The following is a 67,033-nucleotide window of genomic DNA, read 5'->3' as shown; positions in this document are numbered from 1 at the left end:
ATCCACTCGCTTGTGCCATTGTGGTAGATAACTATCCATGTCTTGAATTTCTCCGTGTAGCCTGCTTGAGCGACATTATCATCTGCACTGCGAATCAATGAACGAATCAATCAATCAATCAACCAACCAATCGGGCAGGCAGGCAGGCGGTCAGTCAGTCAGTCAGTCAGTCAGTCAGCCAGGAAGTCAGGCAGGCAGGCAGGCAGGCAGTCAGTCAGTCAGTCAGTCCGTCAGTCGGTCAGTCAGTCAGTGCAGTCAGTGCAGTCAGTCAGTCAGTCAGTCAGTCAGTCAGTGCAGTCAGTAAGTCAGTCCGTCAGTCGGTCAGTCAGTCAGTGCAGTTAGTGCAGTCAGTCAGTCAGTCAGTCAGTCAGGCAGTCAGTCAGTCAGTCAGTCAGTGCAGTCAGTGCAGGCAGTCAGTCAGTCAGTCAGTCAGTCAGTGCAGTCGGTCAGTCAGTCAGTCAGTCAGTGCAGTCAGTCAGTGCAGTCAGTCAGTCAGTCAGTCCGTCAGTCAGTCAGTGCAGTCAGTGCAGTCAGTGCAGTCAGTCAGTGCAGTCAGTCAGTCAGTCAGTCAGTGCAGTCAGTCAGTCAGTCAGTCAGTGCAGTCAGTCAGTCAGTCAGTCAGTCAGTCAGTCAGTCAGTCAGTGCAGTCAGTCAGTCAGTCAGTCAGTCAGTGCAGTCAGTCAGTCAGTCAGTCAGTCAGTGCAGTCAGTGCAGTCAGTGCAGTCAGTCCGTCAGTCAGTCAGTGCAGTCAGTGCAGTCAGTGCAGTCAGTCAGTCAGTCAGTCAGTGCAGTCAGTCAGTCAGTCAGTCAGTCAGTCAGTGCAGTCAGTGCAGTCAGTCAGTGCAGTCAGTCAGTCAGTCAGTCAGTCAGTCAGTCAGTCAGTGCAGTCAGTCAGTCAGTCAGTCAGTGCAGTCAGTGCAGGCAGTCAGTCAGTCCGTCAGTCAGTCAGTCAGTCAGTCAGTCAGTCAGTCAGTGCAGTCAGTCAGTGCAGTCAGTCAGTGCAGTCAGTGCAGGCAGTCAGTCAGTCCGTCAGTCCGTCAGTCAGTCAGTGCAGTCAGTGCAGTCAGTCAGTCCGTCAGTCAGTCAGTCAGTCAGTCAGTCAGTCAGTCAGTCCGTCAGTCAGTCAGTCAGTCAGTCAGTGCAGTCAGTCAGTGCAGTCAGTCAGTCAGTCAGTCAGTCAGTGCAGTCAGTCAGTCAGTCAGTAAGTCAGTGCAGTCAGTCAGTCAGTCCGTCAGTCAGTCAGTGCAGTCAGTGCAGTCAGTCAGTCAGTCAGTGCAGTCAGTCAGTCAGTCAGTCAGTCAGTCAGTCAGTCAGTCAGTCAGTCCGTCCGTCAGTCGGTCAGTCAGTCAGTGCAGTCAGTGCAGTCAGTCAGTGCAGTCAGTCAGTCAGTCAGTCAGTGCAGTCAGTCAGTCAGGCAGGCAGGCAGGCAGGCAGGCAGGCAGGCAGGCAGGCGGTCGGTCGGTCGGTCGGTCGGTCGGTCGGTCGGTCGGTCAGTCAATCAATCGATCAATCAATCAATCGATCCAAATCAAAACACTTTTATGTGACTTGAAATAGTGTTTCGCTGATTTAGAGACATACCCCACCCCACCCTCAGCGCCCACTTACTTGTTCTGTAGTGCAATATCTGGAGCCCAGATCTCCTCAGGACTCACAAGAATTTTCTCCAGACCACCAAACTTACTGGGTGACCACATGAGAAAAGAATTATTCCAACGCTAAAGCAAGAAGAAAAAAAAAATAAACAAAGGCAACCAATGAATCAATAATATTCGATAATACGATATGGATTAAACATTGCAAAATGGCGCTTGTAGCAACCAACTTTGGCATTTTTTTCTCCGCTCCTAAGCTGAAAGAAGCCCCCATCTCTTGCATTTATGTTAACTTCATTAATATCTTTGAAAAGAGCGAGTCTTTAGGTATGGTTTATTTTTTACCTTTGAACAATTCTACTACCTTAAAATAGTGAACAATATTTAAAGTAACTATAACATAGTTATAACATACCTGTATGATGAACGTGTCTGTCGAAACAACTTGTCCTTTTTTATCCTGCGTAAAAAATGGATACAAATGTTATTAGCCACATCCAGTCATTACAGAGCGTGAACAATTATAACCATGTTGGTTGCTTACGAAATAAAAGCAAAATTGTACAGATTAAAACGGGAAGACTCTCGTTTTTGCCCCCTATTTTATTTCTTCAAGCTTAATAAGTCTTTCCACAAGTCAACTTTGAGAAGGTTTTTTTAGCTAGCCTGCGTAGCTGGCGGTTTTGTTGGGGTTTAGTGCGCGCACAACCCCTCGCGGCTATGCCGTTCGTTGTTTCGGCTTCGCTTCCTGTTTGTGCGCGATTTAAACCCCCCCAAAAACCGCCAGCTACGCAGGCTACATTTCGAACCTTTCTTTTCTAACCCCTCTCCTACGTCACCCATCCCTAGCCCCGAAGTCATAACGTACCCTAGCCACCCCTGCAACTTGTCATACCTCTACCCTACCCTCTGACAGAAGATATCACCAATGATCTCAGTGTCAATACCAAATCAGACAACCTTCCTCACCCTGCAGTTTGCAAATCCGGTTTCCCTTCTCTCCAAAACCTGAGATCATGCCCTCCCTCCCTACTTATCACTCTGGGGAAAGAAGGGCGTTCTTTTTTACCCTCTCCCTTTCGAAATAAAGAACGCCCGATCACAGGTTAATTTCTCCAAGGCATGTCAACGTAATATGTCTCTACCTCTCCATAATTTGCATTTGTAGAACTTACCACATCTACAACTGCTTTGAGCTCTACCCTGAACTTAACTTTCACGGCTTCCGACGAGTCGAGCACGGGCCGTACCATCCGGTCAAAGGGCGCTCCTGAGGGGAACAGCTCCTGGCGCAGTCGATGTTCGTTGGATACGTTTATTCTTGGCCATGTGCATTCTGTGTGGCAATAAAAGAGCTATAAGTGTCTGGTTAATGCCTACTTTTCACATGAGTTCAAACTTAGATTTCTCCCTACAGATTACTATACTGACTTTAAAATGCTACTTATAAGAATTTCAAGGTACATCAGGGCAATATGCTCTGATGATTTTTCCTTACTTGCGTCACTCCTGTCAAGTCCTTGTCAACGTATTGACGTTAATTGAAAAGTAGCGCGCGATGAAAGAGAGCCGCGGTGGCCTAATGTTTAACCTAGCTGGACCCTAGCCTGAGTATCAGACCTTCCTGAGGGGAAGGGGGGAAGTGAAGAGCCTTTCGCGCTTCTACTCTTTCTCCTTTTTCCTTTAGAAAAGCCTTATACTCAGGCTAGCTGGACTCCGGATCGATCGGTCCGGGTTCAAGCCCCGGCCGAAGTCACTGTATTGGGTTCTTGGGCAGGACACTTTACTCTCATAGTGACTCTCTCCACCCAGGTGCAAAAATGGGTACCGGCGAATTAAAAGCTGGGAGTTAACCCTGCGATGGACTAGGAAGACTAGCATTCCATCCAGGCGGGAGTAGAAATATTCCTTGTGGCATAATGATACAGAAACTGAGATAATCTCCGCTGATGGAGCAGATGGGCCACTTGGCTTGAACGCAGACTTAACCTTCCCTTGTCATTTAACAATACCGCAAAATTCAGCAACCGGTATTCTCGAAAGATCTCCAAACCTGCGGGGTGCGCGTTCTATGCGTTTTGGTCGACGATGTCTAAAAACAAATCCTTCACTTTTTTCGGACCATTTGCAGCCGTTTTTCATTAAAAAAGCCTTACCTTAAATATTCCCATACAAACTCTTATCTACCTTGACCGCTACAACGCAATTTGATCTTCGCTGGCTCATAATCGTACATGAAGTTACAAGCTAGTTTATACAGTGATGCTTGGACAGGTTTGGTCAGGTTTCTGCTTGGGAGACGCAAAATGCAAACAGGGCCGCTTTTCTAGCTTCACTCTATAATTGAGATGGCTCGTCGGTTCGTCAGACGATTCCAACCTGGAACCTTTCTCGTTCTTTAATCGCTTCTTCTGCAGCACAGATATGTACCTTCCTATTACAGATAATGAATTTTGACGAGCCGACGAGTCACTTCACTTATACTACTTCAAAAATGCCTCTGTATACTGTAGTTCCTTAATTAGTATTACTTTTCTTATTCGAATTCTGTAACGCTTCGAGTTCCAAAGATTATATACTGATCGATTCTTGTACGCGACAAAACACAGGATGTTGTGCTGACAAATCAGTCGAAATGCGACGGAACGTTGAAGATGACACACTTTGTAAAGCAAAATAGCGTCACTTACCTCCTGTTCGATGAAGGCAAAACAGCAGAAAAGCAATCTTGAGTTTTAAGTACATTATACTTAACAGTAAGTAAGTACTTTAAAGTGGTTTCTAGAAGTTTGTTAAGAAGCAAGGAACTAAAACTGATCGACCAACAGCGAGCCCATGAAAATAATTTGAACTTGGCGTTTCTAGCTCAAAACAACAATACATCATAAGTTAATAAAGAAATGACTCATTGCAGCTCGTATTCCCTGGAGACGCGGCATGATACCGAAATGAACGAAATGAAATCTCCAAACAAAAAAACAAATGAAGTCAATAAATTATTATCCACGGTCTCAAGGGAGCATTATTTTCTTAATGAATTACTCACTGTTTTGCCGCGTTGGCAAGGAAGTGAAATAAACTTGGCGTTGGTAAGGTAACGTACCGCCGTATAAGATTTGTGTAGCTGACGTTTCCAATTCCTTGTAATTCTCTGTGACGGTCGTTTCCACGATCCAAGGTTCCGATTTGCCGGCCCGAGCGAAATTACTTGCAGTATACGAGGTTTTCGCTCCGGCAAAACATTGACTAACATGTTCATCATCAAATTCCGATAAAGGCAGTTCATTTACCTTATCAAAAAGAAGTTAATAATATTTACTGTTTACAAATATTGACGTCAAATCCTTTCTACCAATTGTTAAAAAAAGCAAACTTTCTGTCAGTTGTCAAACAAAAGCGTTTTTTCTTGAGGGTGGTGAATAGGGTACGCAAATCCGCCGATTCGTGTTATTTTAATTTTTTTGGCCAAATCCGTTAACCCGCTACTATTTTCGTTGAAATCCGAATCCGCATTACTTGAAAACTTTGTGTGGTGTAGTTTCACTGCAGCAAACAGTAGATGTTGTTTTTATGCCGGTTTTCGTTCATTGCTTGCTTTTGCAAAAATTTTGCCAACATACCGACGAAGATCGACCAAAGTGATCCGAACTTCGTTTGGTGTCCACGATCTGAGCTACTGACATGAAGACTCCGGAATCCAGGCCAAATTTCTCAGCTAATCTGCGCTCCGCTGTATTTTCGAAATCCGCGAATCCGCTCAATGTATTCAAAAATCCACAACCCGTGAGCTTTTTAAGACCAAATCCGTCGACCCGCCAACCTATTCACCCCCCCCCCCCCCCCCTTCTTTGACCAACACTGGTGCCAACATAGCCTGAATTTAAGACATCTTCCTCTGGTCGCTTACTCCCGGGAAGAGACGTCGGCCAGTCCCAGCAGAAATGACATCTTTATAAGACTGAACTCTCTAGTTGACACCTCAATACTATTGGTGACAGAGCGATCGGGGAAGCAGCGCTTTGATTTAATGCATCCAAAAAGTTTATTTTCTAAATGACTTCAGCATCCTTTTAAGATACACTTGTTTACAAATCTTCGGCAGGAAGTAATTCTTAACTGCGTCTAGGAAGTTATTTGACTTAATATTGTAGCCTTTGCTATGGCAAGGTATTTCAAGTGGCAAGAGCTCTCAGGGAAGGGAATTGATCCCAAAAAAGAGAAGATTATTCCCATTGAGAATGGTTTTTAATTGAGCCTTAAAAATAATCCGAAATATTGCTTTGGTTTTAGCCTACTACGCTCAATAGCTGGCTTACAAACTCGCGCTACCTAGTTAGCCAATCAGACGCGAAATGATATATATCGCCTCTTTGTTGTGTTGTCACGTTTGTGGTGATTGCTAGGCCATTAATGGTTTGGTTTTGGTTCAACACAACCGTACTACATTGAAAACCGCTCTATAGTGCGATATCTATTGACAATTAACATTCACGTCATTGTTCAGGATCGACTGATGATATTTAAACATATCTGTTAGAACTCGAACTGATCCGTTTATTCAAACTGCCAGTGAAACATTTTTCTAAGCTTCGATGCCTTTTGGGCACCTGTCAACACAGCCCTAAAAAAACAAATTTTGATCATGAAAATTGCAGCAATATGAACATGGAATAAACAGTCCACACGCTTAAGTCTATTAAACTTCTTAATTCCTACCTTTAAAAAAAGAGCTACGATGTGACTGGAGGCAGCACCTATTAAAATATTAGTGATTGGCAAAGCTTGAGAATTAAATCTTGCAAAGAAGCAAAGCGACCGTCATTAAAGAGCACGGTCGCATACAATACTTGGCTTGTTTTCCTCGGCTTTTTCAACCAGGAATGCCGCGAGAATTTTTTCTTCGTGACACCTAGGTGACAAAAAGAAAACCGATGAAATATAAAAGTTTTTGGAATGGATAAATACATGAAATATGCTAAGTATTGCAATATCATATACTACGTTTTTTGCTACGTGGTGGAACGTCAAAAATGACGATTCCATTGAGCTACACGAGAAAAACATTATCTATGGTTTTACAACTAACTTTCCTTTACGACTTGGCTTAAACCTCTCTGTACTCATTGCTAAATATTATATCTACACTGCCTCGAGAGATGAACAACACTACCACTTCGAAACCTTTCTAGCCCTTCTAAAAGATAAAATATCTATCGAAAAAAGCAGCTCAAAGTCTCAAATTCAACTCTAAGGCTTTTTTTTAGGTGAAATTTTGTAAGGTACTTTATTTTATCTATTTATTTTATTTTATTATTATCTTTCTGCTTCCTTTTGTCCGTAATTAGTCTTTGTACTCGTCACGAAGTTTTTTTGTTTACCTCGCTTTTTCTGTTTTGTCTACTTATTCTCCTTAAATGTATAGCTTTTGCATCTGTAAATAATGTAATGTTTGAAAGGACAGGAATTTTAGCTGATAAAGAATTAACATAAGCAAGCACTGTAAATAAGTACCGTATTGTTTTTAAAGCTCAGACACATTGTACATGTATGTAGCTGTTTTTTTTTTTTTTCTTTTTTTGTTTGCAATAAACTATTAAAAAAAAAAAAATATATATATATATACAGATAAAATTTTGCCTTAGGACCACCTATTAATCCCGGCCGTAATTTTGCGGAAATGCACAGCTGAAATTATCTCGTTAAAATGGTAACTTTTTGCACAACAAAACTGTCATATAGAAGTTTTCTAACCTCGTCTACAGGGATTGTAACTAATGTACTTTGAAATATGATAGAACGTGTGAAGATCGACTGCTGGACAAACGTCGATCTTTTCATGATACGAACTTAACGAATGAATTTAAAATTTGTATGTTAATGTATTTTCTAGCCTCGAAACATTCGTTCACAGCTCGCTGCTCTGAATTTGGTTCAACGGTCGGTTCGACAAATGTTTGATGTTTGACCCAACGAGCCTTACCTGTTTGGGTCGACCAACATTGCGATTTAGTTCGTTTCATGTGAAGTTCGACGTTTGGTCCGGGCCTTACATACATTTCGAGAAAATCAGCCTTGTTCTTAATCAACGAGATACCATAATCGTTGCTACAGTAACACCTGCTGTTTGAAAACCTCTTGATACAATATATACTGAACTAACAAAACTAGAAGGTTGTGTTCTTCGACTTTTCTATTTTAAAAAGCGCTACCCCAGTTTAAAGAGAACTTTTAGTCTTCTAAACCCGCCCAAAGATCTTCAGGATCTTTTCGTCAGACCGACAAGAAAAAGGCAAAATAAGATAAAAGACAAAATAAATCGTAGGCAATGCAACTGATATTGAGCTCAAGATGTTAACTTCCGCTTAAGTAAGTTGTTGTTATAGCAGTGGGATGTTTGCACACTTGAATGTGCATCGAATGTATCATTTTATAACGCTGAGTCATTTTTGTCTTATAGTTGTTTAAAGTTATCCACATTTGCCTAATCACCACAGTCTAGCTCCATTTGCTTACAAAACTTAGCAGCAATCATTTTTTCTCGTCTATCGTAGGCAACATTCACGAGGATATACATGTATTAGGCACAGTTTGTCAAAACAACATGTATTCAAACGTCATTATGCTCTATTAATGTTCCGCTTTCGTCATATCCAAACAATTTCCTTTTAAAACAATTTAACACTTGTTGCGGTCTATCTAATGCAAAAAGAATTTTCATTAGCATGACCAGTTAAATACGTAAACACATCAGGCAATCATAACATTTCAGTCACGATAAAAGCGCGCTCGTTGGATGTTGTTTTTTCCGTGTATTGAAGTGTGGCGTTGTTGAGCGCTCCTGAACTGAAATGGTGTGGCTGGCTCATTTTTGTCTGCTCTTGCTTCTAAATTCGCCAGGTAAGTTTCGTTTGTATTTCACGTTTTGAAAAGAAAACAGCGCAGCTGCAGCTGCATGCATCAACAACCATCAGCTCATTTGTCAGCTGTTGTTACCGAAATATACGTAGTTATATTTGTTTTAACAGACTATTGCACGCTTTGGGGGAACAAGTAATACTATAGCTAGGTGTTCAATTTCTCTTCGAACTTAGTAAACCAGATAAGCTTATCCTTAAGTTTTATAATAGTTAGTATATTTCTAAGCAATAACTATCTCAATCGAATCTCAATAACTATTCATATTGTTATAAAATTAGTATGCTTGTTACAGTCACCGTATGCGAAACCTGAAACATACTATGATATAAAATTAGCGAAGGTTGAAAGACCGTTAAAAAAAGTGCAGTACTGGCCTCACATAATCTTTACAAGTTCGTGTTGACAAAACCCGATTAAACAAGTGCCGGGGGTTGTCGTGGATCATTTCACGGTGAAATACGTATGCCGTGAGTTGTCTTTGTTCTTGGGTCTGTGAACCGTGAAGTAAAATGAAAAACAAAACTTTAGAAAACATCGATGAATATAACAAGGAAATTAGTAGATGATTTTCTCGAGCTGCATAGTGGAAAACTTAGGGATATCTTTAGTGTCATTCCTAGAGTACTTTATATATAACACATGACTATGAGAAGAAAAAAAAGGAAAAATAAGCGCAAGTAACTTTTAGTTTTCAAGGCTGTAGAAAGAGTCAATTGGCGACTGCCGATCGTTGCCAAACGCACGTGTAGCCCCTATGCTTATTCGCGGTTTTGTATTACCAGCGTTCTCAGCCAATCCGTTATTGTTGCTTTCGTGTTTTTTACGCTTCTCTTAGACGCTGACTCACGAGATTATGACCAACAATAAGTGCACTAAGAGCTACTTAGGACGTTGTACATTATTTGATAACAGGAGTTTTTGCATCTTTTAATTTGGTGCAAAGAACAATACAGAGCGCGGTGAACATTAAGAATTTTCACAATTTTTTTTGAGCAATTTTATAATCGGTTAAAAAAGCAAATTTATGCAGTTTATAATAGGACTGACTTCTACCATGATCCTTTTGACAATGAAGGAATAAGAAATACATTATTCATATCGCATTGCAAGATGAATTGGGTTTTTTTGGTTCGGTTCAAACGACAATGATTCGTGTAAGTGTGCATGAGCTAACACAATATGTCCGTGGATGTGTAGGGAACATTCGAATTTCATTTAATATTTTGTTAAACAAACGTGTGTATATTTATAATAACTTTATACAGGGCTCGTTCATACAACGATTCTTCCTTTTTTCTCAATTTTATTATAGGAAAAACAAACATTTGAGTTACGCCGTAGTATTCTCTGCAGCATTACAACCCTTCCATTCTCTGCCGGCTTTAATTGATGGCGTGCTTGATCTGCTGAAGCTCTGAGTTTCGTCACGAATTTCAAAGCTAAACGGAACAGTTATAAAACACAGAGCTAATATCACGCCATTCGCTATATTGCTCATGCAGGAAGCGATGGTCGCATAAACAGATATAAACTACATGGAACTTGAAATTGGTCAAACGTGTTACATTGTTCTATTTTCTTCTTCGAAGCATCTGAATGATTTGGAAGCAGCAAGCAATGCTAAAACTTTTGAACGGATTGCATGGTTTAGTTCAATAATCTAAATTTTTTAATTCTATGCATTATTTAAGAGCTAGGAACAACGTCATTCCGTGGAGCTGAAGAAATAAGGGAAAATAAACATTTAAAAACGGTACTGAGTCGCTGGCAAATGCTTCCGTACGCAACAGTTTCGGTTTCCTTCAAACTCTCAAAAGTGTCTCCGCAGGCTCGCTGAAACAAGAAGAAGCCTTCTATTTTAATTTGTTCATGACATCGAAGCTCCAAATAATATTCTGTTTCCATTGAGTTGTGTCACAATAGAGTGAATTCGTGTAACCCGTTTTTATATGTTAATGAGTCGTATAATATTCTAATGTTTGTGTACAATAAAACAATACACGAGTGGTCAGCAAACCTCAAAGAGATCACTTTAATAGTTATACAGAAAATAAGTATAAACAGGACGTGTCTTTCTTTAAGCACTTCAAGAACATGTTCAACCTAAATCGAAAATTAGCGGTCTGGTTCAAATCACGCAGGATTTAGTCATTTCACATTGTTGTTTTTCAGAAGATGGGAAAGAAATTTGCCAAGAGTAATAGAACACGTGCACAGCTATTTTCCTGCTCATTAAACCATTTGTTTGCTAAACAAAAGTTGTTTGTCATCGTGATTTGCTAAAGCTCCCCATTGGATTGCTCGCGCAGAATTGTGTTACAGTCAAGTTTAATTTGTTTTTCTTTACGGGATGTTGAATATAAAATGTTTGTCTAAAATCGCAAGACAATTCAAGGCATGATAAATTTCAATCCCCGTTATCTGTTTTGGTTTTTACATATTGGTAAATGCTTGAACTTTAACCTGACTTCCACATGCAAATAATTACGATTTGTCCGCAATTTTCTGTTTTCCTGTACAGCTCATTTAAATATTACACGGCGCATTTGCATATAAAAAACGGGTTACACGAATTTACTCTAATGGATAGAGTGTTTTATTTAACATGTAAATGCAGTCCTGAATAATTAATATTTTCTTTGCGCATGCTTTCGATTAGCCGTGACCGAGGAATAACTAAGCTGGCCTAACCCTTTGCATTGCTTTGAACAAAAACTTGCTTTATGTGATTTTGGGGGCTAACTTATTTCGCTGTTTGTTTTTATTAAAGCCGTTTTAGGGCAGAAACATGATATAAAACAGTCAGCAGAGTACCGGTTAAGGGTCGATCTGTTAACGGCGTACGACAAAATGGTTCGTCCAGTGCTGCAGCCAAAGGATGTGGTAAATGTCACTTTTGATGTGGAGTTCAACGCTCTCAGTGAAGTGGTAAGTTGGCCCTTGAGAAAAGTGATGCTTTACATAACATAACACAATAGATTCTTTGCAAATGTCAAGTAAGTGCAATATCTTATGAGCTTAACTGGCACGTTTCCCTGCAAGCGACCCAGGTCTCACGTACAGACCTTACATCAGCAAGGATAACTAAGATTACTCTTTGTTTGCCTCAAAGTTAGCCTGTTCCAGGCTCTCGGAAGTTGAAGGGGAGCCCAACTACCGACAGCCTGGAACAGGCTTCCCCAAAGTACAAATGTATAAAAATAATAGACTAAAAACTCCAAAACTAGAATCTATATTATATAGGCTTTCAGAAAATATATACATTATTGGGGTTACCATTGATGGCTTGCACACAATTTCACTTGGAACGCAAACGCCAATTTTCCTTCCGTGCATGATACCGTAATTGTCCAAAAGCGTCAAACGCCCTGCTACTGCGTGAACATACCAAGCTGAAATTGCTGTTGGTTTTTTTTGCATCCTCACATAAACCTCGACTATGCTCAAAACAGGTTTATCTTTGGCTTCATTTAAATAATCGGCCAAAAATATCTCAAACTTTCCTCGATCCCTAATCGTGATGAAATCTCATTCAGGTGTTCAACAAAGAAGACAAAATTCCCGTAGAAGGATTGACCTGAACTAAACGATTTCTTTGACGGTTTAACAGAAGAACTCTAGTTAGGAGTTTTAATTTATACCAAAGTTAGACTTATATCCTTTACTTGTTATGTCTATAGACCTTTTCGAATCATCTTTACAAGTATTTATCCGGTTTGAAACCAATATTTCTGTCAAACAATTCGCCTGAAATGCTAATACTGCAAATACCTAAATATACTGTAAAAACTTCTTTATTTCTCAGAACAACAAGGATCAAGTTATAACCACGGACACCGTGATAACACAGGTAAGATTTGCTCTGTAAGATAGATAGGGAGTGTTTAGCTGGTAAACAAGACTGAAAAATTCCTGCGGCGTCACATGATGCAGATGTATCTGCAAAATCTGTCCTCAGGGCTCAAGTTCTCTTTCTCCTTTTGAGATTATCATGAGTCAATTGAATTTGCAGATAGTAAAAATTAAAGTCATTTGTCTGGAAATGACTTCTTCTCAGGTTAACGGATAACGGCTCTTTTCGGAACAACCCTCACCACCACGATATCGCTATACAAACTATCACTGCAATTCAATTTTAGCACTTCTCTATAAGGATGGTACTGTGTCTTAAATCTAAAAAAGATACTATCGAGCTATGCTCAGCTGGTTTCTTATCAGAACCAAAACAAAACAAGGTTAAAAAATACCCGACTAATTTTTGTTTTCGCTGGTTAATAGAAATGGAACAACCCATACCTTCAGTGGGATCCTTTTAGTTATGACGGAGTAGAAAAGATTCTTGTGGATCCAAAGGAAATATGGGTGCCAGACATTGTGCTGAATAACAAGTAAGTCAACCAGTTCTAAAGTTAAAAGTAAATTTTAGCCTTGGACATCGAATTACTCTCGCTGTGCAAAACTGAATTGCATAACCAAAAAACAATGCCAGCTAGAGCCTAGAGACAATCAAAACTCAGAAGAACAGCGCCTGAAGGACATAATCGCATGCTCCAGTTTTTACTATAAGACGCATTTAGCTAAATAGCTAGGGTTTTCAAGTAGGGTTTGTATTCTAAAAACCTCTTTTTTTGTTGTCTTTCAGTGCTGACGATTTGATCGTTCAAGCAGGCCACTTGGAGAAGTTTAAAAGTTGGGTGCTTCTGAAGAACGACGGATCGAACACGTGGCTGTCGCCGGCAACCTTTAAAAGCACGTGCAAGCTCGATGTACAATTCTTTCCTTTTGACAAACAGAGATGCAGCATGGTGTTTCGTTCGTTGACGGCTGATCGCTCACTTATGGACATCTACACCAAAAACATCGAGAGCGATGATCCCGAGAAAGGTAGGAACACATTAAAATTGGCAGACGTGCCTTCCTTCAGGGGCTTGTTATGTTAGTCGGGATTTTAAGGGACGGCGTAGCCTAGTAGATAATGCAATGGACTGGCTTGTAATCTGGAGGTGCCGAGTTCAAATCCTCCTCCATGTTAAGATATGGAATTGTTTTCGGTGGTCCCGAATTCAATTCCTCCAAGCTTTGTAAACAACCAACCGGTCTGTCCCCTGCCAGGTGGGGTTGTTAACTATGTTATGTTTGTTTTTAAACAACTGATTTAACTTTGTGCTGCAAGTAACAAACCAAAATTTGAGCTACTAATTAAGTAGAAAAGCGTAAAAGTGTCTGAGGAGAAAATGTTAGATTGACACAATAAAATTGTTGATTATAATTAGATTACACCCAACTTGATAAACATGGAATCTACGAGAAAGGAAAAAAGGAAGGAAGCAATGTCTTTATTTGAGTGTCAGTCTGATTTCGTACCAATCCGCAGAGCAGATTGGTACTGACAGGACTCAATTATGTATATTAGATTTTCTTGCTCTTTACTCAGATCTCAAACTCAGCACCTCTAATGGTTACTGGACACTGAGGAGTATAGAGATCAAAACAGATGTGGTCACTAGCGGACGAGACTTCCGCGAGGTTGTCGTCTCGTTTTTCATTGGACGGAGACCCACGCACTTTGTCGTCTTCTCGATCGTCCCCTGCATGATCATCGGCATGCTGGTCCTTGTGAGTTTCTTCATTCCAGCGGAAAGCGGCGAGCGGATTGGACTGTGTGCAACCATTTTGCTGGCTGTCAGCGTGTATCTCCTCGTTGTTACCGAACAGCTTCCAGAGCAGTCGGAAACGCTGCCGCTGATTGGTGTTTACTACATCGTGATCATGTTTGAAATCGGACTGGCTCTGGCCGCGACTGTCCTCGTACTGATGGCTCACCACGCAACCTCCGAGCCACCTCGCATCCTGGCTTGCTTAACAGGTTAGTGAAGAAACTAACAGGTCTCTTTCCAACTGGAGCCAAGCCAATCATATTTATGAAGACAATGGTAGTGGCAAAGCCTATCACGGACGGATGGTGACGATGTGATGCGCAAATTTAAGAGAGTATCGCCTCAAAAACCTTTATCTTTTATATATCTTTATATTTAGCTATTTTAGGTTTCCGATTAGATTTAATGTCATTCACCGGCTAATAGACCATTTGCATTATGACGTAAAAGCGCAAAGACTTCTGGTAGTTGTAGTTAGGTTCGCGGGAAAACACCATTTCTGGCTTATGATTGGCTAAGGGCAGCCAAGCGTGAAGGTGGACAAACAGGACTTTTATTTTGATCTGAAGTTGAGCTGCAAAGTTTTATACGCTCTTGTTGCTTCAAAATTAAACATTAATTTTTTCAGTTACCTGTCAAAATGATAGAAAACAGGATGATAGCTTTGGAATGAAAATTGACTGAGTTCTGTGTTTTAACCAAGACAGACAAATGTTGTTTGTGTTCAAGTAAGTTTAATATGTACGTTGTGGCGGAGTTGACTTGCTAGAGATTCATTCATCGCGGCCGACAACTTCTCCTTGTAAATAATTTTAGCCTAATATCACAGCTTCAAAAAAAAGCGCACTGGAAACAGATTGCTTAAAAAGGACGAGTCGAGGATATAACTAAATTTGTGTGGAATCAAGTAAAGCCAGGCAAGCCATTGACTATGTTCTTAATCTATTTTCAGACGTTCATCAAACGATCGCTTCCATCGATCACTGGTAAATTAATTCTTCACTGAAAAGCTTAGAAAATTTACCATACCGTAGAATTCCGGTTATAAGCCCTGGGCTTATACAACTTCGTAAGGGGTTTTGGGTGGGCTTATAAGCGGAGGGGCTTATATCCGGGAGGGCTTATAAGTGGAATAAAAAAAACGTTTCGAAACGAGCCATGGGAGTGTTGATCGAAATACGTTTTTAGGTTAAAAACACATAATAAAGCAACATTTAGCCCTGTTTAGTATCGTCATTCAGCAGAGGGGGGCTTAAATCCGGGGGGGCTTATAACCGGATGTATTTTTTTTGTTTTAAGGTAGATGGGCTTATAACCGGGGGGGCTTATAAGCGGAGGGGCTTATAACCGGAATTTTACGGTATATCATGATTGCTCGGCGGGACGGTCAGTTCAATTTATTTTTACAGTGAGACAGAGAAACGATTCAAATAATTTTCCTCGTTCAATCGAGCTTCATCGATGAATCATGAAGGGTCAATCATAAAGGATTTTCAAGCCTGATCAATCAAAATTTCCCTGTCGCAGCTGGTGAATACAGATCATTTGTTTTTATCTTAAACATGTTCTTTTTTCGTCAAATTAGAACTGTACGACTGGAAATGTACGACTGGAAATGTCAACTCGTCGAGTACAAGTTGTGGTTTCAATCCGAGCGAGGGCCGTGCGAGCAAATATAATTTTATTTCCATATTAAATCTTGTTGATGAACGATTACTTGTGCGACTCGAAAGGTGAGCCTCAAAGATTTTTACGAGTGTAGAAGACACGTACTGTGCTCCCCCATGTTTAGAAAGGGTAAAATATTGCGTCTTCGTATATTATTGGAAAATACCTGGCAAGCAAAAGTTTTAGGAATTTAACTAAATAACCGCGCGACTGAGACTTGAAGGAAACACTCGTTAAAACTTCACTACAAAACGCAACCCAGCAAATATAAAATTTCGTGCATAATTTTTTTTTCATTTTAACGATTTTCTTGGGCAAGCGAGCTTGATGACGATTCAAAATTTCCCGCGAACCTAACTACAACTACCAGAAGTCTTTGCGCTTTTACGTCATAATGCAAATGGTCTATTAAATATTAATCCACTGCGTGTTATTCATGAGACATATAGACAATGCTCTATGAGGTCAAAATTCGACTTCACTGATTTGAAAGTAACGGCATCGGCCGTCATCGCTGGTGTTATAACTTCTGTTGCTTCGAAATAATGACAACAAAAACCGCACCACAAGAGATTATACTACCTTCTTCTTACTAATTTATCGCGCGAACTTAATTTCGCGAAAATTTGAAACGAGTCATCATCATCGAGCTGAAATTCGCGAGTATTAATTTTCGCAATTGCAAGAAAAATTAGCAAAAAGCGTATTAAATTTCGCGATTTTGTCAGTTTTTTTTGGTTCACGGCAGTCTTTAAAGACTAAGGAACCACTGGAAATACACAAAGGTTTGACACAATGTAACTACAAGGAACCTGCAAACAGAAAGTTAACTGACTTTATTGACTGTACTAAAGAGGTTTTGAGCCAATATACAAGCTCAAAACAGTAATCAGAGGAAGGGTGCTAGTCAAAAACAGAACGTAAATATATTTTTGAAATGCATTTTCAAACATTTTAATTTTTTATTGTTTTGATATATGATTTGAGATTAATTTTCGCGTGTTTAAATTTCGCGCAAGGTTTTTTACCTCCACATTTTATGTGACTGCATGTTTATGTGGTTAGGCTTTATTCCAAAGTGACAGTGTGCTGTAAGCGTTAGTATTTTAACTTGCACTTCAATGAATTTTTTGTTGAAGCAACGAAAGGAACAAGTATGTCAAAAACCGAAGACTGCCTTAAAAGTCTGGATTATTTTAATTTACCCCTTTTTGCATTTCAGTGCTGAACAGGATTGGTTGCAGCAAGAAAAAAAGAAAAAAGAGTGTCACTTTGGGCTCCCCAATCACCACCAGAGTTGGCAGTGCAGAAAATACTGACATGACACTAGCCAACGGCAACGTGGAGCTAGGAGATGTAGAGGGGCAATCACAGGATGATTCTCCAAAAAAGCAAAGGCCGTCAACTGCCGTTTCGATCATCCAAGTTGTCCGTGATGAAGAAGACGAGAACCAGGAGACCTGGAAAGAGATTGCTCGTGCACTCGATCGTATTTTCTTCTGGTTGTTCTTGGCGCTGTTTGTGGTGTCGTCTCTTGTAGTTTACGGACAGGCTGGACGGCTGAGATCGTTTGACAAGTTCGATGATTAAGTTTCGCTTGGTTTTGTATTTGGGGCGGTTTTCAGTTTTTACAAAAAAACTTAAATTCGTAATTACTTTGGTTTAGTCCTACTACGCTATGTAACTGGTAAAAACTCTCGCGCCATCTCCTCGACCAATCAGATTTTACACGACCTAGTCACGTGCTTTTTCCCGCGCTTTGCGCCCGTTACGTGTATTTATACGGGTTCTATCCGGTTTTGTTGCGTCGTTGCAATTGGCAGAAGTAACTTCTTTGGTAATTGCATTATGACACTCGATTGGAAACCGCTCTAGTTTACATTTGTTGCTCAAAGTTAAACTTGAGCCTTTTACTCGGAAATAATTGTAAATATAACTTAGATCATTTTGGCTTTCCCTGCTTTTTTACATGTATTTGCATTCAGTTTGTTTTGTTTTAATTATCGTCGCCTATTGTTAAATAGTATGTAAATCGTTGGGAATCTTATCTTGCTATTATAGTTAACTCAACTGACGTTTATGTAATCAAGGCGAATGATAATCAAATAATAATCATGAAGAAATAATACTCTGGCCGCTGTAGCCCTTCTCTTGTAAGGGTATGTGTATATATATAATGTGTATTAAAAGATAAATGGTTCTTCTAATATTATAACATTGTATTGTTTAAGCGTGCTATTTCAGAAATTGAAAAAGCAATAAAGCTGAAAAGGTACTGTATGTTCTTTTTCAAACGAAAAATTAACTGTCGAGGTTTATATAACATTCCCCCTATAAAGAGAAGTTAGGTTTTTTATTCCCACATTTTGACATAATTGTTCTTTTCCCGTGGATCTTATTGCTCATTAATTTTCAACTCGGAACCAAATTCTAAAAATGTAATTGGAATCAACTGAGCAACTGAAAGAAGCCTTACCGAGTAAATTTACACATAAGCAACCCCAATTTTTCCCCATTGTTTTCCCCAATCTTTTCGTTAATTGTTATTTTTAAATCTTCTCGAGAAGAGAATTGCCTCTGTAGTGTGGTGGCAAAAAGTTACTATCAAATTAAATTTTTATCAAAACTTTAATAATGTTTTCTTTTCTGCAGTACTCTGGTAGAAATTGCTCTATTTTTTCAAGCTTGAGACATACATTTCTTTTCTTTTTACACGGTTTAGTTTTCCTAAAACAGTAGTCTGGCGTGACGTTTAAATTAATGACGTCATACTGACTGCTACATATCGATCATATCAAATGTTGACAATTTTAAAGTCTTAAAGTCTAGTCAGTCAATAGTACTCTGCCATTGAAGGGCTGCAATACACAGAGAGACTACAATGTTCTCTATTAACGAAAAACCCGGACAACGTTTACAAAACTGTTATTAAAAGAATTTCGATCCAACCTCAAGCCTAGCTTTTCACATTTTTGTCCTTGTTAGCCATATCCACTTTTTAGAGGGTACCTGACATTTGCTGAGTGCGTTCCTACACAATTAACTCAATATTACTGGGTTCTTATGCAGAGTAGCTTAAGTTTATAATCTGAACTTCGAAATTGCCTTGTAAGAAATGCATCACCGACTGCTAATTGAATTAAATCGAAACAAATCAAACTCGCCTATATAAAACGATCTAACACTTCACTAGTTAAATGTAACCATATAATTAAATGGTCAAAGAGGGAATCTTGTAAAACATTTTTTTTTAACAAAGTGCTACGTTAAAAATGAAATATGTGTGATTGTACGCACGGCTGGCTACTTGAAAACGATTTGTGGCTTTAGTGCATCCATTTTATAGAAGCCCAAAACTTTGAAAAAGTATTTTGAAAAAACATTCCACAAAACACATCATTACATCACAGAGCTCACCTTTGTTAATTCACCTTCGCCGTTAAAAAGTTGCTTCAAAAAATTTTTCTTTTTTTCCTTCAGAAATTCCGTTTTTTTTATAAGAAAAGTACAAAAAACGAAAGAAATTCCGTTTTTTTATAAAAAAAGTTAAAAAAAACCGAAAGAAGTTAGCAACGTACTATTGGAGTTTTTGTGAATTTGTATTGAAATTTTAACCAAAGAATCACATTTTGTACGAACTTTACAAAACAATTCGCTGCGCTTATTTTTCTGAAATTGAAAACAAGTAAAGCTTCATCTGGCCCAGGATGGTATCTGGAGTAAATGCTGACCCGTATCCACGGCTATTTGTACACCTGGCCCAAGTAGTTATAGTAGTGAATTTTTGACATCCACCGGATAGTTCATAACAATTACTACACGAGCGAGAAGCAAGGTGCGAAGCGCCGCGTTGCCTATTACGTACAGCCAGAATTTTTCAGCTCAATGCGTCTTTGGTATGGGGCTCCGCTAATAATTGAATCATCGTCAGTTTTTAAATATTTGAATGTAAATGCAGCGTTGCGTTAAGATAACAACAAGATTAACAGCGCGGTGCTCGTGGAAAGTCGCACGACTTTTTCAAAATACCTTAAGTAAAACATTCGGCGGGCATTTTATTACGAAACTTCTTTTAAGTCTGCAAAGCCGAAGAAAAGCACGTATTTAGTGAAGCAAATGGCATAATTAGAATTTACATGCATTGCCTAGGGAAAGGTGGGGGGGGGGGGGGGGGAGTCATTTGGAAAAGTTTGGGTGGAGACACTCTCGCTGTGGCCGTAATATGCCTTTGTTTTAACGAAAAATAGCTGACTATCTCAGATCGGAAGCGAAATAATTAATGTTGTTATATACAAAAGTTTCACGACAGTACTACAACATCCGCTATTTATTTTCTAACATTTCAAAACAACCTGATTTAGATAAGCAGAAGGATATAAATTTGGCAATTTTCCCCCATTCAGAGACTTCATCTCAAACTAAAACGCAAAACTGGAGGGCCAACAACGGGATCCCATCCCTTGGCACATATCCGTATAGCATAGCGTGTATAAGGTAGAACTCTCCTTCCCCTCCCCCCTTCACCCTCCGGGGGGGGGGTGGCTTACTTATGTATTGAGCAACTTCACAAAACGACTTAGTAATTATTATGACCGTAATTATATTTTAAAAAGCTCTGGACGATTCTTATTTACAAATATTTTGCGGACCAGTTGTCTCGTGATTTTTCCGTGATATGTCACGGTACGTATGGAATGAGGAGGTACACAAACCTCGTCATATTCCGGATATTCAAGGTCAACCCACAAACATTATTTACAATCATGCTACGGAGATTCTCTTTAATAGTACGATAAAATGCTTGCAAAACAGGCATGCATTTAGAGCTCTTCCAATCACTGCAGTAGTGGCGGACAATTCGATGTCAAATGGATTAACCAGAACATTTTATCAAACGTAAGTTTTCTCTTTTAGAAAAAATAGTATAAATTTGCAAGCTTAAAAGTTCTAAGTAAAAATAAAACTCTAATATAACACAGTTTTTCTATGATGGCTGTAAAGAGAAAAGATTTATTTACCTTACATTATTCCGCATGACCATGTTTTCAAGAATCAGTTTACCACTAAGTTAACCTTAAAGTACATTGAGGGAAGATGAAGAATAACGGTGCATACTGGAAATTATAACACTTGTGTTATTTAGCAAAAGCAACGACGTTACGAACCTAAACGATTTGGAACCCATATAAAGCAGATAATACGTTAAACGCAAATTTCTAGGGTCTTGACATAGTCAAGCTCACTGATATATACAGGCAAGAGGTAGGGTAGAAAAGATTACCTTCTCTCGAGTACAATGTGTTTTTTGAAACATCATTTTATTGGCCACGTTTAAAAAACACAAGAAAGTGTAAAAAGAAAGAAAATGTTACGATAATAAAGAAAAATAATATCCAAAGGATAAGATAACTGATAAAGTCAGGTGTTTAAGGAATTAGCGCTTGTGAAGTGGAACGAACATAAAAAGATCAAGAAACACACATTCAAAACACGATATAACTCTAAAGGACGTCATAACCCTTGACCGCAGCGTAAAAAACATGCATTTACTGTATAGAGCCTGCCAAAATGAGGACCAATCTACTCAGACACCTGCTACTTAAGCTTTGTTGAGATTGAACGAGTTCAAAACTTCGAACGAATATTACAAACAAAAGATATTTCGTACGGACAAAACATCGGCACTGTTTATCTGATGCAATGTTCCTTATTTCCCAGCTGGCTTACAGTTCTTTCAAGCCAACAGCCTTAGATACACATAACAGACGCATAAAATAAAGAAAGCCATGGATGATCGATCAATCAAAATCAGGTAAAGAAATTGCGATGGACTGTCACATTGCGACGGCTTGGCGCGAAGTTAGGTGAGTACCGGAAAACTTCAGAATTGTTTTCGATTGTTATTCGCTTAAATTGAAAAATCTAGAAGAAGACGCTTCGATCGTTAGGCGTTCGGGTGTGCAGATTAAACTTTTCTCTACATTCCTGCTTTAAACGCGCGTACGTTGTGAGTACGCAGCGGACCATGTTGTAAACACGCAACGCAGTCTCGCATGAATTGGACGTTCTATTATTGAAAAGATCAATTAGTTCAAAGATCAAAGAGTAAGACGTCCTAAAAAAGGCAAGGGAAAACAATCAAAATGACGGCGCCCACCCACACGACAAGACGGCGCGAGAGCGAAGATGGTTGAATGTTAAACAACTTTGCCGTATACCTTTATTATTCTAAATACGTGCTAAATTCTAACTAAAAAATGTAAACCAAGTCCCGACGTTGAAACATTGGCGCTTTGCAAAGCAATTGTTTTGATCAAAGCTAGAAAAAGTTGAAAGCATTAACCGAATCGCCGCAACATTTTAACGGTCAAAGTAATTTTGCTGTAGGCTATTAAACAACGACAAAATGCATTTCTTAACGCCAGCGAAGTCTTGCTTAAGTGTTATGTCTCTGTTATCTTTGGGCAAGCAGAACTTTTAAAATTGTTAAGATTCCCTCACGTGAACGCATATGAATTGCCTAGCCCCCGGCATACCCCTATCCCCGCCCACAATACCGCCCACTTGCTAGCTCCCATTCCCCGCGCAAGTCGGTAATTTGCCACTCGACGTATTTCTGCCACATTTTTGGTCAGCGGTTGGAATAAAACACTGATCTCATTTTATGCTCGGTTCACTTTTCAGGCTGAAAAATAATAGTTCAGTCTATACGACTGGCCGAAATTTTTAATATCGTTTCTCTAAATTCAAGAACATTCTATCATTTGCAAAGTTCTCTTTTGTTCTTTGGATTTCTAATCTTGGCTCAAAAGGACAATATAAATCCGTCCTCTTTCCTAATTTTGTGGAATTTTGGGTCGGTCGGTCGGTCGGTCAATTGTTGTTGTTTTTTATTTAAAAAAAAAAAAATGATAAGCAAGCTGGGACTAGGAGGCCCTGTACCCAAGAATCATTGCCGTGGAGCCTAGAAACAACAGAGAGATTTAACATGGCGTTATTTTTCCCGCGAACGCCAAAAATTCAACTTCTGCCGTCTGCCTTCTGGCGTTCATACAAGGAAATGAATAGTTTTACGTTTGTCGTGAATGTGCTATTTTTCCCTATTTTTATGAGGGATTAATTTCAGAACTCGATAAAAAGAAAACAAAATGAAGGACAAGTTCGCGTTTGTGCTTAATCTCTCTAACGAGACGTGGTTATAACACCAACATGGCGGCAATGGAGGAAGAAACTATCGATGTCGTGGCTAAACTCAGCCGAGAAAAGTTAAAACTGAATATCTGTAAGCGCAAAACCATTGCTTATATTTCAGATTTAAAGTGAAAAAAGTGTTTCACTAGGTCATTACCTCCCTCGTAACTTTATTTTTAGCGTAAAAGTATATGGGTCGGTCGGACGACGATAAAGGGGGAAAGAAAGGGAGTCGGCCTACTGAGAATGAACGAGCATGCCTGTTATTCGTGTGCTTGTGCTTATGCGTTGTTGTTCTTGGCCCTATTCTTGTGGTTATGCGTGTTCTTATTTTCAATCCCTTATCGCGAAGTCAAGTGTCTTTAGTATCTTTAGCCAAGAGATACTTGACTTCACGATAAGGGATTGGAGCTGAGTTTACAATAATCCAGCTGAATTCGCAACCAGTTCGATAAAACATTCGAAGCCGGGTGAACACTTTAAATGGTAATTTTAAGAATGTTTTTAACCGTGGGGAAGGTGCTTTACGCTGGAAAACAAACAGAAAACGGTGATTAATCATTTGATCTGGCATTCACTTCCCAGCCAAACAACATTTTTAATCACTTCAGGTGATTTGTGTAAAACATGGAAAACCTAAACAATGCACTGGGTGGGTTGATCAGTAGGTCAATACACGTCTGCAGAGCCAATGCATAGCGAGTGTCGACTACTCTAACAAAAGCCACTTCACGAAGACTTGTGGTCTGTCAAAATCTACCGGCTTTTTCGATAAGGGGGCAGTATAGGGGATCTTTGGAGGTGATTTAAAGGTTTAATTTTACACCAAGTTGTTGTACGTAAAACTTGACAAGGGTTTCAAAGATGTGAATTATTGCATTGATTTGCATTGATGATATGGCACTGACAACCATGACTTCAAAATATCACCGGGTAGCATGGCTAGACAAACAGAATACTTTAAGCGTCGGATTAAGAATGTCACTTCACATGCGATTTTTCGAGAATCGAACTAATCACGTGCAAGTTGTTATGCGTCAGGCGACCCTCACGTGATCGACTCGACTGCATGAGGAGGGGGTGGGGGCACACAAAACGTTTACGGTCAACACTCCAAAAATCTGGAAAAACATAACACTTAAATTAAGATGGAGATTTCTAAGGGCCACTTTTCCGTCGCGATCTGAACAAGATATATCTTACTCACTTTAAGGCCTTGTAATGCGCCCTTTTAGTAACTAAAAATACAGAGCTAAAAACTGAATGCTAAATAACAAAAAAAATTGCATGATTTAAAGTGATGACCGCCTTCTTATATTCAAGGCCAAGGTCGGACTATTTTTAAAAAAGAGAATTTCCAACGCCGTGACACGCCGACCTTTCTAAAACGGTATGAGAATGAAATCAATATAATGGTTCGAGTTGGAAACCGGGTATTAGACAGACCAATAAAGGCTGGCGTGATAGGAGGAAATTAAGACATGATTAAATTATGGGTAGTTTTGAAAACTAGACAAAATTGAGATTGATTTCAAGAGTATGCCGAGAAACAGAAATCAAAATCAAAACATGTAGTCTATATTTCTTGGAAAATCTGCTTTCTTTTTTTCCGTTTTTGAGTCTAATGCTTGCGTGCGCTTTGCGCATGCGCATTAGACTCTTTGTTATATGAAAAAGCTGTTAGCAATCCCAAGGGAATGGTTCGGGATCGATAATCGTTCGCTGTAATGTAGAAAACAATGATCAGCTGCAAGAACGGACTCCGTACGGACACGCACGATTAGTTTCAATTAAAAACAGCCAATCAGCGACACGTGTTCCCACGCATAATTAAAAGTTCTTTCTCAAGTCACGATTATTCAACACTTGAACAGGACGAAATAATTTTCCAGTTAAGACATTTGTAAGCTTTTTGTGAAAATAAATCTTCGTTTTCAGTTCAGTTAAGCACTTGTGTTTAAGCAAGACGTCTTTGAGAAAAAATATTTCGACGGCGACTCGCGTTTATTTACACAATGCGACCAAATATTTATTTTGTTTTAAAAAATAGAAAACTTTACCTCGGTTTTTGTATTTAAGTCATTCGAATTTTGACCAATTTTTTCTTTACAGTGCAAACAAAAACCTTCAAAAATAAAAGATGTACATGGATAAATGTAAATCAAGTTACGCGACTAAATCCAAATGCGTTTGTTTGGCCGCTTTGCCATACACTGAAATCGAATTTCATGCTTTTACGACTCTCAGAGATCTTAAGTTCTTCTTACAGCTAGAAAAATCATAAAATGGTTACATTGATATGGAAGTGATGATTCGCGAAATTTGTACATCATGATAAACAGTCTTCGCTCCTGTGTATGGTAGCTCGATAATAATTGCCTATCGATAATAATTGCCTAGTTTCCAGCGTTCAAAAGGTCATCATTATATTGACGTGAGCATTTACACCCGTTTTTAGGAAAATCTGTCACTAAGTGCTTACAGTACAATGGAGTAACAGTCACTATTTCAAGTGCTTTTATTGCAAAATCTGTTTCTCGAGTCATCATCAAAATGGTGAAAAATCTGAAAGAAAACGATGTGAAGTTCTTCAACCCTTGTTGTAATGAACATGCTTTTTGTAAATCGTCACGCAATCTTGTCCAAATGTTTAATCGTTTCTGCTTTTACGGACAATACGGAAGAAGTAACATCAACTCCTGTTCATACTTTAAATTTTGTGAAGCATATAACATTTATGACTGTTTCGTTTTCATCCATAATCATCCACGATGCCCCTAGCTTGCTATAAGCATTTTAAATTAAACTCCCGAACACAAACCTCTAACCAATTTTAACCGGCTTACGAAAACCGCGCAATCTGTATCACTATGCCATACGGCATTAGGGCCTGTTTACATGGAGGGAGGGTGCCCCGGCTAACCGAGTTACCCGGCTAGAAGGGATAAAACCTAGCCCGCCTTTACATGCAGAATTCACAACCCTTCTACCAGAGATGAGACAGCGTCATTGAAGCGTGTCACGGCGTGGGAAAACAATGTAGCTCCAAATGATTGAAGAAAAATATGACTTTTTACTGAATAATCAAGGCTTTTCGTCTTCAAACTTCTTTTAATTTGACGTGCAAGTTCTCAGAAATTTACTGCGTTCATTTTTGACGAAATTCAATCGAAATTCAACAGTATTTGGCCGCCAAATTGAAATTAAATTTGTTGTGTCGTGAATTAGGATAATCATTCCCACGAAAATTTCGAATTAATTAGCTGTTGCTCAAAGAAATATTTCCAGCCGACTGATAAAACTAATTTTGATCAAATAGCACTGTTTGGGTCAGAATTTATACATTTTATGCCATTAACTTCAAATTTAGTTTAAAAACACGCGCGAAAACTTATCCCGGCAAGCCGGGATAGCTCGGGCATAACCGTTTACATGGCAAAAAGCTATCCCGCCTAGAAGGGTGCCCCGGGCAAGTAGACCGAGTGCCCCGGCAAGGCGGGTTACCCTTCTAGCATGTAAAGGCTTCAATACATTTTCTTAAGAAACGTATGAAAAGTTGGCTCGCCCAGGGTAGCTCGGTTAGCCGGGTAACTCGGTTAGCCGGGGCACCCGCCTTCCATGTAAACAGGCCCTTAGACTCATGTCACCCTTGGTGACCTATTTTTTAGGGTTTGGTCACCAAAAGAGATTTCATTTTCTCTTGGCTACGTTGCAGCTCGCAATCAAATAAGAGTGGTCTGAAATGAAATAACGTGATATAATCGATTTATTGCAGCTATTTGGAGTAACTAGAGGTGTTTGCTCTCATCAAGCTTTCCATAAAATATTCATTTTCCTACAGAGAAGGCCCAGTACTTAAGAAGCTCTCACTATGCTTTAGTTAAGGCAAAAGCACAGCTAGGTAATCATGTGACTTGTTGTAAAACGCGGTGACCAAACGATCATGTTTTTGCTGTTGGCTTGAACCTGATTGGCTATTGACAATGGGCTATCGGTGCAATTCAACTCAATTTGTTAGCGTGTGTTCCACGAGTTTTTCGTCAATTTCACTGTACGATATGTAAAAAAAAATATTTTTTTTTAACACGACAATATGCTGTGTTCTTCATCCGGATTTTCAGACAAGGGAAATACATCTCAGTAGGCAGGGACAGTTCTAATGCATTGTCTGCTTTTTCAAAGAACACACTGAACATTTTTGATTGATGGTTCTATTGATTGATAACTTTATTTATACACGATGTTTCCTTGAGACAAAAATACATCTGAAATAATTAATTATACAGGGAGTAGACTTCGAGCAATATATTTATATAAGGAAGGGTGCGCAGCTGATATTTCAGTTAGCTATTTACTGGAATGAAAAAATAGGGCGACATGAAATTCGGTACGTTTTAAGCTCACTTATGGATGATTTTCATGTTGTAGTAGGCAAGTTTAGTTCGAATACAGGGCTGTGACATTTTACATAAAGAAACTTTGTTTTGAATCCGCGATTATCTCAGCACGTGAGGTTTGTGTATCATAATAGGATTTTGGTAAGTCACTGAGTTTGTTTGACTGAAATGGCCGGAACTTCATCTACATTAGCCAGTTAATCAAAACAGGCCAAAAGCTAACTAGCGTGATGCAGGCTGTAACCGAAAGTCTCTTCAATCTTTTCACGTGAAAAGAAATATATAGATAAAGATAAATCACAGATCAACAGCCTTAATACGAGTCTCAATTTTTTAAACAAGAAGTGGGTTCAAATTTACTGTTTCTCTTTTCTTACTGCAAGTTTTTCAAAATAGCGTGGCGAACGAGGCTATATTAATTACAGCTCACTGAGTGCGGATTAGCAAACAGCACGGGTTTTTAATTTGAGCTTAGTCAACTCTGTGGAAAGGCTCGGATTAAACTGTCGGAGCCCGGTAGAAATGGCGCCATTCCCACGGAGATCTAGGATATACATAAGGGAGACGGGCATTGTCGGAAGATTGGCAAAGGGGTTTTGACGTAACACAAAGTTTCCGCTTGCACTGGGTAGCCCATTTGTCTAACAATGGTTCCACGAAATCGCCTTCTGGCTTATTCCTCTGTTTTGTTCAAAGTTGGAAAACTACGCCATGTCTCGAAGAGGCAAAGACGCCGACATTTTGCGAGCGCGGCTTTAGTGTATGAGCTTTGCAAACACACTTGTCAGGAGTACGAGTTTCATTATACTCATACGGAAAAAAAGGACCCGTCATCAAAAGTGGCTTGAGTGAACAATCGACTAGGAAAATCCACTAACCGTTTTTAATGTTTTCAAACGACTGGTAGGTCCCACTGAATTGCTACATAATATCATTAGAGAGATTAAGCTTCGCGTTTGTTTTTCTCGCTAACGGCAAAAAAAAACAAACTTTGCCTTAAATTGCCGTTTGCCGCTTAACATCAAAGTGAGTAGTTTCGTGTTTGGTGTGAATAAGAAAGTTATTTTCTTTATTTCTGATGGATTTAAAATATTCAATAATTAGAGAAAAAATAAATAGAATCGACAGAATTCTGACGTTTGCCGTTAGAACGTGCTGCTTAATCTTTCTATTATTGGTCACTGAATGTTTGTTACAAGTACCTAAGTCCAAAAGGTCTTTTAGGCAACCGAGCCTAAAGGGATTGTGTCACGGATTTTAGCTAAAAATTTAGGCATGGAAAATGACCATCAAATTCGTTGAAATTTAAAAGAAAACCTCTTAAAACGGTGAAGAAACATTTCAATGATAACACACCAAATACAAAAGAAGATACGGATGGCCAAAATCGACGAAGATTGAAACGGATTACAATATAGGTTTTTGAAATAGTTGGGCTGAACAGTTTTCAAAGTAATCTTGCTTGCTTGAAAATTTAAATTATAACGCCCGGGAGACACATTCGGTTGCAATGAAAAAATGGTTTTGTCATTAAGATGCATAGAAGTAATTTTTTTGCAAGCATTAATTTTCATAGCGAGTATTTGGCAACCGTGACACACCTCTAACAACGCCAAATTCTAGCTTGTGAAGCTAACAGTTCTTTAGGGGAGGATGCATGCCTCTGTGAGCTGCCTCGGTTTTACAGATTCATACATAGAAGGCTTAAAACTTGAATTGACGCTAACAGTACAGCCAAATTACTTAAATAGCACTAATATACTGTAAATACGATTTTAGAAATCAAATTATGGTTTCCGTTATTTTACATCAAATTGTATTTCGCACAGTTCTCACAAGTCTCACAATGGCGGCAAAAACGCGAGCTAGTCTTAATGGTAGCGCATCGAGACATCTCATAACTGATCATTTTCTATATTCTCAACTCTGTCTACTTGAGAATCTAATGTGTGGAGAAATTACGTGATGGTCGTTCTTGAAAACACAAGCGTTAGCATAATAGAAGAAAGTGGTTTGGAAGGGAGTCACAGAATTATGTTTCATGCAATATATACAAAGCTACTTGCTACTTGCTTCTACCAATACTGTTTTTCTTGTTGGTCAGAGCTTAGTTGTCGTTTTAACCTGAAATTGTTTGCGACAAAAAGTACTGTTTACTGAAAAGTCTTTTTTGCGAAAGCTCGTTTTTGTGAACACCTTACGGTTTGACAATGGCCCAGGGCTTCTCAGAAATAGGTCGGCTAGCTCTTGTCAGAAGAGTTGAAATTGTTTCTAAGGAATCTATTTTACTCAGTACGAAATAAAGCTATAATGAAGAGCTATTGCTCTATAAATGGCAGTGACTAACTTAGAATAACCATGCAACAAGAAATAAACGATACGGCAAGCTGGAATAAAACCCTCAAATATTCGAGAGCGCACGAACACAGACATCAAAGGAAAAAGCATACTTCAAAGTAATTTGTGATCAAGTCTATCTGAATTTTCAGCTAACACATTAGTGAGGTCTGTGTATCAATCTTAGTTTGCTTCAAAGTTAACCGCTATTAAACAGTAGTGATTAAAACGGATTTTCTTTCAATATTTTCATAACAATTATTGTTGAATTCCAACGACAGGCAAACACGACGGATTTTCGACCTCATGTGTTTGCAAGCCTCGAGTGTCCCATGCCCTATGTACCGATTAAACTCAAATTCACCCCCAACTGAACAATCTAAAATGTATGAAGAAAAGCAGGACAAGTTTTCTGTCGACCGTGAGACTTCAAAAGTTAAGCCAATTGTGTGACTTGTCGCGCAAGACTTTAAGGACAGGCTGACCATACGCTTTTTAAAGACACTCCCCCGGCGGCGAGGAACACAAAGCGAATTAATGACGTGAGAAGGGGCCATTTTAAGCTCGAATACAATGCACACACCAGCGTAAGCAAAACACAACCACGGAAGGAGTACAATTCAAGCTTTTGGCATTACAAAACGTTCAAAGAAGCCGCTGGCTTCGGCGGCGAGCGTTTGAGTCTAGACGCTTGTACAAAACGATGTTTTTGTACGAGCTGCTAAGGGGTCCATTTCCGGATCTCATTTGTCGCACCTTTCCGTAATGTTTCTGTAAATCTTTTCTCTAAGCTTACACAGTGTCACTTAATTAGCAAGATTTGAAGTTGATAAATGATTCTGACGTCCCGTCCCTGTTTTTCCTTCATTCTTGTTTTTTGTTTTTTTACCAGACACGCTATAGAAAATATTAAAATGACAAACTCCTACGCCATCACGATATATATCATGATATATATATATAATACATTGGTCTGCCAGGTCGTAGAGCCTGGTAGACATCGAAAAGTCCTAAAAAAACCACAGTAATGCGGATTGATCTTAAGCATAAAGTTGATAATGGCAATGTAATCTAGAGTGGTTAAGAAGTTTCCTTGTTGTTTTTCTTTAGTAATGATGGTTTATACGCAACGGAAAAGCTGACAGAGGAACACAACTTCTAAAGGGCTTTTAAGCCGATCATGCTTGAGTGGGTAGGTCAACACATTTTATAATAAAGTAACATTTTTTTTATACTTAAGAATTTTTATTTACATAAACAGTGGTTACGTCTAACTCACCGTGCAACCCAGTACTAATTGTAATTTTTATTATGCTTGGGTTCTCTTCATCTCCAAACTATTAGGATATGCAAAATGTAAAAAGACTTGCATTAGACCTTTCACTGCACTTGCATGTCATGGGCAATGTCATGGGCAGATTGCTTCCAGGGTTCAAACGTAGTTAAGGAATTTAATTGTCATAAATACTTTATGATAACGTGGAAACTAGAAAAAGTTAGATAGGCGAAATATAAGAATATTTAATTGCCCCCTTCCCCCTACACCGCAAAAAAAAAAAGAAATAGGCGCGTTCTGCGTTCAACGGTTTTTACAAGAAGTTCATTTTCTCCCAGCCATTCCATTGCAAACTTAAACAACAAGCAGCTTATTCGCTTATCCGCATCATTCATTGCATAGGCAGTGAATTTCAAAACCGCAAAAAGGAAATAAAATTTGACCTCAAGCAAACAGTTTAATTTTCACTAAGTCTGCACAGTTTATATGCAAACTAACCGATAGTTCATAACTCTTGAAACTCAAGTGCACTCAAAGCAAGCGATGGGATCAAACCAAGCGAAACCTCACGAAACCAGAAAAAATGCCCCTGGTTCATTTTTTATATTGAAATGGACTTCAAAATAGTACGCAATAAGTGTAGCTTACAATCTTATGCCGAAAAGTCCTTACGTCATGATGTCACTGTACAAGGGGTAGAAATTGACCCGACAATCTGCTTTCAAGAGGGTGTGAGGCGAAAACGGAAAGAATTAATTGATGGGGTTTCTCTTGAAAATTCCAAAAATAGTTTTGGTCGTACCGACCACAGACTTTTCAAAGATGAAGACACGAAACCAAGATATCGATGAAATTCAAAGCACAACCACTCATCGGTTACTTGATGTCCTTGAGTAGATAAAACACAATTGTTATGTGGTGTTTGGCACCAAAAAAATAAGTGATTTTTCCAAGCATTTAGTTCTCGAGATTAATCCACTAGCGATCCAATTAAAGAAGTCTTTAGATACAATACCACAGCTAGTAAATTTGATTTTAACGTTCCCAGGTCGATTGACGTCTGTTTCTTGAAGGAAGCATTCCTGACAGACGCAACATTTTCACACCATCGCTTATTACGTACAAAACAGTGTTCACTAGCGTTGTCATGGTAACGCAACTGTTTACACCGGCAAGAAGCGAATTCATGGTATTTTTAGAATGTCTCGCGAGAGCAATTACTTCACTTCAGAGCAGACAGAAAATAATTTATGCATAGTTTTTGGATCAAGAGCTTCTTACATTTGAATCAACAAAGACTACACTCGAAATGCCGCGAAGCACTGCTTCGTTAATGTGCTGAGAAATTGCTGGTTTAATGAAAAGTGACAAACTTGAAGAAACAAATTGCTAAGTTAAGGACCGAACTCTTCTGCTTAGGAAGTGACTTTGCACTTCTAAATGGGTATTTTTGTTTTAAAGTAGGATCGGTTGTAATTAATAAATGGGCATACAATGAAATCACCGCGGGCCGGAAGTGTGAAATTAGCAGAATACGAAGGGCTTTCTTTAAAGAAATTCGCTCCGCTGAGTAAAAACGAAAGTTGCGTGCGAAATGAACATGACAAGATAATAACGCAAGAATAGAATTTTAAAGGGAATCATCTCGCCATGGAAGCGCACGCAAACGAAAGCCTTTAATGAATAGAAGTAATTCAGTCTTTTTGTCTCCCCAAGTGCCGGCCGCGCTTTACTCTCTAGAAGAGTACTGGCACTTGGTAAACGAGAAGCCCTTGCCCATTAGCTTTGAATCAACACTTCAACGCAAACACAAATTGGAAACAATTTTCGACTGTTTGACTGTGTACATCAGTAAAGAACTGCACTTGATGCCGCGGAAGCCGCCCAATACGCTTTCATGATGTTTTCTCAGTGACTTATCGAGCTTTTGTTCATTTGCCGAAAAAGAGCAGTTAAGACAAGCAAAGAATTCCAACTATTTCAAACGGCCGATGTCATTCTTTAGCCGAACGCTGCTGCAAAATTCTCTCCGAACGCAATGTCCACTGCCTGTCCAACGAGCACTTACTATTTACAAGGGTTTCCTGATATTAATGTTTATACAACTCTCGCCACAAATAGCACAATATTAGGAAGGGTGATGGCTCAGTAATAGGGGGCCTGTCATAAAATACGTCGGCATTTTAAATACATTTTTTCCAAAAGCAATTACTCGCCTAACAATATCACCGCTCCTAGTCTGGTCTCTGGGAGCAAGTAGATCGCGCGCGCAAAAAGGAGCCGATTTCACATTATTGAATAATGAAGCGCTACTGAAACGGAATATAATGAAAGATAAATTTCAAACTGTTTAAGAAGACCAAAGCAAAGGAAGGAAATGGTCATAAAACCATTATGAGAGCTAATCGGCGTAAAGTGCGGTTACATTTTCTAATGCGAGTAGATGAGAAGAGATTTCACGATGGAGACGGTCGTAAGAACGGTAAGCGGTTTTTTATACTGAAACTGACGAGCACGCTTAAGGGGGTACCTTTACTATAGTGTAAATTTTTCTCCATGATTTTTAAGCACAACCTCTGTTTCAAAGCACTTTTTTGGTTAAAGCGATTTTTTGTTTGTAAATAGCATAATCGCCATTTTCGCGCGCGAATGGCAACCGAACGTTTTCATCAGTTTGCTTAAATTATTAACAAGTCATAATATTCTTTTGTCTATTTTTTGGCCACATCTAGGTAACGTGTGTCACCATCGTTTGCCTGCTAATTTGTTCGTCGTTGGCCCTTCCTTCCAAGCACGTTGTTAGCAAAGCAGAAATTCACCAAGCGCCCGTTCAATTAAACCAAGAAGTGCCTAAGTCTACGAGCTTGCAGAAAATGAACATTCTCCGAGTTCCAACCAACACAAGAGTCGTTCGACTGTTCAACAAGAATGGGTTCTTTCTGAAAATTTCCGCGGCGGGAAAACTTAGAGGAACGAGGAGCATTCGCAATCCTGACAGTAAGTACTCCTTGATACATCACATCAACACCTAACACACACTAGTACTTTTATTCCTTCATTTGTTCGGCCGTGCGCAATGTTTTGGTTTGGTTGATTTCCATGCTAATGAGCATGCAGCACGCACTATCAACACACAAATGCCATTTTACGGTAGTGGGTTTTTGACGCATTTTAAAACAAGCCTGTTTTACAACAGATAATGGACGACAAACAAAACCCCCGGACCGCCAGACGACTATAAACAGCGCGAAGTAGTTAAAGTTTGTTCAGGGCAAATTGTGGTTTCATTACAAGGCGAGCAGAGTTATTGAAAGGGGTCTTCGCGGAGCTTGCTACGCGCCATCGATTCCTGCGTCATAACATTCTTACAATTAATCGCCACAATATTTTGACGAGATAACAGAGAGTTCTCTTAGTCGATCTTTCACATATACCAAAGTCGTTTCTACCTTAGTGTAAGAACACGTTGTCTCGTAGAGATTCGGCAAATCAAAGTATTAAACAAGAAACCGATTTCCTTAGAGACGGCCTCACTTAACATAACAATGGTGGAAACTTCGAGAAAGTACAGCGAATCTTAATAACGTTAAAGACATGACTGCAGATAGTGTGACTGGAGTCTCTTTGCCTAAAGTGTAAGATTTGCAATCTCGTATCGTGGAAGAGTTTTATCAGACAACTTGATAAATGATAGTGGGCTGGCAACTGCGTGCAACAAAGAGACAATAACTTTAGACTTATGCTAGCAATCAGCCAAAGTTAAACATAGCAGAATCGCAACGCCACGAAACATGTTATGTACATTTCGTTCGCGGTCTTTACAAAGAACACGACGGATGCTTATGAGTTACTGGAGTGTTTAATTGGAATGTCGTCGCGCGGCGTGCGTCCGTAATTTGTGAGTCCAGCAAAATGAAAAAAATGACCTCCATTATTACATTTATTTGAAGAGCGCCAATTTGAACAGCAGTTATCGTAACACGTATTCAAAAGAAAACTGCACTAATTAAACTATTACATGTCCCGATGGTAATGTCACTTAATTGTCTGTGAAATTGATGGCTCACGCTCTCACGCCGGACAGTGAGTTACACGAGATCTGCATTTTACCAAAACGGATTCCGGAAAAAAAAAAATCGCGCTGCGGCCGGAGAAATCTACCCTTCGGTTTCCGTCAAGAGTTGACAACACGCTCTTAGCGGAGACCTTTTGCAGAAACTACCGCGTCTTCAAACAAACACTGCAGTTCATTAGTCTATTTGTTTACTCATTTCCGGAGCCAGCGGGATATGTACGCGCCCCCCTTGGAAACGAGGAATGGGACCTCCCGCGGGCAAGGGAAGTGGCAAAACGCAAGAACAGCGTTTGGCGACAAAAACGCGCGCCAGTAAGTCGTTATAGAAGAAAACAAACTGAAAAACATAGCCAAAGGCTAAAGTGTTTTTAAAACCAGCTCTCAAAATGTGTCTTTCCGGAAAAGCGCGTCGCCTTTTACTATGGTGGCCAGTGAAGTGGTTGCGGATGTGGTTTTAAGATCGAGATGATAATATCACCACAATTTTATATTACTGAGCATCATAAAAGCATTTCTGTAGGCTGCAGGGCGACACACAATTGCTTTGGCGCGCCGCAAATCCGCCAGTTTTACACTGTCTATAGAAAAAATATTATATTTACCGTACAAAATGCCTGGACTTTGGCGGCCTTTGATTACGCAAAACAAGTATTTTTATATTCTGCAAGCAAGCTCTCACTGACCCCTAGCTAAGAGGCCTTGCTCGAAGGCTAGTATTTTTGTTGTTTATTGCCCTGCTCTTCTAAAGGGCAACTCGTATAAATAGGTGTCTAGACTGTATGAAAATGTTAGACCTCGTTTTCGTTGCAAAGTAACTAGGTAGGCTCATTTCAGCTGAAACTTTGATCGATTCACAAGTAAATACATTTCTTTGTGATTTCGTTAAATCTCATTCGAAATCCGTAAATCTCTTCCTAAGTAGATTACAACTTTCAAAAGATCACGCGATGACTGAATTATATTCAAAACACGAAGCTCGCCATTGAGATCGCTGATTTGTAAAGCGTGCTTTTCAAACTAAGTAACACGCTGCTATAAATGGTGTTTTCGAAATATCGCAGTCGTAAATCTTGGCATTCTTTTATTGCGTGATGCTCACAAGGAGAGCTTAAGTTAGACGACTTGCAAAATTATTGATATGTGTCTTGACACTTCCAAAACTATTTACACATAGCGAAGCATGTTGGCTAAAGTTAGCTTGTGGCTAATTTTAGCGGGCGTGAGAGACAAGCTAAGTATCAAACAGCGTCTGGAGGGGCGGGAAATTAATGTCGATCTAATTCCGCGATAATATTCCGCAATAATATCTCAAAACTTGCAAAACCTGAAGTAAACAGCAGAAGAAACGAAAGTCAAAAACAGTGAAACTACATCCGATATTTGGAGATATAAGTTCGACCCAATAAGTTGAAAGTTTTCCAACAAAGAACCTTGCACTTGTAAGAGAGTTTGACGTATAAGTCAAGTATCGTATAAAAGAAGGGTAATGAAATATATTCCTTTCTTTTCTTGACTTCATAAATTATGCAAACACTGTCTACCGATTGGCGATATTGGGCGCAATTTCAAGCCAAAAATTAAATACGCAACACACAAATCACTTTACAAACTGCAGGACCGTTGTTGTCTGATAAACGGTAGAATTGATTAGCACGCAAAAGTTCTGTCTGCTTGTTGGCGCTGTTGTTTTTAAGTTGTTTTCTTTCTTTCGAGTAACACTCACAATATACGGCATGCAATATACAGTGCATATACCACGTGCGTCCTGATTGGTTAAAGCCATTATTGAGGCAAATTTGTGAAAGCGTAAAATTAAGATTAAAAAGCAAAACTGAAAAACAAAACAAGAGTTCGAAAGTTATGTTTCGAGCGTTACTTCGTCCGCTTCTAACACGAGGGTCCTGACGAGTTTGGAATTTGCCAGTGTGACGAAAGAGGGCATAGAGCTGTAGCTGTATAGTGTCTATCTAGAACGCTGCGATAAAAATTGATCTTCTTTTGTTTTTGAACGTAAAAAGAAGTAACAGCAACTTCCACCTTCGAGCAGTAGCAGACCTCTCAAGAAATCGTGAGACTCACGGTTTTCACTTCAATCTCACGATGAGAAACAGAAATCTCACGCCAAAACAGAGTAACAAGTCATTTGATTAGCGCCTGGTTTTAGGACTCTTTTAGTTATTTTTGTCCGTCAGTTGATCAATCTCCCGGTTTTTACTGAAATCTCCAGATTTTTTGACCTCAATCTCCAGATTTCCAGTGCTTTGAGGTTGAGAGGTCTGCAGTAGGTCCGCCATATTTGACTAAATTTGGTCTTGTCGGACTCAATCCTTTTTCGCGAGGCTTCTTCACACAGATCGAATTCACACGTTACGTTCGATTGTCTTTTTTTAGCTACCATATTACAGCAATCGTCATGTATCGCTTGAGTGATAATTTGATTATTACGTAGTTTGGTTTATTTCCGACCACATAACTTTCATTTATATCTCTTAATAGAATCAAAAAACCCGGTGACAATATATTCACCACTTCCTTTTAAGGTGACTTCTCTAAACACCGCGGCAAAAAGCGGAATTTTTGGTTACCTCGTGTGGTGTCTGTTCCGTTTTTTTTTTTTTATATTTTGGGGGCAAGCACTCAACCACAAGCATCCTAGATTAGTCAGTAATCATTTCTACCGTGATCTAAATTTAACACCCGTGGAATCCACTGCTGTACGTGTATTCAAGTGTCAGTAAAATGCGTGCGACCGCATTTGAAACATCCGACCACATGTATGGATGCATTAGCCGCGAACCGCATTATGCGATAAATTACAAAACCATTAAACGTTACTAATAAAATAACCGAGGTTAACCATTGGGCTTCCCTTTGGCACGCTAACTGACAGAGAAAAAAAAAAGCAAAAGATCGCATCACTTAACAGTATGAAAACCAAAAGAACTTTTACCCGAAAGTATTTTTTTTTTAAATAAAAAGCTCCATCAACCGACCCCAGTCTTACAATGGTTTGATACTCAGTGAAGCAATTCGATTCCGTCGAAGGCCGATATTCCTTCTTTGTTCCAAGATAAGAGCCTACTCAGCTTAAAACCATCAAAGGGTGGTCTTAAAAGTCCTTTTAAAATACACGCTATCTTTCCAAATCCTTGAGAGTTATTTTAAGTTTTGAGAAAAGAGAAAACGGAAAACCGGATAAGTTCAAGTGTTGCACTGTTTTCAGTGTCGGAGGTGAAGCGTTGACCGTTTTCTACCGAAGCCGGAAAGGCGTTTTCAAACAAAGTCCATTCTAGCGATCGTGACCGACTTGCATTCCTTTTATATCCTATTGGTTGTTTTTCTCAAGTATTCAGTCCAAAAAGCAAGAGCAATATTAAACTAGCTAGCTTTTGTTTATCTTTATTGGAGCCCTTTACTTACATGTTTAGTGGGGGATCACTTATTTTATGAGCTTTTTATTAGAATGTTTGCACTGCCCTTTTGATGCGTTTACTCACGCAAGCCTTTCTGAAAAAACCCTCCTTTATGCATCAATGAAATAAATATGAAATGGCTAGATCTGTGTAAAAATGTGCCTCGACAAAGAAAACGTGTACATAAAATCTACTGGTCATGTTAAAACTTCAAGCATCAGTCCATCGGAATCATGTATTTCACTTTCTGAATAACCAGTCCTTAAACACAATGAAATAGTTCTGTTATTAAGTTAGTGCAGTGCTATTCTGACGAAACACTTTTATCGAGGGAGAGGAGAGAAAAGCCTCAAAATGTCAAGATTATTTTGAACCATTTCATGTCCAAGGAACAAGCTACTATTTACGGGGTAACTCCCTCGGAGAATCCGATATTAAGGCTTTTAGATGCGTTCTAATAGCTTCTAGTGAGTTCCTACCCTGGGGGTCGCCCCCTCAAGGAATGTTATACTTTGACCAACTTTCAAATGTGCCCATCCGGGGGGTCGCCCCGCGGGTAGACCAACTGGGTTTGACATCGTAATTCACCTTTACGTCATCACTTATCTACCGTGCGCAGTCTATACTTCTTGACAACATTTTTGTTGTTGCAAGTTAACACGAACAGCTAGCACCCGACTGGACAACTAATTAATCTGAACAAGTATTCCAAAATTATAAGGAACGATAACATCTCTACGCATCTTTCAAAGTATGTAGCAGAAAGTTGCAATCCCCGTCACAGTTAGGACACTGCGTTTGATCACAATGAATTGTCTGTCTGTACCTCACCCTACCCCCTCACCGTTGAGTAAATCATATCGGGAACGTGTTCCCGCGCTTGTACTCCTACTAATGAGTTAGAAAGCTCTCGTTTTATCATTTACAACTTGTCGTTTTTGAAAGAAAGTCGCTAAATACGCGTCAAAGAAGAATATGTGACCTCCGTTTCCTGTCCACAACTCAAAAATGACTGGCGGTGCTTAAGCTCCCCAACAATATTCAAGAAAGGGTGACGCAAATTATAGAGAAGTTGAGTAAAAAGCATGCGATATGTGTCATGCATGGAATTTGAAATATCAAATAACCCATCAGAACTGCCGTTGAGTGATTTCGAAAGGCTACAACAGATTGCAACGACAGGCAAAATTTGCGAAAAATAATTAGTAACAAGGGATTTAGGGTATGTAGCACTAGGTATCAGCAAATACACTAGACTATAGTGGCATCCCTGTGAACGTTCTTCTATCTCCCATTGCAGCACTAATCGAGATGGAGTCAATGGGTCCTAGCATAGTTCGACTTAAGGGAGTGGCATCAAAGTCTTACCTCTGTATGAACGACGAGGGGATTTGCCGTGTTATGGTAAGTGTTGCTGGCGACTTTTTGTTTCCTTTCTAAGGATGGATTTCCAACACGACAAATGAGCGTAGTTAGAAATAAACAGTCCGGCAAGGAAACAAGCACCCCTTTTAATGGACTGACTGACTGACTGACTGACTGACTGACTGACTGACTGACTGACTGAATGACTGACCTGACTGACTGAATGACTAAATGACTGACTGACTGACTGACTGACTGACTGACTTGACTGACTGACTGACTGACTGACTGACTGACTGACTGACGACTGACCCTGACTGACTGCTGACTGACTGACGCCGCGCGACACTGACTGACTGACTGACTGACTGACTGACTGACTGACTGACTGACTGACTGACTGACTGATCGATAGATCGATTAGTTGGTTAGTTGGTTGGCTGGCTAGCTGGTCGGTTTGTTCGTTTGACCAAAAAAATAGATATTTTCATTAACTCCCAAATGATTGATCAATTCGTTTTGCATGATTGATTGATTGATTGATGATTTGATTGATGGTTTGATTGCCACACTTATTTCGTTGATAACTGATAGACAGAGTGATGGATTGGTTGACTTGATAAATGCTGATTCGTTGATCTACCAAAGAAATAATTGGATGAGTGATCGATTGAATAAATGACTGATACACAAATTTTGATGTCCAATTTCAAAGCCGAGAAATGCACAGTACATATGGACGTTTTCAATTTCATTTCAACTTATGTTTTCGCCTTTGCCTTTTCAGACTCGACCAACAGACGAATGCCTGTTTAAAGAAAAGCTAGGGACAAATCATTTCCACACGTTTGCCTCTCACAAGTACAGTGGAAAGAACCCAGGGAACGTTACCCACGAATTCTACATAGCCATCAAGAAGAATGGCAAGCTTAAACATGGCGTCAACACAGCTGCGATCCAGAAATCTGTAGACTTCATGGTAGTGCCGAAAAAATAAGTGAAAAGGGAAGCGTGGACGTAGGCACAACATGAGATGCGGAGCAGTGCCGTGATGGCTGGAAGAAAACGGATCGGGTTGTGATAACAATTAGACGTGAAGATGTAAACAGAGAGAAAGCGTTGTGTAATGATCATAGTAAGATCAACATATCAAAGACTAGGCATCACATGGAATGAGTTGTCTTTAAGAATTAACTCGCTGAATAGAAAGAAGAATAGAAAGAAGAAACATTTGGGTGTGATTCCCTACAAGAACACAGCCCACATCCAATCCCGTGACAGTAAAAGGCAAGGGCGAGATTGGTACGGGAGGTAACCTAGCCTGAAATAGCTCAACAGAACGTCAGCGAAAAAGGTCTGACTTGAAGTGGCAACTTATACCAAGAGAATTATAAAGCCACTAGAAAGGCCATAGCCGGTGGTACCTCATGAAATGTAATTATGCAACAAAGTACAGTGGTACAAAAGAAAACAATACAAGTCCACTCCAGAAGTGAATTGACTATTAAACATCGTGAAACATTTGAACAGATGAAGCAGCGATGCTGCAAATGAAAAAAGGGCCAGTGAATACAATGAAAAAACAACAAATGTCTGGCTGAACTGCACGGGAAATTGACAGTAAAGAGTCACACTTAATCACATAGTGAAGTTATGGAACGTGGAACTAGCAGACAATGTATGAGAAAAGACAAAACACTGAAAGATACATAAATTATAATAACTCGTTTGGAAAAAAATTCTGCTCGGGTTATCCTAAGCTTCTTAGTTCAGGGATTTCAGTGAATGTTCAGAGAATTATTAACGGCAAAGAACTTTCTCAGCGAAGCCCTAAATCCTGAAAAAATAACTTTATCTGTCCGACCTACCGTAAAACGAATGTAAGCTAAACAAGCTAATCCTTAACCATCAGATGAAAACTTTACCTCTATGTACAATGTACGATGCTTAAATTGGCTTTCTTCTTTTGCCATCCACAGTAAATATCATGCCAACAAACACAGGAACCATGATTTACTGTATAACATCACACTACTTCGTTTTTTTTTTAATGGGGGGCGGGGGGGGGGGGGGGGGGTTTTGAAAATTTCTAAAAAAGAAAAAAAAAAAAAAAAAAAAAAAAAAAAAAAAAAAAAAAAAAAAAAAAAAAAAAAAAAAAGAAACTTTTTTTTTTTTTTTTTTTTTTTTTTTTTTTTTTTTTTTTTTATATCCATTAAAAAAAAAAAAAAAAACACCCCCCCCAAAAAAACCCCCACAAAAAACCCCCCCGCGCCCCCAAAAAAACCCCCAAACCCCAAAACAACACACTCTTAATAAGTAGTAATAATTCAGCCGTGCACTTGTTACAATACCTTTCTCTGACCAGTAACAGTATTTAAAGGGAATTTCAAAATCTGAGATATAAATTGTTACATATTTAAAGGTTCACTGAAAGGCAAGTTAAGGCATAAGCTTAGGAGAGCTTCCAGAGGAGATAACACAAAGCATTTTATCTGTGGCTCGCCAAAAAATTTCATCTGAGTGCGAACAACCTTGTTTTCAAATGTTCCGAATATTCTTCGAAGATCACAAAAATTATAACGTCAAAATTGGTTGAGATTTCGAAACGAAAGGAAAATATATAGCAGCAACCATAATTAAAGATTTTTATTAAAAAGCTGCAAAGTCGACCGTTGTTTTAACAATGTAACATTCCAAAGATATCATGTAGCTAAATATTTATTTGCAGAAAGAATAAACGCGGTCGAAGAAAGGAAAAAGATGCAAATAATGATAGACTAAACGATGTAAATAGTATTGAATATTTTAATTTAATATCACTTGTACATAACCACTTCAAACAATTTATATTTTCTTCAGACAAGGCCCTGGTTTGGTCAATGGTTTCTTTGAATTCAGATGATATGAAAAAAAGAGATGTTAAATTAAATGTAAGCGTCCTAATCCATACGTTTACACTATTTTTACAATATTTTAATAAAAAAGTGATTGAATTATGGTTGGTGTAGTTTTTTGCCTTGTTGCATGTCCGTTTATGAAACACGAACAACCGCCATCTTGAATTATTACGTAAAAAAAAAAAAAAAAAAAAAAAAAAAAAAAAAAAAATCCCAAAACCCCCCCCTGGGTATTTTATATGGGGAGATATATATAAAAAAAAAAAAAAAAAAAGAGGGGGGGAGAGAGAACGCGGGGGGCGGGCGGCCCGGGGGGGAAATTTTTTTAAAATTTTTTTTTTTTAAAAAAAAAAAAAATTAAGTGTTAATTATACCTCGTGTATTAAAAAAAAAAAAAATCTCACGACAACAAATGAGCGCTAAATAGTCACTCCCTTCAGTAATTGGAAGGTCTGTGCACAATCAATTTTCGGAAAGTGCTTGTAGCCATCACTTTAACCAACGTTTTACGAAGATACGATTGTGCCTCCGGATACCAAGATGGCGGTTACGCCAGACAACGTCAAATCAAAAAAAAAAAAACTTTTTTTCTCTCACAACCTTTTTTTACCTGGCGTTATACATTTCATTCTATATTTAGACCCCACCTTCGCTATTGGTGGTTACGGATCCAATATGGAGTTATGTCACGATATAAAGCAACTTAGCGAATTCGGTTTTTGGTGATTATCCTAAATAATCAAAAGCGACAGTGGGACTTCAATGTACAATAAATAAATCCAATTCCGATATCCTGAAAATTACCACCAGATGAAGAAAACCTCAACAAACTAATAGTTTTCAATAGCCCTAATGATAAACCATAGCCCTAATTATTGTTATTGACACTAATTTTTTCACAGATATATCCAAAAGCGATTTGAATTCATTGAATACAAATATCAAAAAATGAAAATGTCCCCACATGGTTGGCCCCTCTTCAGCCCCAATTCCGACACAAATTTAATCCTTATAAATCTCCAAACATATTTCAATTTCAAAATAGAAATAAGAAACTCGTCGGAAAACAATTCCGAAATTCATAAATTTCAGCTGTAAAATTTATCACATTAATTCCAGCGCCCCGCCAAACGTTAGCTCGAGGCCTTGTTTCTCCAATACGAACACAAAGCATTATGGGAAGGCAGGGCGGTTGCCCCAGCCAGTGCTATACCACAGCTATCCGCCATGCTGGCCACACCCATTGAGAATTCCCTGTGCTCTGGTGGGACCTGGATAAGGGATAGGAACCTCATCAGCTTTAAACCACAACCCTTTATGTCCTCTAATGCTGTGCAGGCCCAAGATTACAAGCATGGTTTGTTAACTTAAAATTGGGCCCCCGCCCCCCGCCCCCCCCCCCCCGCCCCCCCCCTTCCCCCCCAAGGGCCCAACACCTCACTCAAAGAAAAATAGGGCCTGACATGTAACTATGAAATGGCATATCCACACCTTCAAATCACACTCCTCTAGGCCTAATAATGCAGTGCAACTCCGAAATTAGTAACCTGATGGTATAATAGTTATATAGGAAATGACATAAATAAACACCTTCAAGCCATACTACCCTATGCATATGCAGTGCAGTTTACAAACACTATGCAGTTTACAAACATGGTGTGTTAGTTTACACTATGAAATGACATATCAAACCTTCAAACCGCACTCCCTTCTGCTTTTTAATGCAGTGCAACTCCAACACTAAAAAACTTGATGTGTAAGGCTAGTTTACCCCCACCCAAGAGAAGAGAAAAAAAAAAAGAAAAAAAAAAAAAAAAAGAATAAAACACAATTTTTTTTATTATAAAAAAAAAAATATTTTATATAACAAAAAAAAAAAAAAATTTCTTTGGAAAAAAAAAATATAAAAAATATTTTTTTTTTTTATTAATTTTTTTTTATTTTTTTTTTGTCAGAGGGAAAATTTCCATGGGAAAGTTTTGTTTTTTCTTTTTAAAAAAAACAACCAATTTTTATTTAAAACTTTTTTTTTTTTTTCCTTCCCCTTAAAAAAATAATTTGCAACCTAAAAACTGATATTCCTCCAATCAAACCAAAGTCTGTAGCCGTCAAGGGTGAAATAATTCACAAAACGGACCACGTGGCCTCTTTCGGCTAATTTACATTTAAGTCGAGTGGCTGCTAGGCCGAAAATGTGGTGTTTTCAATCTCGAGTTCTTAGCAAACTGATCCGTAGTTGCTTTTGATTGGTTTCCAGTATTCAAGCAGGACCAATCACAGGCACTGAATGATATTCAAATAACACTCCATATAGACACACCCCAAAGCAAAATACCATTGTAAAAGTCGTAGACAGAACCTGAAGCGTACACAAAAGTGCGTTTACTTTACCTCTTGTGATATCCTGTAGAATGCATTGACATAACAGCCACCTCCGAGAAGTCCTTCATATAAGACGATAATGAACATGATCCACACAGACGGCAGGAAGTGAAAGTAAGCTTCGCATAGTAATATGACAAGATTCACTTGCTGCAAGAGAACAGAAAAAAAGGTTTCTTCAAACGGCTGATTAAGTTTTGTTGCTGTGTTCTGTGAGTTGTTAACTAAAAAAACAAAATGTGCCCAACATGACTCAAATGTCATGGGTAATTAAATGGTGACAAATAGAATTAGGAGGTAGTTCCACGATTTACGTTTTAGTACCAGTAAATTTCCGAAATTTCAGGAATACTGATTAGAGTTACACTTCAAAAACTTTTCCACTTTTTCTTGCGGTTTATTTGTTCGTTTGGTCTCGACAGCCGTCGTTCGCGACGCCACACTGAAATGATCTTTGACTGGATATGGAAATACGAGCGTACTAGGAGACCAGGTTTTGTAACTTCACACTGACCATTCAAACACACAATGAAACTCCCGCGCGCCAAAAAATGGCCCAGCTCACGAGTCTCTCGTAGCTCAGTTGGTTAGAGCGCCCAACCGGTATCTGGGAGGCCATGGGTTCGATTCCCGTCGGGGACTCAGAATTTTTCTTTGTCCCATGCTCGTGTCATGTTGAATACTTCATCTTCATTGTCATTCGTTTGTTTCACAAAAACAAAACAAAAAACAAAAAACAAAGAAAACAAAAAACAAAAAAACAACAACAACGACATGGGACTCCTTTTCAAAAATCCTCTTTTCAACCCGTAAATGAGAGGGGATATGACCAATGAAGTTTACAAAACATTTACTGTAGAGTCAAACAAAATGAACGAACGAAAGAACGAACGAACAACAGAAAAATAAAAATCAGAAAGAGCAAAATAACACATTTAAAGGAGATACAAAATAAGACATGAAAAGAAGATGTAAGATAACCCACCTGCAAGAGAGCTAGGATCCAAATTCTTTTGATAGGATAAATGTTCACAGATGAACGAGAAATGAACACTCCAATTTGATAGTCCACTTGATACCTGGGCAAAGATCGATACCGTTACAGGTCGTTAAAGGGACACGGTCATGGGGATTTTAGTGCGTTTCGGTAAAAAAGTACTAAAATTGGCGAATAGGTCTTCTCGTACATGAAATGTACGCGATAACACTCGGGAAATCATCTGCTAAATCACGATTGAAATAGCATGGACCACGCGGAATGAGGCTCGAAAAAGTGAACAAAGTATGGGCAGTTTAAGTTGAGCCGGCATCTCGATACTTGTGTCGACTAGTGCGATCTCATTCGACCAAGACTTGAGCGAAATGCGTTGATTTTCCGTGTCTTGTGGTCAATTTGATCAGGATCAAATTTGCTCGAAAGGCGACGCAAATTGTTCGGTTTGGCTGCCCAACGCAAATAACCGCATTTATTACTTGCGTATATTGCAAGCCGATTTGCAAGTCCGATAAGAAGGGTTGGAGTGGCATTATCATGAGCATGACTACGAAGTTTCAAAGGCCAACGATATATTTACAGCAATAGAAACCTGAAAGTGATCAACTGGTTTTGTTAAAAAAAAATTATTTTTTTTAAAAATTTTTTTAAAAAATGGGGGGGCCCCAGGTTTGTTAGCTTTGCTATTTAGTGTTACCCTCATTTTAAATAAAGTCTTTATTTATTATTATTATTACTAGACTAGTGCACTGAAGCCATTAAAGGGACGTTTTCATGAATTACACTCGCACGAGGTTTTGATCTCATTATTGAAAAAGTCGGGCAGACTTGTTTAAATTCTGCCTTGGAAAAATCGCTATTAAAAACTAATTGCCATTTGCTCTATCCTCAACTATTCACTTCTTGGTGTTCTTGGCGTAGTCATATATTAGGAAATTTTAGCATCGTTTCGACCAAAACTCCGGTAAAGTCCCCGTGATAGAGCCCCTTAAAAGCGAATTGCGTTGTGAATGTATTCTTTTTCAAAGTGGTGGAACGCAAGCCAACGCATGTGCGCGCTAGTCCTTGGCCGAGCAAAGTCACAGGAAGACACAAGGTGCAAACTTGCATATCTGTTTGGTCTGGGCACTGTTAACGGTCGCCTTACCATCTGTACTGCTCCGAGGGTGTAAGCCAGATTCTATTCCAATAAATCAGTTCATGCTGTAGAAACAAAAAATGCGTATGAAAAAAAAAAACAAAAAAAACAAAACAAAAACAAAAAAACCTGAGTGGCCACTGGTACTGTGGTCTCAAAGTTAGGACCAACTATCACAAATCCTTGGATCTGGCCTTCTTAGCTTAATCAATATGAACTCATCTGTTCTTCCATATACTAGTTCCGTTAGACCCCACTGGGTCTAACTAGACTTGCTAGCCGACAACGTAAATAAACTAACACTTGCCAGCATTTCTTTTGGAACAGATCTAGCCTGCGAACACAGACGTATTTCCAGCTATTTTTCGGCGGAGAGAAACGACAGTCGGAAATACGTCTGCGTTCGCAGGCTAGAACAGATCCAGCTAAAATGTGGAAAAAATATAGCTAATGAACCTAATTGCTTTCACGTGTCCTTGGCTGTCTTTCATCGTTTATGCTTGTACAGAGTAGTTTTCCTTTTCACAAGCCGCAAAATTAAACACAAAAGCACTTACCAAACCTTGATTGATGAAATACTCGGCAAAATACACAAAAAACAATGGACACATATATTTCAGCAGGGACTAGTAAAAAAAGACAGGGAAAAAAACAAAACAATTAAACATAAACAAGCAAAACTTTTGCTTGTTAAAATAATAGCTTACAGTGGACTATCCAAATTGTTGTATGTAATAAAAAGCTTGAACAGCGTAAAACAACAAAAACAAAAACATACGATTCAGTGCCAACATTTATTTCAGGTTGATACGGAAAATCAAATAGATTTTAAAAATTTTTGCAGCAGTGCATTTATACAATTGGAATTTCTCGTAGTATACATGTAGCTTTCGTATATAAAATATGTGCTTTCAAGTTCAGTCTCCTTCCCAGGGCTCTCGCTCATCTTCACTGCTGATCAGTAGCAACGGAGGGTCTGGGAACATGATTAGCATTGAGTGATAAACAAAGCACGTGCATTAGGTTTGAAAAGTTTTTTTTGGAACGTCCATAATGTGGTGAAGTGATTTCGTAAGAATATCTCTAAAGATAAAAAAGAGTTTTTCCTACCTTGGTTATAAGAAGTTTGGTTTTAAAAGTTAACGGATCAGCGGGTTGGCTGTCTGTAATAAACAAAGCAAGAAAAAGAGACAGGAAAGAAAGAAAGAAAAATTAATAAAATACGGACGAATGCTGCATGAGATTTATAATAAATGTTTCCTTGCTATTTTAGCATTTTTTAGCTTCAGTAGACTGTTATTTTCAAGGAGCTATGTTATGATATTTAAAGTCATTTTTCTGATGTACAGAACTACTTTCAAATGTTTTTTAGGGAAAAAACATCAAAGAATGATTAATACTATTACTAAAGTTAGCTCGTGGAATTACCTTGGAAGCTACAAGATCGTAGATTTACCCTGTGGCTTGTGAGCCACGTAGTAAATAACAGAACTTGTTACCTGCAGTAGCGACTGTGATAGACTGTTACGTGACATACAGAATGAACTGGCTAGGTCTTCTTACCAGCACCCGTGACACTGTCAGTCCTTGCTGTTTCCAACAAAGGTTCACGTTCACTGAGATCTTTGGGGTGCTCCAGGATGAACCAATAGCTGCAATGAAGAAACAAGAGACACAAAATAAAACACAGTATCCATGTTCAGGCTTTGTTGCAATGGATGATAACTACCGTATTTATTCGATTAAGCGCCCAACCTTGAATAAGCGCCCACCCTATAGGTAGGCAAAGTTAATAAGCGCCCGGCCTCAAAAAAGCGCCCACCCCCACCCCCACCTCCCTAAAAAAAAACTGAAGTGCACCAAAGGAGTATTGATTATTACTGAAATTGAGACTGAAATTGACTAAGTACTACTAAGAGACGTCCCCGAAGACCGAGTTTTCTAAGTATTTTACAGAAACTTTCAACTGATGAACAGTTAAAATTCTGCTTTGGTACATCTTTACATTTTGTTATTATTTATTGTTTTCTTACAAAATAAACGTACCACTTGCTAAAAATGGTGAAAATTTAATATGCGCCCAGCCTCGAATAAGCACCCACCTCAAATAAGCGCCCACTCTCAAGGTCCAAAAATTTAATAAGCGCCCAGGACGCTTAATCGAATAAATACGGTACTTTTAATAAGCATGCATTCTTATACCAAGTAAACACCCAGACAGAGCTCTAGATCAAGTGACTAATAAGTTTACCTAACACCGAATGTGAATGGTATGACATTCATTATCAACACCGTATTCCTTGGAGAAACTCCAGCAGATGTGAACCCAGCATAAGACAGCGCACCAAATACCCCAGCTCCACCTACAACATGAAACAATTGAATGATATCAGCCACCATGAGTTTTACAATATGCAGTGCTCAATTAGAAGGCAAGGAGATGATAGAAGATTATGGATATTCAGTCACATGTACAGTAGCTACAAAACTTCCTCACCTGTCCCAGAAGACCATGTTGATACAACATCCCTGGATGAAGTAGAAAAAATAGCAATCATTTAAAAAAAAAAGCAAAACAAAAAACAAAAACAAAAAACAGCACAGCAGATGTTTCAGTCTATGTGGCATGACTTCCTTATGCTTGCAATAAAGCACTTGAAATATCAGAAGTGTACACTAAAAAAGCTTAAAACATGTCACATTGTTTAATATATCCTGTATCAATAAACCTCCTCCATGAACATTCCTAATAATATTAACCCTTTGACTCCTGGAGATTTTAAAGAAAAACGCTCTTTTTAGATGTTTTTGACCTTTTAAGGTCTATTAGAAGCTAAAATAGCTCTCAGTAAATCACTCAAAACGGCCCTTGAAGCTCGGCGGCATGCGCACAAATCAAAGTTTGGAGATACCCGGGGATAAACCATCCTACCACTTTAGGCTTTTCGGGTTTTTTTTTTTTTCGCTTTTCGTTTTTCTCTTCTTCCTTTCTTTTTGCTGCAGTGTTTGACCTTCCACCAGGCTTCTTTCTAGTAGAAGAATTTCCGCGAAAAGGGGAAATTATCCTCTGAGCTTTTCACTAAAATTTTGAAGCGTTTTGGTGCATATTTCAAGCTCCATCAATCTAATCACGCTGGTTTAGGTATCGTTGGAAAGCTCTTGATCTGCTTTACAATTTTAGCATAGATGTCCTGTCTTTCTGGGTAAAAGGTGATGACATCACAAGCGGGACAAATGCCAGGATCTTTCATGGTCAGTATAGGTCGGTTCAGGAGTCAATGGGTAAAAGGGTGCGGTTTTGAAAAAATTAATCTTTAAGATCGAATTGGTTTTGGGAAAAAAAGTTAATGAATGCCATGACTACTTTACTTAATGTTATTTCTGAGTAGTTATTAACATTACTTTTAATTGCACCAATAGATGCAAAGCTTAACTCACTTGTCAAAATGTGCTGAGTAGCTCAGTAATGTTATTTCTCCAAATCCTGAACTTATACTTGCAAATACAACACCTGAGAGTTTAAAAAAAAATTCATGTCGTGATTAAAAAAAAAAAAATTCATGTCATGAAAAATAGTTCAGGTCATGATTGACAAACTACATTGTCAATGTTTGGGAAGGTGGGCGGTGGCGGGCGGGGGGAAGACGGGCGGGCACGCAGACAGGCAGGCTGAAAAGGTAGACTGACCATGCAGGTAGGTAAGTCGACAGCATACTGGGTCAAGTTTGAACAGTGTAAAGCGTCAAACTCACCTAACAAACTTAACCAAAGGACATGCGACAAGGCCACAATGAAGAAACTTGCAAAGGCAAACAACACACATAATGCCATCCGTATGCTGAAAAAGTAAGGAAAATGGTTAAGTGTAAGAAAATACTTGAAGTTCCAAAAAATTGCCATTATTTAATTTACACCAAGGGGGCTACACAGGCTTGTTTGCTTGGCTACTAGTTTATTACATGTAACATGCTTGCCTACGGTTACCTCTTGATGAAAACAAATTCAGAATTTGAAGGCGGCAGAAGGCTTTTCCTGGGATCTGGCCCATAAGGCAATAGAGCAGGGTTGCCATGGATACCTTCTGTGCATAAATTGTATCCGGCTCCCTGCTTAATTTTAAGACACCAGTTCCCGGTTCTGTTCTTGGCAATATGTTTTAACTGTCTAGTACAAGTAATGCATTTTAATAGGCCATCTTGTGCGTAGCATTTTAAAGGGTTTCGCACAAAGACTCCTTTTGACAGAGAGATAAAAGACAACTCAGAAATGACCTATTCTGTTACCATAACAACAATAAGCTGGAAAAGGCAATTTAACTCTTTTCACCTGTAAGGTATCCTTTTCATATAAAATGGAGCAGTGACTTTGATAATGAGAGTTGGTAAAATATCAGCCAGCAACACAGTCTGCATATAAATTAAGCAGAATATATAAGCCTTTAGAAAATTAGTTTTCTGAGTGCATGTATGTACATGGATCATGATAAACATTATCAATTTTCCTCCATATAAAGGTAGTTACAAGTCTGTATTTGAGCCTAGTGGCCAATCAGGCTGGCATTTATCCCCCTGACTAGGCTGATGTTTCTACTCTCCCCTGGAGGTGATGCTTGTCCATCATTGGATAACTCTCAGCAATCAATTTCCCAGAACCCTTTTTTATTCTCCTGTGTAGAGCCAGACACCATGAGAGTAAAGTGTCTTACTCAAGAACACGACACAGTGACCCTTGCTGGCCAGGGCTAATGAACCCAAAACGCTTGATCCTAAGTCCAGCACACTAATGTGGTGGTGAACCACATGAAACGTGGTGCCATAAATCCTGTTAATTTACTTTCATGACAGTTATTGCCCTTATTACTCTTGGTTAGAGGTGTTTGTTTAGGGTTGAGGCAGAACTGCATTGGTCATTTAAGACATGTTTACTTTCTCTCTCATTACTCTCTCAACACAGTGGGTGGAAGGTACCCGTAGCATAAAAGCTCTATTAGGCCCTCCCCCCCCTCAAACTTTTAAGCCCTCTCTTTAACAAGCCCCCCCCCCCTCTATTAAGCCACTACCCCCTCCTCCATACATGGTAATTCATGACAACTGATTTAAAAAAAAAGAAAACATATAACATTATTAAAACATCAAAAAGTCCACTTTTTTTCTTCATTTGCACCCTTACTGATATATGGGTTGAAATGAGCCTCCCACCCCCTCCTCCTTAAGCTCCCTCTCTATCAAAACCCCCTGTCAAAGGTTTTGGAAAGAAATAAGCGCCCCAGGGGCTTTTAGCGCTTTTACAGTACATATGTAGCACTCACACATGATGCATTCACTCACTGACAGGCAAGTCTCAATTCTTTTGGACAAGTACACATTTCAAGAACATTTTTTGGTACATTTCAGTCACTAACCCAGATTAGGACTATCAAAATACTGTAAAGTGTCCACTCTCTGTACAGGTAAAAATAAGAACTGGCAAATTTTAATAATATTATTTTTTAATAGGGCAACCTAGCTGACAAACTGAAAAGTAAGGGTTTATACCAGAGCAGACATCGACAATAATAATAATAATAATAATAATAATAATAATAATTTCTATAGCGCTATTTAGCTAGTCTTTCATAGCGCTTTACAATCACTATGCTAAAATATAAAAATAAAATATAAAAATACCTAACTAAATTAATCTATTGAGCTAAAATATCTATACATGCAGAGAGTGAAGTTTTAAAAGTTAAAAATTTAAAAACTAAAAATATCATGATTATTTAACTGGACTTAAAGTAAACGTGTATAAGAAATAAAAATTAAATGTCATAAGCTTCTTTAACTCCTGGTTATACAGTTGACTCCCAATCAAACTCGAACCCATGCTAATTTGAACCTCACACTAACTCATACCAAAAAATTTTGATTTTCCCTGGAGTGCCGTTACACATTTAGTTTTACTGTAATTTTACCCTCGGTAACTTGAACCCTCGATACCTCGAAACCTACCCCTCAGTAACTCAAAGCAATAGCTCAAACCTTCAATTTCTGTTGAAGGTTCGAGTCATCGGGAGTCAACTGTACATGAAATAAATAGTTTTAAGTTTACACTACCCCAGTTGATAGAGGGTTGCACTCCAATCCATCTGAGGAATTTGAAGATCCAGCAGTGTCTAAGAGTAAACTTGAGTTATCTGATTTCTACAAAACAAAAGATGGTAGGCAAAAAAAAATTATTTCAGGTAAATCTCCTAAAAGCTGACCATTCTTAAAGAAATCCACTGACAGACCTGGATCGAAAGTACACACACAAGTGTTCATCTTCCGATTCTTGCACCTGTGACATTTAGTCACATTAGTCTAGTGCCAGTGAGTTTAATACTCTGATCACAAGCCAGCTCATGCATGAGCCAATTTTCATGCCTTGCTGAAAAATTTGAGTCATGATTACAGCCATACCTACACAACCATACATTTTATTTATAAATTTTTCCATATACAATGGTGCCGTTTTGCAGACAAATGTATATAGACCTTATGCAAAAATGGTTGTCATTCATTTCTGTTGTTTGGTCAAGTTTCTTAAAACGCTGATGGTGGCACTTAGGGGGGGGGGGGGGGGTAAAAAAAAAAAAAAAAAAGGGAAAAAGGAAAGGGGGAAGAAAAAAAAAGGGGGAAAGGGGGTTATGGAAGGAGGGCGCTAAATCGAATCATTACGAATATATATGAAATATTGTGCTATTTTGAGAAGTTTCAGTGTTTTGGGTTAAATGGCTGCAAAATTATGACTCATTAAAATTTAAGAGATTTGTATGGAAAAAGTCACCCTGGCCTGCCTAGCCTCGTTTTCATGTTTTTGGCAATATAAATGTCCCTGTAACTTCCTTAGATGGAAGTATTAATAGCCTTTAAACTCTGTACACTGATTTACTCTGACTTTATCTTTAAGTTAAAGTAATTTAATTTCATTGAAAAATTATTTTTTGGGGAGCCGAAAATTAACAGCCGCCATACGTATTTGCATTGTATCTATGGAAAACTAAAAACACGATAACCAGTTTCCCACCCAAGTCACATCCCTTAAATTTAACCAAAAAAATAATTTACATTTATAATATCATTAGTATACCTTTCATAAATAATGCAGAAAATTATTTAATGTAAAAAAAAAATTCCTTAAATTCCCATACAAACTCAGTATTTCATGACAAATAATTTTTGTTTGCCCATTTTCAAAATGGCACATTTAAAAGCAAAAAAGGTGTACATATATGTTATTTCAAGGTCAAACTAATAAAGGACAAATAAATAAAATTCTACATGCTTCAACATATTTAAAGATAATAATAAAAAACATACTTGGTGTTCTGGGTTACTGTTCTTTTCTCCCAGAATGTCATGGGCAGCGCTTAACATGACAACATAACCAAAGTTGTTGCACAAGCCAAGAAGCCTTCAAGGTGAAATAAAATGTATTAAACTATTACAAATACCCATTAAAGAGTGGGCAATAAAGGTTTGCGGCATTGCAGTTTAGCAGAATTTGTTATTTACCTAGGTTTTTCTAGACTAAGCAGTTTGCGGTTTGTGGAAATTTTTGGTCAAATTCGATGCAGCATTATGGTTTTTGTAAGTTTTTTTGTGTGGTTTTGCAGTTATCATACCCCCTTTAGTTACACCCCTCCCCCACCCCCATTAAACTATAAAGATTATTAAGTCGTAATTTCTAAGCTTTAAAGGGCTCCCCACACGTGAGAACAAGATGCAGGGATATGTCGTAGCGACATGAAGCAGCGACAAAATCATGTGTTGTTCACACTCAAGGGACATGAAGCAGGGGGTGTATTGGGGATATCTAGCAGCAACAAAATCACAATATGTACACACGCAAGAAAATGTTGTGAGAAAATGACCAAGGGACATGTCGCAGCAACACATCCCCCTCCTGTGTGCTAATAATTTTTGGCTCATGAATGCAACACGAGTTTCTGCAACATTTTGTCCCTGCATCATGTTGCAGGAAGGGGGACGTGTGGCTGCAACATGTCTCTGGGCCATGTCCCCGCTACATTTTCTTGTATGTGTACATAGTGTTTTTTGGTTGCTGCTACATGTCCCTGATACACATCTTGTTGCTACATGTCGGCATGTCCCTGCGTCTTGTCCCCACCCGTGCGGAGACATTTAGAGATGTGTATCCCCAAATTAGGGAGTTGACTGCCTTGGTGTAGGGGCAAACAAACTGTTTTTTATATCCCATTGTTTACTGTGTTGTTAAGGGGTCATCTTTAGTCTTTTTGTTTTGGTTCTTATGAAAATTAGCCGGTATTTCAGAGAGAGGTGCACAAAATTAAATATGTTGATATTTTTTTTTGCCAACGGGTTTTTAGGTATGTTCAATTTTCTTCAAGATCCAAACCCAACATTTCAAATTGGCCTTCAATTTGACATAGACATAGAGTAAAATAAAAGTTAGCAAAGGCTAATTACTACCAATAATGTTATTATTTTTCTTGTACATAAATTAGTCAAATTAATTACGTTATGTAGCTTGAATATTTATTCACGAATGTCTTACCAGAAACCGACTAAATTCCTTGTACTTTTCCCTTCTTTACTTCTGTTTCTTTCGACAACATCTGAACAGGAAATGACACATATCAATCGCAGAAACAAGCCATGTGTTTAGCCAAGCCGTCGATAAGCGAAGATGTCGACTGCTCAATTTACCGCTCCCTTCACGGAAGAAAATAACTTCCCTCACGGATAAAAACTGGCTGTATATTTCTCGTTCTTAAAGCGTGCCGCGCCGAAGGAGTAAGCTTATTCGAGTATAAAGCTTATTCCACGTAAAAATCCCAAGTGCGCATAACCCACGATCGACATTTGAAGTTGAACCCATTCGAAGTCGAGTGCTCGTATAAATCTAATTCATGAAAGTCGTGAACGCAAATGGCATGGCTAATTTTTCCTCTCCTGCCTATTATTCGCTTACACTCGTAAGGAATAATAAGACAATCATCCTTTTGCTGTACTCTTGCAAAAGGACAGCACAAAACAACTGAAAAGGAAGGTTTTAATAGCGCTGGAGGAAAGCCTATATTAAAACTTGTCACTCGAGTGTATGATACCTGTTGTGTCGTTTTTATCATCCGCAATGTTTGAAGACGGGTCTATTTCTGTACTTCTATCGTCCATTCTCAACATCTCGGCAACAAATCCTCTCAGTCATGGAAAGCTCTCACAGTCCGTGCGAGAACACACCGACGGATCCGAAGTTGTTCTGCCCCTGCGACCGACCGGGGTAGACTAGAACCAAATTATAACCACCCACCCTACCCCACTCCACTCGTGTTGTTTCGCGTTTTGATATGATTTTGTTAATTTGTTTGTTTGTTTTCTTTTTCCGCTTAAGCCTGCTTGCGTTTTATGGATAATATATTGGCATCGTCATGGTTCTTGACTCAAATCTGTCTTTTTTTTTTTACATCACTGCTGTCAGTCGTTGAGGTCCTCGTTTTGCGAGATATTATCAGAAACTTATGGGTTTCTGATATTATATAAAGCAGAGTTATACATTTATTTTCTAAATATGTTTTGTTAGCAATCTTATAAGCTTCCTTGTTTTGATCAAGTTGTTTTATTTTTACACCGTCTGGTCAGGTACCAGTAAGCAAAATGTAAACAAGCTTCAGCTAATCCAGAACTTCGCAGCTCGTATTCTACCTAGACAGGCTCAAGGAAATTTAAGCATCACGATACAACAGTTTTATTTTTTTTTTTTTAATCTTTTTGATGAGACAGATCTGCATGTGGCAACCCAAGTGCTGGTATGGACCTGCCACAAAATTCCTCTCTAAACGTTTAAAATAAAGTACTAAAGGACCTTAGTTAGTTCCCCGTGAAAAAAAAAGAACAAATACACTGATTAAGAGATGCCGTTTTCGTATTTACATACAACTGTAATTTAGTGCCTACCTATCCAACTCATAAACTGCCTACTCGTACTTGATCTGAGACTGAAAATTTTAGAACTAGGGAAAAGGGGATAGTAGTCTATACGGGGAGGCTTCGCCCTCAAAGGGTACCTTTTTAAGGGATTTCATGAGCTGAAGTATGGAAAGGGGTAGGAAAAAGTGTCATTACGGTTTTTAAAAGCTTCTTCTAAAGTATCTAAACCAGGCGCACCGAGTGTTGATTCACCTATTTAGAGTATTTTAAGGGTTTATAAAGGGAACGAGGTTGGTTTAATATTCAGGTGAAAAGTTTAGAACAGATGCAGTATCTGTAGAGTACCTTATTTATTAAATTTTTGGACCTTGAGAGTGGACGCTTATTGGAGGTGGGCGCTTATTTGAGGCTGGGCGCTTATTAAATTTTCACCATTTCAGCAAGTAGTAAGTTTATGCGCGCTTAATCGAATAAATACGGTATATGAAAGGGGTACCATTTTCTATCGAAGATATATGAAAGGCAGTCGATCACAAAACTATTTATTTATGGACACCATCTTATTTAGAATTTGAATTATTCCTTCCTCCCTCTCTGAAATCCACTCATTTTAGAACTCATTTTCAGCCACCAGATTTTACAGCCTCCGAGGTCAGCGGTTACTTACTTGTATGCCTACCTGATCTATCTCCTCACGATAGCCCTAAAGTGCATGTAACTTATTTCTAAAGATGGAGGACAACGATGAGAAAATAGCAGGCTTTGAATTAAGAAAGCGAGTGATCTTCAAGCTACAGCTAGAGCTCGCCAACGTTAATTTCTAGCAAATGACGCGAATCGCGTCTCAGGCATCATTCATCTGATTAGCATGTCAACTGAACAACCCCCGTGACTACGAAAATATGCCCAGTGTACACATTCTCCAACAACTTTAGACAGATTCTTCCTTTCAGCGTAAAATTGCTGTACCTAAAACAAACTGACTTGCATGGCATGTGTCAATTTACTGAGAGTGTAAAAACGTATATCTAATAAATTAGAAGCTATATACGAGCTAATCAGTGGGCGGGCGAGACACGTACAACAAACTTTAATACTGAAAGTTGGTGGACAGTTGGGAGAAAATTTCGAACTGAAACGGAAAATTATTAACAGTACCTCATTTCGCGTGTATATTGCTTAGTTCTGCTGTTACTTTGTGCCGCCGTAAAACTTTAGAGGTGAAGGAATTTTCAGTACGACAAAAACTCGTAAAACAAACAAGACTCACTATTTCCAATATGTAAAGTGGCGAGCAATGAGTTTGCTCAAGTAATTTACGGTCGCAACAAATCTTTCTGATCTAATGGAATCCATGAAAGAAACAGCCAAGTTCTGCGGGAATATTCTGGTGCGGAAAACCAAGAGACGCAGCTTCCTTGCCAAGTCACTGTTCGAGGGAGTTTTCGGAGTTTTGACCGATGGTTCGTTTGAATATTACCACAGCTCGGCACAATGGGTGAGTTTTTAATAGCAATAGCTGTATCATTATTATAGAAAACGGCTTGCTAGTACTCACGTACTGTTAGATATAAGTTAATGTTAAGGGATAAGCCGATCTGTGTCTGCCTTAAGTAGGTTTCTGTGTTGGGACTTAGTTCAAGCAAATAGCTATAGCGAAGCAATTCAAGAACTATATCCACGTGCTCGCTTTAGGTTTCCTGAGGGATCATAAATATGACACAAATCTTTTAAGGCGAATCGGCTTCTTATTGCGCAATATGCGAGCAACGCGTTAACAACAATTGGCAACAAGAGTTCTGATCCCTTACGCGTTCATTTCTGACAACTAACGCCGGAACAAAATATAATATTCTCAACCATATTCCGTGTTTTACTCATGAAAATTAACGCTCAGTCTGTCAAAGGACTGTTAGTTACTTTTTCGCAACAAGGCAAATTAATCACCCGCCGGGAAGAACCACACCGGCAAAAACGCAAGAAAAACAGTCTGACAAGACAATAGTTGTATCGAGTTAATTTAACTCTGAGCTCGCGATAAGTATATAAATCTACAACACCCTGTATAAATTTACAGTAGTTCTACACACATTCTTCTGAGATAAGCGAAATGTTTACTTCTAATTTTCTTGTTGTTATGATTATCCCATAACATAATGCGTAGGCTTGCATAAGAGATTTTTTATGCGTAATTAGGTGCGAATCAACAAGAGGATTACGATGTACAAAGTTTGTAAAACAAATGATCGTAAAGGCCTGGGGAGAGACTCTTCCCAGTTCTTCTCAGTTCAAGTCGCGCACCCCTCCGATCCCCTCTGGTTTCACAAAACGTAAAATAACTCCAGGGAAGCACCCTTTTGGCATTTTGCTTCAAACGCTCGTGTAGAGCAAATAAACGGCCCTTCGTTGTCTTCAGTTTTCATTGCCCGCGCAATCTTTGTCGGCGAGTTTTGAGGGGTTTTTTCGTACGTAAGTAAATTAAGCTTGCGAAAAACCGCCAACTCCAACTTTTCAAATATTTCTGCAGCTCATTAGCTTTTTCCTTTTCTATCTTCTGTAACAGTTATTTTGCCTTTAATTGACACAGACAAAAGGAGATAAACCGGAATTTTTCATTGAACTATTTAACATCCAATCTGTGGAGGAAGTAGATGACGACGCGTTCAGCCAGGCTCTCTGTTTTCAGGTTTGGTAAACTTCATTCCTCTACTTTAATCTTTTCAGTCCCTACAGTTTGTCCAAATGTCAATACCGCATGGTCACTAGATTTTTCTTTTCGCCATAGTTTTAAGAACTTAGTGTTACATTCGATTTTTACTTGGGTGTCGAAAGTGATCCGCATTTGCTATGGCTAGGCATTACTAAACTTAGTGATTAATTTTTCCGGCAGGCTCTTGTCTTCCGGGAGAGACTTTTCTATTGCAATCGTAATAGGAAAAAAATGAAAACAGCAATTTGGGACATGGACTTAGAGCGATTTTCAAACGAGTGTCGTAAAACCAAAGTCAAACACTCTTTCCAACCAAAAAAGATACAGACAATCCAGCTAACCAATCAAAAGTCAAAGCAAAGACATATAGGCGGCACGAAGCGCGGGAAAACGTGTGTGAGCAGATTACAATTGGTTTGGTTTTATTTCTGATAAGTCGAGAAAGTTGCACGAGTTGTTTTTAGTTTAAACATATCAAAACATTATTTATTGTGAGTAGCCTGAATCGTCAGTCGCTTCAAGTCCTCAGCTTCAAAACCATTGCATTGCAGCAAACGGCAGCGAGGATCCCCTATCATCTCTCTTAATCTCTGTTTCTTGACGTTGTTCAACTTCTCGGTGTTGTGATCAGAGGCAACGAAAAACCAAAACAAATTCAAAAGACAATGAACAATGCTCAAAACCAAGAGAGAATTAACACAAAACACAACTGCTGAAACTAACAATGGCTTCTACAACACCAATCTCCCACCATCTTGCCTTAAATAATGAAAGGAGTAAAATTTGCCTGGAAAAGAAGGAAACTGACCCTGAAACTTCCAATTGAAAATGTTGCCGTTTTCACTTCAAAGTTTTAAAAGGCATAGGATGACAGTAGCTACAAATAATGAGATTAGATTACTTGTTAATCATTTCTCGACTTTTCTTTGTAGGTGACATATCACTGCCGCACCAAGAAGGACAATTCAAACACTCGAACTCTTTATCTGTCGGCTTATGACGTGGACGAGTTTGAGTCGTGGTTGTCTTCATTACGACTAGGTAAAAGTAAAAAAAAAAAAAACCTAAATTATTGATATTTTTATCTGTATAGTGGAAAATGATAGGTAGACAAAATAATTATATCTCTTCAATGGCTTGTAACCACTTTTTGTTAATCTCTACATCGATTTTGTTTCCAGCTCGCGAAATTAAAAAGTCGCGTGAAATTTATATTCAATCCAAAAATTTCAAGCTGATGACGAAGTTCAAGTTCACTGACTGTGATTGGTTGTTCCCAGTGCGCGAAAATTCGTAGCTGAGCAACAGCCAATCAGAGTCACTGCAGCTACGTCATGGAATCTCTGTCACAGGAATGAACAGAGAGCACGCGAAAGAGGGACGTCAGTTCATTCGAGCAATACCTTCGTTTCCGATACGAATCTTAATTATTCGTCTTTCTTACCCAAAATGTGTACTTTTTCTAGCCTTTCTGGACAACCCAGTGAGTCTGACCCAGTACCACTCGGGTCGTTTTACGGGCAAAGGATGGTCGTGCTGCAAAGCTGCGACGTTTAGAAGCTCTACAGGATGCAAGCCGAGTACAATTTATGGTAGGTGATGATTTTGTTTTTCCGAGCAGTTTCTACAGGCTCTTTCCCAGACCACTATTACCCGTCCGGGCGAAATTGGCAAGAACACATGCACTGAATACAGAAACAACAACAACAACAACAACAACAACAACAGTGACAGCCGTGGCAACAGTAAAAGTGGCAACCGACAGCAACCACAACAACAATAACAATAACAACAACAAACGATTAACAACAAATCAACAGCGATAATGAAAACAACAACCAAAAACACCTTTATTTGAGTTCAAACTATATCTAAGAACTGATCATATATTTGAACAAAAACTCTTTCAAATATCCTCACAACATTTCACTATTTTTTGTAACCAGTTTCTCTTGGGCACCAGTTAACAAAATATGGAATGTATCGACTAACTGCTTCCTTTTTTCAGTTTAAAATCAAGATATTATATTTCGAATCAAAGAAACAAGGCGAACGTTTCAACCGCTCCATTATGATATGAATTACTATTCTCGTAAAAAAAATTCTTTGAAATTACCGCTATTAGGAAGCATATCAATGTCCCTCAAGATCTAGCAATCAGCTAAGAAAATAAATATATTATGCTGAATAGCCTGCGTAGCTGGCAGTTTTGTTGGGGTTAACGCGCGCGAGAGAATGCTGCGAAGCTGCGAGGGGCCTACGGAGAAGAAGGCTTTCTTCTCCCTAGGCTCCTCGCGGCTTCGCCACTAGTTGTCGCGGGTTTGCCGCTTGCTCTTGCGTGCGTTAACCCCCAAAAAACCACCAGCTGCGCAGACTATATGCTGAGTAAAGACACTTTTTTTTTCATTTATTACTTAGGAATTCCAGACGTCAAGAGGCAAAAGGTAATAATAATAATAATAATAATAAAGACTTTATTTAAAATGAGGGTAACACTAAATAGCAAAGCTAACAAACCTGTGGCCCTCCCAAATACAAAATTAGCTGTATTTAACAAATAGATTCCATTTTGCCGTGCGTCTGTTCAGTTATAGATCACAGATGTGGTACCACCAAATGTGGTAAGAACAAAAAAAGTGGCCCACGAGCCGCTAGGCGAGTGGATCACTGTTGTTCTTACCACATTTTGACGTCTTCTGTGATCTATAACTGAAAGGACCCACGGCAAAATTGAATCTATTTGTTTTATATAATAAAACTCTGATTTGGACTATGAACTCTGATCACGCGCGCGAGTCACACCACTACGTGACGTCATATATGCGTCTGTACTCTAATAGATCATAAGTAAGAACCAATCAAAATGCGCGTAGAATTCAGGTTATTATATAAACCCCAATAAAGATTATTATTTTAGCAATTTAACTGTACTGCATGATGTGTACTGAATTTGCTTTGATGTGCATGTGAAATACAATAACTAATTTTCGATTTAAGGTGAAATAATTTGTTACTCAATTTTATTACTCAATATCATTTTGTTGACTATTTTTATCCCCGCTAGTTATCACTTGCAATCGCTTTTCATGGCTTTGGTGTGGTTGCCAGAGAGTCGCATTATTCTGACATGCCTGGAAGTCTTCCTTTCAATACAGTAAGAATTAACAACAATAGTTCTTTCATATAATCATTCTGTCGTTTACTAACAAAATTTGTACATGATTAAAGTAAGAATGCCGCCAGGATTTCCCCAAATGAAACATACTTAACAACAATAATTAATTAATTGATCGATTGATTAATCAATTAATTAAATAATTTGTTCGATAGTTTGTTTATTTATTTCTTCTTTTAATTCATTTTAGGGTGATCACTTAACTGTCTCTGATGCCTCTGGTAGCATGGAATGGAAAGCATTTTCAACCACATCGTGAGCGACTCTCACTTGTCGGCCAGTCGGCCAGTCCCCACCTCGGTCGTAATAGGCCTTATTCGTATTCTCGGTATTGGACTGGAACTAGCTTGCAATGGAGGCTAATGCGGGTAATCTTTTCAAATGCAAATGGCATGAAGCTGTTTTTTTATGATATTCCCCCGCATGAGCCTCCATTGCAAGCTAGTTCCAGTCCAATACCGAGAATACGAATATTGTCTATTGGGTAGCCACTCGAAAATGAGACGGCCAAGAAGAGAGGGAACCTTATTAGAGAAATGAAACGCGGGGGAGGATATGGGAAAGGGAAGAGAAACTTATTTTATTTCAAATCTCATATAAGCTAGGGAATAAATAAAAGAAAAAAATAGAAGTAGAATTGTTAGTCTCTGTACATGCTGGAGCTGTTTGGTTACACAATTTTGCAAAAAAAAGTCTCGATAAAGAGTTCGTGTAATGGATGGACGACTTTAAAAGCGCAAAGTTATGTCATATCGTGCTTTTTCTCTTGTTCAAAACCTGTCACGATTAATCATCTGGGGAAGGCTGGGGAAGGGCTTAACAGAGTAGGAAACATTAATAAATTAAAGTTTCAGAATGGCTAAGCTTTAAAGATGTTTGCAAAGTCGGTATTATTTAAAAAGCAGGAAAGGTCGTCCGCATCCATTTTCGTCTCTACTATTTCTAAACGACAAGAAAACAGCAACAACAACAACATTCCATGACTTATCTTTCTAGGACAAGTGGCTATGGATACATTCCAAAAGATCTTGTGAAGCTCAAAGATCTCGAGGAAGAACCGTAAGTGGACGATTTTGCTTTACAGGTCTTATTGACTCACTCTCAACCTCAGCTGAAGGGTTTGGAACAGAATAAATGATTGGAAATTTATTGTTTGTTCAGCTGCTTCGAAAAAGCAACAAAACAAAATCTTAGTTTTGTTTCTGTTAAAGGCAGAGAAGAACGTTTGCAGAGAAGAAAGCTTCATGTTGTAAAATTGCATAGCTTCTTGCTTCATTTGAAGCCCTTCTGGTTAGCCGCCGCCTGGTTAGCTCAGTTGGTAGAGCGCCGGACTGCTGTGCGGGAGGTCGTGGGTTCGAACCCCAGACCGGACCAACACTCAGGGTCTTAAAATAACTGAGGAGAATGTGCTGCCTTTGTAATTACATCTGCAAATGGTTAGACATTCTAGTCTTCTCGGAAAAGGACAATAAACCGTAGGTCCCGTCTCCTGTATCCTCAGTCTTATAACAGCTAGGGGACGTTAAAGAACCCACACACTATTCGCAAAGAGTAGGGCACGAAGTTCCCGGTGTTGTGGTCTGGCCTTTGTGTAGTAAATTAAAGTATGCGTACAGCGCATTTGAACATTACATATGAAAAATGCGCTATATAAATTGATTATCATTATCATTATTATTATCATTTCTGTCTTCTTGTATCTCACTCCCAACTATTATAGACCACTAGATAACGTCACAGTTAGCGTAACAAATAACAAGAAAGCGTGGAAATCGAATGACTCGCTATCGTTTACGATTAAACATTGTATATTTTTAACATGTATTGGAGTAATCTTGCAATCTTTTTTTATCCACTGCACAGATGGTTTTTTGACGAGATTCCCACTTCTATCACAACAGCGATTCTGCGAGACCAGGTACAGTAGTGTGAAGTAACGAATGATAGTAAACTTTGCCCCCTTTAGGATTTATAATTGAAGCTAATTATAACGTCTTCTTACAGATCATGGGGTAAAATTATGAACAAAATATAAAAACAATTAATTTAACAAGAAGGCAATTGACGTCTACTTTTTCTACGTACAAAGAAGTTAACAAGGCGCGGAAGAGCTTCAACTGTTTGTCTGTCCGTAGAAGAGGGATATTTACAACTTACGTCCAGTTATAGAAAACGAGGGCGAGTAGTTTCAATGTTGAAGTAGAAAATCTAAATTCTAGCAATCACACAGCTACAATAAATGTTAGATTTTTTGAGCCAGAAATCATAAGTAATTAGGACAACTTGCGCGTGATCGCGGTATATCAGCGAATAGTTAACCATGAAACTGCAATCCGATCCGACGCACGGATTTGCAATAGAACACACGTCAGCATGGTGTACTAACGAATACCAGGAATACACCTGTTCGTGCAATTTTTTCTTGTTGTTAATGTTGTAACGAATATACTTTTCATACTTGGCTGTTTTGTTGGCTAGGTTCCAGGATGTTTCATCTTAAGAACCAGTGGACTGGGGACACGGACCATTCTATCTTTTAGGTTGGTGGTATTTTCCTGTGTACCTGATAATTATTTTATAGTGTAACAGTTTGGATAAGGAAGGAATAATTTTTGTACCTCAAGTCTAGGAAAGCTCTCCGTTTGACACTTAAATTGTGGAATCAGAAATCGTTTTAATTTGTATCTGCGAAAGGTAATGATTCCACATGCACCTTTCACTTGGATCAGAAAAAGAAAACAGAAACGTCAGGTCCGTGTTAACACAATATTTGTCCTACTGTACTGCGGTTAGGGTAGCTAACAGTTTTTCACCTTTTAAATGTCATATCTTATCTATAATAGTCCCATCATCATCATCATCATCATCATCATCATCATCATCACCCTTTATTTATACACGATAAAAGTTTTAAGCACAATGCTTGTAGGGTCATGTACTCCTTTGGCTCTCTTTTCGTGAATTGTCTTCGCTTTCTATGCCAGTGGAATAATTTTTATTTTATCAATTGCGTTACAGAACCGACAGAACAGTGAAGCACATAGAGGTCCTTCTCGATGAGACAACTCAGAAGTATCGTATTAAGGACGAGTCTGACGCAGTGTCCTATGCGAACTTTTTACAGTTTGATAGTGTACAACAACTGTTGGACCAATGCAAACAACACCCAAGTAAGATGAAAACGACCGTGCCAGTTAATGATTTAAAACAATGGTAAATTACCCACAGCTCGTAACTGGTCGGATATTTGTTTTGTAATGAGAATAAGGCAATCTTCGTAGCTAACAACCAACCGCGTATCTTACTGTATAAATAATGTTGCGCGCAACCAGTCGATGCTTTACCAGCTATGAAATTTCATGGAAATGTCACGAAAAAGGGAGCGGACCAGATTTTTGTCTTTTTTTCTTCCCAACTTCATATTTTTTCACAACTTCGAAGATTCTCTATCCATCCTTAACATGCTTCGTTTTGAAGTCGACAATAATCAACAAGCATTGCAAACTCTAAAGTGGCTAATAAATGATGTTGGTGAACGTCTTGTTTTACTGCAGCTCTAGGGATAACTCTGGAAAAGTATCCGACCATCAAGAATGCCGATGGTAAGTACTGCTAAAGGAGAGTGGTCAATATTATTGGGTAATAGGGCACAGAGGGTGATCTCTTTTCCACCGCATCTCAAAAACCGGTGACGCGTTTGTAAAGGCGACTTTTGCAATACTACTGGTAACGCTTGATTGTAAACAACTTTTATTTCCCAATACAATAATCTTGACAACTTTTTGAACAATACATATCAGTAGCGGATCCAGAACTTTAGCTAAGTGTGGGGCCCGATCATCCAGTCTCCCGAACAAGGAGGGGCCCCGCTTTTGAAAATAATTTTTCTCGGTCCTTCGGGCCTCTATTTCTC

At 38.8% G+C, this 67,033-nt stretch overlaps 5 protein-coding genes across 7 annotated transcripts in view; 3 read left to right on the top strand and 2 right to left on the bottom strand.

The window, feature by feature from the left end:
• Positions 1 to 3,174, bottom strand: part of LOC144655012 (neuronal acetylcholine receptor subunit beta-3-like) — a 4,864-nt gene extending 1,690 nt beyond the window's left edge. The window contains exons 1-4 of the mRNA XM_078515235.1: positions 2,771 to 3,174; positions 2,011 to 2,055; positions 1,609 to 1,718; positions 1 to 87 (exon numbers count right to left, since the gene is read on the bottom strand). The exon at positions 1 to 87 is cut by the window's left edge and continues 200 nt beyond it. Coding sequence (XP_078371361.1) covers positions 1 to 87; positions 1,609 to 1,718; positions 2,011 to 2,055; positions 2,771 to 2,848 — 320 coding nt within the window. The 5' untranslated portion in view covers positions 2,849 to 3,174. The remainder of the gene's footprint in view (positions 88 to 1,608; positions 1,719 to 2,010; positions 2,056 to 2,770) is intronic.
• Positions 3,175 to 8,185: 5,011 nt separating this feature from the next.
• LOC144655570 (neuronal acetylcholine receptor subunit beta-3-like) lies at positions 8,186 to 18,113 on the top strand. The gene is made up of 7 exons (XM_078515821.1): positions 8,186 to 8,492; positions 11,284 to 11,441; positions 12,319 to 12,363; positions 12,792 to 12,901; positions 13,156 to 13,397; positions 13,948 to 14,379; positions 17,061 to 18,113. Exons 1-7 carry the CDS (start codon positions 8,444 to 8,446, stop codon positions 17,426 to 17,428), a joined length of 1,404 nt encoding a protein of 467 aa, XP_078371947.1. The 5' UTR covers positions 8,186 to 8,443; the 3' UTR covers positions 17,429 to 18,113.
• A 3,447-nt stretch (positions 18,114 to 21,560) lies between these two features.
• On the top strand, positions 21,561 to 41,927 carry LOC144655569 (fibroblast growth factor 2-like). 3 transcript variants are annotated; one of them, XM_078515820.1, is made up of 5 exons: positions 21,561 to 21,702; positions 30,874 to 30,955; positions 33,772 to 34,036; positions 39,828 to 39,931; positions 40,680 to 41,927. In XM_078515820.1, exons 2-5 carry the CDS (start codon positions 30,944 to 30,946, stop codon positions 40,887 to 40,889), a joined length of 591 nt encoding a protein of 196 aa, XP_078371946.1. In that variant the 5' UTR covers positions 21,561 to 21,702; positions 30,874 to 30,943; the 3' UTR covers positions 40,890 to 41,927. The 3 variants fall into 3 exon arrangements, with proteins under 3 accessions (XP_078371946.1, XP_078371945.1, XP_078371944.1); XM_078515819.1 differs by lacking the exon at positions 21,561 to 21,702 and adding an exon at positions 28,220 to 28,329; XM_078515818.1 differs by lacking the exons at positions 21,561 to 21,702; positions 30,874 to 30,955 and adding an exon at positions 32,888 to 33,521.
• A 1,546-nt stretch (positions 41,928 to 43,473) lies between these two features.
• On the bottom strand, positions 43,474 to 56,574 carry LOC144655568 (battenin-like). The gene is made up of 16 exons (XM_078515817.1): positions 56,416 to 56,574; positions 55,863 to 55,923; positions 54,644 to 54,737; positions 53,399 to 53,485; positions 51,630 to 51,709; positions 51,056 to 51,141; positions 50,742 to 50,814; positions 49,801 to 49,832; positions 49,555 to 49,666; positions 48,867 to 48,955; positions 48,414 to 48,466; positions 47,861 to 47,929; positions 47,313 to 47,368; positions 46,157 to 46,250; positions 45,181 to 45,321; positions 43,474 to 44,060 (listed from the first exon to the last, which is right to left on the bottom strand). Exons 1-16 carry the CDS (start codon positions 56,489 to 56,491, stop codon positions 43,923 to 43,925), a joined length of 1,341 nt encoding a protein of 446 aa, XP_078371943.1. The 5' UTR covers positions 56,492 to 56,574; the 3' UTR covers positions 43,474 to 43,922.
• Positions 56,575 to 58,267: 1,693 nt separating this feature from the next.
• The window catches only part of LOC144655587 (uncharacterized), a 19,843-nt gene continuing 11,077 nt past the window's right edge, over positions 58,268 to 67,033 (top strand). Inside the window, exons 1-12 of the mRNA XM_078515871.1 lie at positions 58,268 to 58,733; positions 59,823 to 59,921; positions 60,878 to 60,986; positions 61,412 to 61,537; positions 62,364 to 62,389; positions 63,010 to 63,099; positions 63,311 to 63,375; positions 64,117 to 64,179; positions 64,984 to 65,038; positions 65,599 to 65,660; positions 66,139 to 66,290; positions 66,675 to 66,722. Of these exons, the coding sequence (XP_078371997.1) occupies positions 58,581 to 58,733; positions 59,823 to 59,921; positions 60,878 to 60,986; positions 61,412 to 61,537; positions 62,364 to 62,389; positions 63,010 to 63,099; positions 63,311 to 63,375; positions 64,117 to 64,179; positions 64,984 to 65,038; positions 65,599 to 65,660; positions 66,139 to 66,290; positions 66,675 to 66,722 (1,048 nt within the window). The 5' untranslated portion in view covers positions 58,268 to 58,580. The remainder of the gene's footprint in view (positions 58,734 to 59,822; positions 59,922 to 60,877; positions 60,987 to 61,411; positions 61,538 to 62,363; positions 62,390 to 63,009; positions 63,100 to 63,310; positions 63,376 to 64,116; positions 64,180 to 64,983; positions 65,039 to 65,598; positions 65,661 to 66,138; positions 66,291 to 66,674; positions 66,723 to 67,033) is intronic.

The sequence above is a fragment of the Oculina patagonica genome, chromosome 5 (assembly GCF_052425735.1).
Source record: "Oculina patagonica isolate OP01 chromosome 5, crgOcupat, whole genome shotgun sequence".
In the NCBI taxonomy this organism is placed as follows: domain Eukaryota; kingdom Metazoa; phylum Cnidaria; class Anthozoa; order Scleractinia; family Oculinidae; genus Oculina; species Oculina patagonica.
The sequence above is the reverse complement of the archived record's forward strand: the minus strand, read 5'-3'. Positions and strand labels throughout refer to the sequence as shown.

Excerpts from the sequence above, each read along its gene's own strand:
- LOC144655570 (XM_078515821.1), top strand. The coding sequence starts at position 8,444 with ATGGTGTGGCTGGCTCATTTTTGTCTGCTCTTGCTTCTAAATTCGCCA. Across the intron at positions 8,493-11,283 it reads CTTGCTTCTAAATTCGCCAG|CCGTTTTAGGGCAGAAACAT; the intron begins GTAAGTTTCGTT and ends TTTTTATTAAAG. Across the intron at positions 12,902-13,155 it reads GACATTGTGCTGAATAACAA|TGCTGACGATTTGATCGTTC; the intron begins GTAAGTCAACCA and ends GTTGTCTTTCAG.
- LOC144655569 (XM_078515818.1), top strand. The coding sequence starts at position 33,483 with ATGAGAAGAGATTTCACGATGGAGACGGTCGTAAGAACG. Across the intron at positions 33,522-33,771 it reads TGGAGACGGTCGTAAGAACG|GTAACGTGTGTCACCATCGT; the intron begins GTAAGCGGTTTT and ends GGCCACATCTAG. Across the intron at positions 39,932-40,679 it reads AGGGGATTTGCCGTGTTATG|ACTCGACCAACAGACGAATG; the intron begins GTAAGTGTTGCT and ends TTGCCTTTTCAG.
- LOC144655568 (XM_078515817.1), bottom strand. The coding sequence starts at position 56,491 with ATGTTGAGAATGGACGATAGAAGTACAGAAATAGACCCGTCTTCAAAC. Across the intron at positions 49,667-49,800 it reads AACATGGTCTTCTGGGACAG|GTGGAGCTGGGGTATTTGGT; the intron begins GTGAGGAAGTTT and ends TTCATGTTGTAG. Across the intron at positions 47,369-47,860 it reads ATTTCATCAATCAAGGTTTG|CATGAACTGATTTATTGGAA; the intron begins GTAAGTGCTTTT and ends TTGTTTCTACAG.